Consider the following 65,212-nt stretch of genomic DNA (forward strand, 5'->3'; position numbering starts at 1 on the left):
CTGGGCGAGAAAGCAATGACAGGGGTAAAAATATCTAAAAAAGTAAGTATGGGAGGGAGAGACACTATTTTGTCCAATTTTGTAAACCTTAACTTGTTTTTGTCTATTTTTGTTAACTCAAACATAGGGTGGACAATTTTGTAAATGAAAACCCAAAAGTAACTAATCATGTAATTTTCCCAAGCCTTTTCTTATATCTCAATATCTCTAATTTTTGTTTTGAGAAAATTACACTCCCCTCCCCTGTATATTGACTAATGACACTCCCCTCCCCTAAGTTTTAAAGATTCTATCAACAGTACACATTTTGGCTAACAGTGTTAATGCAAATGAAAAAGACAATAATACCCTCTCCTCTCTATACCTTTAAGGCTTCAAGGGATAAACCCTAACCAAGTCATCATATCATCTCCAACGGAAGAGACGACCTGAAACTTCCGGCGAACGAAATCAAAGAGGAGAGACAGTCATGCTCGTACTCAAGACCTGCTACTCATATTCTCTCACTCTCATCTCTCTCTTATTTGAAACCCGCCAGGGTTTCAGACTGAACTTCAATCACTGTCAACGGCTTTTCTAGGCCTCTACCGGCTACCATAATACTCGACAAACGACGAAACAATGCTGGCGATCCAAATGACGTCCATCATCGCCGGTAACATGCGCCGAAAAAGATGTTTTCAAACTCGTTTCTAAAAATCCCAAAACACCATGAATGTTGACGAAAATGGCTACTGCCGGCTATAAAGAAGACCAACGAGTCTTGAGGTAAATCCGATCACGACCTTCCTAGAAGGGTCCAATAGACTAAAAATCACCAAAAAACTCCTTACCATTTAACCGATGACCCTTGTAATCCCAATTTGAAACAATAGGGTCACTGCTGGCCATAAAAATCGATCGGTGAGTCTTCGTTCTTGTTTGGTGACCTTGTAAATAAGGTTCAATAGGCCAAAACAAGCCTTGAGATCCCTTCATCGTTCAAACGAAATAAGGAACATTGAAAAACAAAACCGGTTTCAGATATTCAAAACACCCAGTAATGGTGTTCAAAACCCAGCCCTCCATTGTTCCGTTTATGGCCACTATAGGCATGAAATCTCCAGTAAATCTGAAGACCAGAAGTCTCCTGCACCTGACAGGTCAATTGGGATTTGGGAACCATGATCTCTACTTTCTTTCAAGGGAAATGTATTTGCCACCTGTGAGATCCAAGGTTAGATTTTTAAAGACGAGATTTTGGAGATGCCCAACAACTTTGTTTTCATTTTTTAGCTTTACAATATTGGTTTTCAGTTATTATAGTTTAGGATGGGTTGTTCTATCTGTTTTCCCTTCAATGTTTCCAAGGTCTGATTACCATCGGAGAGGAGAACTTCTTCTTCGTTTCACTTAGTCTCGTATCATTAGTGGACTACAATGTTTTTTCACGGAATGGGTACAATTGATAGAATTTTTAAAATTTTGGAGAAGGGAGTGTCAATAGTCAATATGTAGGGGAGGGGAATGTAATTCTCTTTTTTGATGGTGCAAGGCCCACATTGGAGCCAGAGAAGGACCTGTGGGACCATCCGTAAGATCAAAAGGATTGAATCCCTTACAAGAGGTGCAAGAACACAATCACAATAGCCCAAGAAGTAATCAAACATACGTCTTAATAGTTTGATGAAGACTCCGAATCTTGTAGCCTTTCATTCCCTTCAATCAACGATCTCCACTTGAAGATCTTCCACAGCCTTGCCTTCTCAAGATTAGTCTTCCAATTCTTGTGAGCCAAATGAGAGTATGCATGAGAATAGGTGGTTGTGGGGACCAACAACTTATTATTTATAATATCCAGACCTAACCCATACCACAATGGATGGTCTGGATTATCCCGTTTAAGTGGGCTCAACACTGGGCCCAATAGATCAGATTATAAGAATTAGACCCAAAATCCAACAATCTCCCACTTGGGCCAAATTATTATAATCATCTTTCTATTGGCATTGGCCATAAAACTAGCATTATCCTCCCACTCAAAAATGACTTTGATTTGATTAATGATCCTCTCACACCGAACACAGTAGAAAGTACACCTCAATATACGGCATATGACTATCATGTATTCCGAGTGCAATCAGCTCATCAACACAAACTGCTCCGGGATAAAAGCAAGGTACAAAACACAATTTGTGATCACATGCAGTGTTCTTCCCCTGCTGGTCCATATCTGATCTGAAATGAGACTATCTTGAATATCCTCATAGATAGTAAAACTTTGATATTAACCATTACTTTGACAAACCGCCCATGACTTTGGTCAATACCGGACTTTGGCATACTGCCCTTTGGCTTACCGCCACAACTTTGGCTAAATAGTGTCATAACCAAGACATGTCAAAAAGAATCCCCTCAAAGCCATCAATCATATATTAATAGACTAAAAAATAATACAGAGTGAATATGAGACAAAGTGCTCAACCAAACAAAACTCATATAAATAGATAAGCAACCATAGGAAAAGGCTTAACAACATAGAGCTCAATAATATAACCAAAAGCTCCCACTAAACAATCATATCAAAAAACTCCACTATGCCCATGGAGAAAACATGATCGCGGAAAACTCCCACTGGGAGAGCCTTGGTAAGAGGATCAGCAATCATCCTCTCCATCGATAAATGCTCAACATTAATTAAACCATCTGCTACTTTCTGTCTGACCAGGAGATACTTAATCTCAATGTGCCTTGAGTTGCTTGACCTTTTATTGTTCTTGGTATAGAAAACTACAGATTTATTGTCACACCACAATCTCAAAGGTCTAGAGATGGAGTCAACGACCTTCAGCTCAGAAATAAAACTACTAAGCCATACTGCCTGCTTGGTTGCCTCATAAAGTGCCATGTACTTAGCCTACATAGTAGAAGTGCACAAAACCAACTGCTTGACACTCTTCCAACAAATTGCTCCTCTACCCAACAGAAAAATGTAACCAAATGTGGATTTCAAATCATCAGTACACCTAGCCAGGTCGGAATCTGAATATCCAACCACTTTGAGCTTATCACTCCTACAAAAAGTAAACTTGAAGTCTTTGGTCTTCTGCAAGTACTGCATGACCTTCTTGGCAGCTATCCAGTGAGCCACACCAGCATCCGGCTAGAACCTTCCCAGCACAATGACTGTAAAAGCGATATCAGGACGGGTGCAAACCTGTGCATACATCAAACTTCCCACAGCCGACGCATAGGGTTTGTCCTGCATGGAGTACCTCTCAAGATCATTCTTCAGACACTACTGTCGATTTAAATTGCCCCCTTTACTGATGGGTGCATCACTGCCCTTACACAGGGGCATGTCAAATTGCTTCAAGACTCTATCGATGTATGCCCTTCGAGACAAGCCAAGGAGCTCTCGTCGTCTATCACGACTGATCTCAATACCAAGTACAAATGTACTTTCTCCCATGTTTTTCATCTCAAAGCTGTCTGAAAAAAGACGTTTGGTTTCCAAGAGCAATGCCATATCGCTGCTAGCTAGAAGAATATCATCAACGTACAGCACAAAAAAGATGAATTTGCTCCCACTCACCTTCAGATAAATGCAATTGTCAATCACATTATCTACGAAACCAAAAGATAACACCACCTCATGAAACTTCTTGTACCACTGTTTCGAAGCTTGCTTTAGACCATAGATGGATTTTCTCAATCTGCACACCAAGTGTTCCTTCCCCTTTACTTCAAAACCCTTTGGCTGACGCATGTATACTTCCTCATTGAGATCTCCGTTCAGAAAAGATGTTTTCACATCCATTTGATGCAGCTCTAGGTCAAAATGTGCTACAATAGCCATGATGATCCTGAATGAATCTTTTGAAGAAACTAGAGAGAAAGTTTTCTTATAGTCAATGCCTTCCCTCTAGGAAAAACCTTTTGCTACTAACTTTGCCTTGTAGCGTTCTATCCTTCCCAAAGAATCAGTCTTGCTCTTAAAGACCCATTTACAAGGTACGACCTTAAAGCCCTGTGGCATTTCTACTAACTCCCAGACACCATTGTCTTCCATGGACATCAACTCCTCCTTTATGGCTACCAACCATTTATCAGAATGCTTATGGTTAGTGGCCTGAAGAAATGTAACATGGTCTTCTTCATGTCTGATGTCAAACTCACACTCATTCACGTACGTGACATAATCTTCATGCAAAGGAGATTTGCAAACTCTAGTGGATCTCCTTAGTGATTCTGGATCAATTGGATTGACAACAGTATCAGTTTGACTAGGTGTCTCAGCACCTGCAACTACTACAACAGTGTCAACAGGCACAACAGGATCTTCTATAGTAGGTTCTTCTACAACCTTACCAGATGGCTCTCCAACTGGTATGGAGGGCCCAACATCTCTAATATGAGAGGGCCCCGATCGATCAGAAGTTCTCATGGAAGGTCCAGCACACTCATCAAAACAAAGATTCTGGGGTACAAAAGCATCGCCTTCACACTCAATGAACTTCACATGAGTGGTCTCGACAATCCTATTACTAGTACCTGGATTGTAGAAACGGTAACCTTTCGACCTTTCTGGATACCCAGCAAAATAGCAACTTACAGTTCTAGGATCTTGTGGATTGAAAAGTTTGGCTTCAGCAGGGCATCCCCAGACTCGAAGATGTCGGAGACTAGGTGTTTGTCAAGAAATAATACCGCAAGCGTACGGGTCAATCATAGCTATGGGTCAAACACAAGGAGATAAGCCACTCTAGGTCAATCATAGCTATGGGTCAAACGCAAGGAGATAAGCCACTCTATCTTACTCATTTAAAGTAATACGAAAGTGAACCAGATTAAGATGATTAAACTAAATTAATGGCCCTACACATGCATCTACCGAATTGACGTCCTAACCATTCATCATCTAACCTATCAAAAACTAATGCGGATTACGAGATTGACGGATTAAAAATTACCAAACCCGCACAAAGAGCATAAAGCAAGAAATAAAACTTGAAAATTGCTTGAACCGGACTGAACTTGATAAGGCTTCCTCTACGAAATTGAATTCGCATCTACCAAATCTGAAAATAAAAAAAAAATTATTAAGATAAGAATTTAACATAAGACATGAGGATGAGAGTAGATAAAAATAAAATCCAAACAGAATGGAAGAAATAGAGAGGATGAGGATGAGAATGAGAATGAAATAAAGAGAATGAAAGAAATAGAGAGAACAAAAATAAAAGAAAGAAAGAAAAATTAGGATCGATACTCCCTTCTACCAAACAAGCAATCGAATGTGTTGAATGAGCATCGGATGAAAGTTGTTGATGAAGCCTACTTTGCTTGAATTAACTTGCATACCTTCCTCTTCCAAATCTCTAAGTCCTCTCACAAGAATTAGAAACCTAGAATTAAAAGACTTAAAACAAAAACTATAAACTAGAGACTGAAGAAATTACAATCACAATTTAAGAACAATCCTTGACTTAAACTTACATAAAAAGGAATTACAACCAGTGAAATAAAAATTTAGAAAAATAAGCTAGAAAACTAGAAGCCACAAATTAGAAGAAGACTAGAATTTTCAATAGCAATGAACACTTCTTTACAGCCCAAACCCCCTATGTATTTATAGGGAAAGGAGAAGGAAGAAAGGGGAGGAGAGGATAGCCTCCACGTTTTTGAATGGGCCTCTCCTCCAAAAATCGTTGGAGGTGTTGCTCACTCAATCTAAGATTTTTTTTTTTTATCTCTTCTTCCCTTTTACATCAAAGCTTGAATCCCAAGAAAAAGGAAAAAAAATGGAAAGTAAGATATACATGTTCCTAGCTTAATACACCTACTATTTTTTTATTTGAGAGCTTTGCAAGTTTTGACTCTTGTGTTTCCTTTTTCTTGCAGGTATCTTTTCCAAGTAATGTGAACAAGGCTATCTCAATCTTTGACTTTTCAACTTTCCAAGGATGAGAGAATATTCCCCACATAAATATCCATCAATAGTTAAATTCCCATAATGCCCTTGGAAATTTGGTGGAGAGAGAGAGTGTGTGTGATGACTGGGATTCCTTTCTTCAAGAATTAATTAAATTCCCATTCTGCCCTTCAAAAAACATAGAGCATGGGGTGCTCTAAAAAACACGTGGAAGGTGGGGGCCCCATGTGTAATTGGCAGCCATTCTCTCTCTTCAAGCAATATAAAAAGCAGAAGGGGTCTTGGGCTTGATGAAATCTCAACCCTTGATCAAAATCACCTTCTGTGATGTCAAAAATACCCTTGAAAAAATAAATGCAGACTGGTTTGGGCTTGCATTCCAACTCATTTCTGGTCCATTATTCTTTCCTAGCCCAAAAAGAATAATTGCTTGCACGATGGCCTAAATGAATGTGTACTTTTAATGCATAATGTTCATCTTGCTCAAAATTCAGTCATCCTTATAGCCATGGAAAGAAATATGGTGACTTTACGGGTAGATTAGGAGATACAGCTCCCGATAGCCCAGAATAGCATAAAATGACCTAAAACCTGAAAAATACAGAAAAGTACCCGAGTAACTTTGTTCAATGTGGTAAAATGCATGCTTTATGCCCTAAGATTTCACACATAAATGTGCTCATCACTAGGTTTTCTACCAGCCCAGAGTTCAAAAGAAGTTTCGCTTACAGATTTGCTTGGTACTCAATTAAGAATGTATGCAACGCATTTCAGTGCCTTGCCTCATAAGGACTCTGGGAGACAGGTGTTACTGACCATGGTCCTTACCATGTCCTTAAGAGTGTGGTTCCTCCTCTCCGCAACTCCATTTTGCTGCGGTGTACCAAGCATGGAGTACTGACGGGCTATCCCATTCTCCTACAGGAATATGGAAAAAGTCCAAGATGTTGACCAACATCACCAGCCCTACCATAATATTCTCCGCCTCTGTCAGATCTCACTGACTTGATCTTTCTAGAATGAAGGTTCTCCACCTCGGCCTTGTAAATTTTGCAGGCATCCAGGGTGCTACACTTGTCACTAAGAAGATAAATGAAACCATTATGTGACTAGTCATCAGTGAAGTGATGAAATATCGCTAACCACCAAGAGTAGGGGAAGTGAAAGGTCCACACATATCTGTGGATAAGATCTAAGACTTCTGAACTACGAGCAACCTTTTTCTTCCTAGATATAGTCATCTTCCCCTTGATGTAGTCAACACAGATTCCCATATCTTGAAAGTCAATCTTATCGAGAACACCCTCCTTCACTAATGTGTCCATTCTCTTTCTAGAGATATGGCCCAGATGCCTGTGCCAAAGCACAAAAGACTTCTCATTCACCAGCTGGCGTTTAGTACCAATATTCATAACCCAAGAAGAAGTAGAGAGATTGAGTCTATAAAGACCCTCAGATAAACAACCAGAACCAACAACAGTAGAATCATTAAAAACAGTGAAGCCATCCTTATTGAATCTTACTGAAAAACCATCCAAAGTAAGCTTAGAAACAGAAATTAAGTTCCTCCTCAACTAGGGAATAAAAACTACATCCTTTAAATCAATTACAATGCGCTTGGTTGCCTAAATCTATAGGTGTTACATTTGTGGACGCATGAATCTCAACTTTTTTAACCGTTTGGTTGGAAAAATGGATTTACATCCTGAGATTCACCAAATCTTAAGATTCATCATTTTACACTAAAAATCTGAATCGTGAGATTTCACCTCATGAGGTGAAATCCTGAGATTCAAGGAATTAAACCCTATGGTATAAAAGCCTTAACATCTTGAGATTCAGATAAAATCGCGATAGAGGCATACCAATTGAAGACTTGAAGATAGGAGAAGCTAAAGGAGAACGAAGCTTGTCCCACTCTGGTGAGTTCGATCCTTCCATTGGCACAGATTTCTCTCTCTCTCTCTCTCTCTCTCTCTCTCTCTCTCTCTCTCTCTCTCTCTCTCTCTGTTTCTAGGGTTTCGATTATGGGAAGTTCTGCTGACCTTGGTTATTCCCTCTCCTATTTTATCTCAGAAACTGGATCATAATCACCCTGCAAGAAGAGTGTCTGGTGTTGGGTCGGAGAAAACTTATCAGCAAATTGTTAGGGCTTTTGAAATAGATAACTTCTGGTTCTGAAATCTACTTGTATCTTCTATGAATCTATGTGTGGGATGACTACTAGCCATGTGTGTGTGATATGTTTCTTCTCTGAAATTTCTTTTTTTTTTTTTTTTTTGGGTAACGTTCTCTGAAATTTCTGAAATGGGTATTCTCTGTCGTTTGTTTGTTTGGCTTCTTGAATGGTGATTCTGAAGTAGTATATAGATTATTAGTATAAATGGATAAGAGAGTGAATTCGCACTCTACTCCATTTGAGAAGAAGCTGAAGAGAGCTTTATACATTCTCCCTGTTAAATTTCTGTTCTCTATGGTCATGAAATTGAGTTTTGTACATAGTTTTAACGTTTTACCGAACTTGGCAAGAATGCAGCTCGTTATCTGAATGCTTTGTTTCTGGTTTACAGTTCTATAGTCGACCTACAAAACTTGAGTTCCAAATATACAATCCCCGACATTACTTAGTTGGTATAGGAAAATTATCATAGAGAAATTGCAGCACCGAAGCAAGTGAATAATTAGAGTGGTTGAACTGGCCCATGTTTCTATGTGCCAGATTGGAGTTGTAATCACCTACTTCTCATTGATGATCTCAGATCTAGTTGAATGTGCCCAACCTTATAAATCTCATTGATTGATTCCTTGCGGTGTGAAGCCTGAGTATTTTTCTTTTACTATCTTCCCCCTTCCTTAACCTTCTTCTCTATTAACAAGTATTGCTTCTGACATTTCATGCACCTCCTACTCTAAATAGGAATTCATATACAAATTTCCTTTTTGCATGAATTTGAGTTAGAAAAATCCAGCCATTAGAACACTTTCAGATTTTGGGAATCTGTTCTTCACTATTTTAGAGAGAATTGATTAGAATTTCCATCAGATCTGACCTGCGGATCTGGAGATATACTGAGATTTATAGTATATAATCAGAATTTCCACCCCCTCGTTGCACAACTAGGATTGGTCCCAAATTTCAGATATGTCCATTAGATTGATCTGGGATATTCAACAACAGTATACAACTGATTTGCTAGATTCAATTGGAGTTTGGAGTTATTCTGACCATCTGATTTGCTGTTACCTGAAATCTCCTAATCTGAACTTATTCTGAGAAAATATCTTTTTATTAGTACTATTTTGAGTCTTCAAATTCAGTACTACATTAAGTTTTCTATAAAAAAAAAAAGGGGAAGGTATGAATCGAATGGGGAAAGAAATTTTCTTGGGAAATAGAAGATGTCTTCATAGGGGGTAAAGGAGACAAAGAACAAGGGATCTATCTCTGGTTTGACCCAACCAAGGCCTACCATTCCTACTTGGATATTTTCAGGATCTATGGAACTTGTACCAGGTAGTGTATGTTTCTTTATTTCTTTGTACATTTACTTTTGCAACTTGGATATTTTCCGGTGACTACCCAATAAAAACCGGTTCTCAATAGGTTTAGATCAGTTCTCTTAGAAGAAGAAACTCAGATGTACAACCAAACAAAGAGCTAGGAGGCTGCATTGGAAAAACAAGGGTTTAGGGGGTTTTCCATTAGTTCCATTCTCCATATATTTTTACATAAATACCCATATAGATGCCTTTCTCTGCCATGTGGTTTGATATGAAGGACCAACCAAGCTCATAAACCATGTTCCTTCCCAATTGAAAGAGAAGACTAATAACTGCCTACAAAATTGTGAAGCATGGCACAATAAGGTTACAAGAACCCCCAACTCAAGTTGGACATTGCCTCTTATTTTCATTATTTCCCTTCCAAGCATTTCTTCATAGGGATCTATCTACGGTCGACCAACATTTCCTCCACATTCATACTTATATTTATTTGCCACATACATCTTCAATGTGTGGCACTTTTCTTCTAATTGAGCTTTCCCATTGCTCTTGAGATTTTTGTAGGTCTTACCTTATCTTTCAATGTAGATGGATAATGTGGCAAGTTGTGAGGACTGTGGTCGTGAATGTATAATATTGACGTCGAATACGGCAACTAACTCGGGAAGAAAATTCTACAAATGCAGTGTGCCCAAAGAGTTTTTTATGAGGGTGGACTTCTTACAAATTTGCCCATGTGGACAAGGGCAATGCAAGGTTCATAGGTGCAAACAAGGACTTGGAAAATGATGAGATTTTTGGTGTTGCCCCCAATCCACCCCAGTATGACTACACTTACCATAATGTATAATTTGTTTATATCCCATTGTACTAATTACAAAGTATTGATTTATTTGTTTGTAGGAAAAAAAGCAAGGTTGTAGATATTTCAAATTTATAGATGAAGTCAGACCACCAGCAAACAAGGAATACCGCCGAGGATCTTATCACTGTCACATCAACACCAAGTCCTGACACAAACTATCTGCAAGGCATTGTCGAAGGAAAAATATCAGCTTCCGAAAAGCATACAAAGGATTTTGAGGATATCTTTGGACATTGTCAAAAAACTAAACATTAACAAATAGGAAGGGATCTGGGAGGAAGGAAGAGAATGTGACAAAAATTACGTGGCATTGTCAGACCCTATTTGTTTGTTTTATGTACTTGAATCAAGTGACACAAAAATGTGAACCAACATGTTTGACTGAATTCTATTGAACTCTTCTATTTTCGGAAAAAATATTCAACCAAGGCAATATATAATTAAAATCATTCAACTAAGGCATCATATAATTAAAATTTCATCTAATTAATTAAAGGGCAATGGTTGCATGGAAGGCAATGTGCACACATAATTAAATTATTAATTAAAAATACTTAATTTGTTAAATACTTATATTCTAATTATGAGTATTTATTATTATTAAATAATAAATAATTAGTATAATTAATTTTATTTCATATTGCATTTTACCACATTTTGGGTAGATTCAGGTTTCAGAATCAGGGTAACCAAATAGTTATTCTGGTATATTCAAGTTTCAAAATCAGGGAAACCAAACAGTTATTCTGGTAGATTCAGGTTTCAGAATCAAGATAACCAAATAATTATTCTGTCAGATTCGTTCATCCAACGATACTCTGATCTATAGATGTTACATTTGAATCAATGCAGACATCCAGAAATTTACGCAACTAAACGCAATGTAAATGCATCTGAACTCAAAAACAATCTAACTGTCCCAATGGCCTCCACATCAACCCTGCGCCCTGTTGCCAACGAACACGCTCACTTCACCCTTGCTTGGGACTCTCCGGTTTAGAAACCCCTGCAAGGAATGAGTGACGTGAACAGTTGAAACAGAATCCAATCACCAAGAGTCAAGAGGTACATCAATCAGAGAAGATTCAAAGCAAACAGAAACTGAGTGCATACCAGTATCCTTCTTCTTCTCAAGATAACTCTTCCTTTTGAAGCAGTCTTTTATCATATGACCCTTCATCTTGCACTAGAAGCATTCAACTCCACTAAGGTCTTTCTGACCACTGCTGCCCTTCTGATTCTGCTGACCCTTGCCTGCCTGATGCTTTCGCTTTTGGTATGGAGTGAACTTTCCTTTCCTGGAGAATTTCTTGAATTTCTTTTGAGGTAGAAGTACCTTGGCCATGAGTGAAATTTACACTTTGACGCTTAGCCCTATTCAATTCCCCCTCCTCTCGAGTCACCTGAGAGAGTAACTCATCCACATTCCACTTATCCTTCAAGGCATTGTAGGTGGTCCTAAGGTGCTTATAGCTCATTGGGAGGGAGTTGAAAATAAGTGTAACCATCAACTCATTGTTTGAGTTAAAATAATACCGCAAGCGTACGGGTCAATCGTAGCTACGGGTCGAACACGAGGAGATATACGCCACTCTATTTAATTAACTTAAAAGTAATGCAAAGTGGACCAAATTAAAATGTTAAATTAAACTAATTAAACTAATGAAAATTAATGCATCCTAACTCATAAGCATCTAACAAAATTAAGGGATTAAATTGGCGTCCTAACGCATGAGCATCTAACCTATCAAACTAAAGCGAATTGAAAGGAATAATAAAAACGCAGCCACACTTCGTAATCACATAAAAAGAAATAAGGGAATAAAAGTGCATCCACATACCACAACCATATAAAAAAAATAAAAGAAATAGAGGGAGAAGAAGAAGAAGATAGAGAGAGATAGAGGAAAGGGAGAATGAGATTAAGGGTTTAGAGAATGAGATACCTTGATGTGCTTGAATACTTGAATAAACTCACCATGGCTTCCTCTTCTAAATCTCCATGTCTTGTCATCAACATAGGAACTTAGACTAGGAAGCTTTAAACTACAACTATTACAACCATTAAACTAGACTTATGAAATCAAAACTAAGAACTTGAAATCAAAACTAAGAACTTAAGCCAAAAATAGGAAAAGAAGAGAAAATTTCATTAAGTGAATGAAATAAAAATTACACTAAAAAACTGAATTAAAATTGAACTAGAAACTAACTAAAAACTGAACTAAAAAACTACTAACTTCTTACAACCCAAAGGGCAAGGGGTATTTATAGGGGGAAGAGAAGAGAAGAGAGAAGAGGGAAGTGTAGGAGAAATATTCCCTAAGAAAAGAGAATATTCTCTTCTCCTTCCTCTTTTACAATGCCTTGAATCCTAAGAAAAAAGAAAAAAATAGAAAGAAGAAGAAGAGAAGATTATTTACATAGACCTTCTATTTCTAGAAAAGTAAACTTCCAATTCTAACAAGTGCTTCCTTTTCTTTGTAGATATCTTCTCCAAGCAATAAAATCAAAACATCTTTGATTTTTCAACTTTCCATAGGTGAGAGAATATCTTTCAAAATAAATCTATCCCAAGTAGAATTTCAGAAGTGCCCTTGAGAAGTTGGAGGAGAGAGAGAGTAAGGGTGATGACTAGGATTCCTTTAAGAATAAATAAAATACTCATTCTGTCCTTCAGGAAACGTGGAGCATGGGGTGCTTATATAGGCCTCACCATTGTGTTCCTTGCGAAGAATCACCCAAAATAGACCCAAATTTCGTCCAATTTGGAGTTCAGGAGCCCAAGATATCTCAAGTTGAAGTTGGACTGTCCAGAGCCCTCCAAATGGAATCTTTCGGGTACAAGAAATATAACTTCTAATAATTGCGTTAAGGCCCCTGCAATCTGAACTTTCGTTTCACTTTATCCCCAGCCGACTGTCAATAATTACAAATAAACCCCTATAGACCATTTTCGTGCTTCGTTACGGAAACATCCGTAACTTCTTCGTTTCAACTCGGAATCATGTGCCGTTTGAACCGTTACGAAGCTGACTCGATGGGCTACACATCCAAGCCATTAACACCTTTAAACAGCTTAAAAACATTTCCTTAACATCATCTCCTCCATTTTCACAAGAAATCACCTACAACCTGAAAAGAACAAGAAAGCACCGAGTAACTCTGTCCAATGTGATAAAATGTATGCTTTATGCCCTAAGATTTCACACATAAATGTGCTCATCAGATTCCCCCACACTTGAACGTTACTTGTCCTCAAGTAAAGCAAAAGAAAACTAACCTAGAATGCAGAAAATCCTAACTCACTTTCGTAGGAATCACGGTTGCACTTAGCATGTGCTACAAGCCTTTGAACCCCTAGGTTACCCCTAGTGGATGAGTTTTGTCTCATGGGTGTTTGCAGTGAATATACACCCAAAATTCAATTGTAAATGAATGCTGCAAATTTTAATCATGGCATAAGTAGGACAGTGCACATAATCCCAAAAAGTGTTCAACTAAAGATCAAAGAGCCAAAGGTTCCCCCACACTTGAATTTTATCACCCCACATCAATTCAAGTAACAAACATGCATCAAGTTCAAGGGATCTCCTCATATTTTCTGAACACTACTCACCTTCAAGTAAACCCCCCATAGCATCGATGAAACCAAAGACTTAGGCATTGAGTATTGTTGACCATACTTTTTTTTTTTTCCAGGCATTAAGGCAAAAGTTTTTTTCTTTCTCAACCACAAACTCTATTTCTACTCCACTACTATTCTCTGAATGACATGGTGGAGCATACACCAGACACCCAAATACTTGGTAGTTTCGCTTTTTGCATATATCCATAAGACATTGAGACATTGAGACATTGATGCAAGAGTTTTTTTTTTTTTGAGTTTCCTTCCAAGGAATTTCGATCAAGTCACCCTGCTTCATGAGGCACAGTGCCCTGTCTAGTCCCAAGGAATTCCACTTTCTTTTCTATTCCTTGTTTTTTTTCTTTTTCTTTTTTTCATTCACTTCCACTTTCATGCCTTGCCTTGCCACAAACAAATTGGTCTCAACTACTAGCCAAAAGATCAAAGGGTCCATAAAACACATAGAGGAATCTAGCCATCAAATGAAATAACGCTCATATTTTTCAATTCAATCCCTCTCACCGGATACAAACCAATTACCGTCCTTGAAAATGGATTTTTTATTATTTCGCATGCTAGGATACCTAATTCTCTCTTTCTCTCGCTTTGCAATCAAAGAGACATATGCACAAAATCAAACTATTGTCACAATCAAAATTCACCAATTAAGCCCAACATCCCCCCCACACTTAATTCATGTAGTGTCCTCAATGCATGCATAAAAGAAAGAATAAGGACAAGGGAGGAGATGAAGGGGCTTACCGGATATAATCAACAAAGAGAATCATGAAGAGTCATGAGCTTTACAAAAAGTGCTAGGAGCAGAAAGAAATCTCAATCCATGGCGAGTAAATGGAGAAATAGCTTGGACCAGAAAACACTCGACCATGAATTTTAGTAAAGCGAGAAATAATATGGAAGTTAAGAACAAGCGAGAAATATTCAATAGAAAAATCTATCCTCATGGGACAGTGGAAAATGAAGGCATTAAAACTCAGGCCATAAATTCGTCCCTCCTCTCCCGTTTGCAATGTAGAACACCTATCATTCTTTGAAAAATCAATCAAAAACGGATCACAATAAGCATAAAAAGGATTATGAATAACCTCATCTAAATAATCATCAAAAATTGGAGGTTTACTCAAATCAATCCTGGCAATACAACTATCCGCTCTTTGCATAACTTGGTTTGCCAAATAAGGATCATGGAAATATGCTTGAAAGGCATTATGACTAACATTGTCCTCCTCAATAAAATCGTCAAACCTAGGAGGTTTGGACAAATCAACATGTGAGACAATGAAATCCTCAAAATGACAATTATCTAAGTTTTCCAAAGAGAGAGGGGGAGATCGAATTTCCTGGGTTTCTATGTTATCATGAAAATCTGATTCTAAATCAATAAAAACACTAGGCTCACTAAAATCAGAAATTTTAGGAAAAAGTTGGACTTCCCCAGGAAGCTCATCAAATCTCGCTTCACTAATTTCCGAGGAGACTCAATCTCAACAAATAAATCATCATGAAAAGCACTTGTTGGGAATGACTCTCATTAACCTCAAACGGGTGGTGGACTTTCAATATCATTAAAGCGGGGATGGGGCGGTTTAGGCCGACTAGGTAATGTACCCGTTTCCTCTTCTTGTACCATGGTTATCAGTTGAGAGAGTTGCTTCTCCATGGTATTTTGGCTTGTTGTGAGAAGGTCTATGTATTTCTCAAGCTCATTCAGTCTGGCCTCCTCACCCATGTTCTGAAACTCAAGGGGTTGGTGATATGGTTCAAGGAGAGGTGGCCCATTGAGATTTAATGGAGGGTTGGGCATCGGAGGACCAAACTGACCATGATATAGGAAATTGGGTGGTCCAGCTTGGTTATTCCATTGATCCCACAAAAAATAGGGATGATCACTCCACCCCTGATTGTAAGTGCCAAAAGAATTGTATTGAAATTGAGGACTCACATTCTCATCACCATAGCTACCCCCATAAAGATTAGGGCATCCTTCCATAACATGGATTGTCTGGGGAAGTGACCAATCAAAATTTTCCGAAAGCCCATAGTTGGGTTGGGGAGCAAAATTGTACTGGGGTGGTGCAAAATTGTTCTCTCTCTCACTACTTTTGGCTTCCCTAACCTGTTTAAACATTTCCTCCAAAATCATAGTTGCCTTAGCATAGGTCCATCTTTCCCCCAAAGTCTTATTTGGAAGTGTATCTCCCATTATTCTAAATTAACCACCTATCCCAAATTGAGGTCTCCCATAAAAAAAAATTTAAAGAAAAATAAAAGACTAGAAAAAAAAAATACTAAAAATAAGAGGGAGCCCAAGGTAGATAGTGCATCTATCCCTCAGAAATCGAAACAATGGTTCCAAAGCTGTAAGGTTGCCATATAGGTTGACAGCAAGGGAACCCGTATAGTCTTCACGAGCCACCTACGGGCGATTCCAAATGGATTCTGATGTAGGGTGGAGGACTACTATACGTTTATGTTTCCAACGCTCTCACTATGTCGCTTTCCTGTTATCAAGAGTGGTCACCTCCAAAGATAAGTCACATGCCAATCCAAACCACCCAACGAATCAAGGGGCACCAAGATTGGTTGGGTTTGGGCATATGAAGGACTTTAGATTGGGCGCACACTATTGAAACAAAAAAGAAACAAGAGGAGGTTTTCAAAATTTTTTTTTTTTAAAAAAAAAAAGAAAGAGGAGAAAGAGAATAAACTAAAGCACTTCGAATTACTTAAAAATAAAAAAAAATAAAGTGGTCAATAATCTCCCCGGCAACGGCGCCAAAAACTTGTTTGAGTTAAAATAATACCGCAAGCGTACGGGTCAATCGTAGCTACGGGTCGAACACGAGGAGATATACGCCACTCTATTTAATTAACTTAAAAGTAATGCAAAGTGGACCAAATTAAAATGTTAAATTAAACTAATTAAACTAATGAAAATTAATGCATCCTAACTCATAAGCATCTAACAAAATTAAGGGATTAAATTGGCGTCCTAACGCATGAGCATCTAACCTATCAAACTAAAGCGAATTGAAAGGAATAATAAAAACGCAGCCACACTTCGTAATCACATAAAAAGAAATAAGGGAATAAAAGTGCATCCACATACCACAACCATATAAAAAAAATAAAAGAAATAGAGGGAGAAGAAGAAGAAGATAGAGAGAGATAGAGGAAAGGGAGAATGAGATTAAGGGTTTAGAGAATGAGATACCTTGATGTGCTTGAATACTTGAATAAACTCACCATGGCTTCCTCTTCTAAATCTCCATGTCTTGTCATCAACATAGGAACTTAGACTAGGAAGCTTTAAACTACAACTATTACAACCATTAAACTAGACTTATGAAATCAAAACTAAGAACTTGAAATCAAAACTAAGAACTTAAGCCAAAAATAGGAAAAGAAGAGAAAATTTCATTAAGTGAATGAAATAAAAATTACACTAAAAAACTGAATTAAAATTGAACTAGAAACTAACTAAAAACTGAACTAAAAACTACTAACTTCTTACAACCCAAAGGGCAAGGGGTATTTATAGGGAAGAAGAGAAGAGAAGAGAGAGAGAGGAAGTGTAGGAGAAATATTCCCTAAGAAAAGAGAATATTCTCTTCTCCTTCCTCTTTACAATGCCTTGAATCCTAAGAAAAAAAAAAATAGAAAGAAGAAGAAGAAGAAGATTATTTACATGACCTTCTATTTCAGAAAAGTAAACTTCCAATTCTAACAAGTCTTCCTTTTCTTTGTAGATATCTTCTCCAAGCAATAAAATCAAAACATCTTTGATTTTTCAACTTTCCATAGGTGAGAGAATATCTTTCAAAATAAATCTATCCCAAGTAGAATTTCAGAAATGCCCTTGAGAAGTTGGAGGAGAGAGAGAGTAAGGGTGATGACTAGGATTCCTTCAAGAATAAATAAAATACCCATTCTGCCCTTCAGAAAACGTGGAGCATGGGGTGCTTATATAGGCCTCACCATTGTGTTCCTTGCGAAGAATCACCCAAAATAGACCCAAATTTCGTCCAATTTGGAGTTCAGGAGCCCAAGATATCTCAAGTTGAAGTTGGACTGTCCAGAGCCCTCCAAATGGAATCTTTCGGGTACAAGAAATATAACTTCTAATAATTGCATTAAGGCCCCTGCAATCTGAACTTTCGTTTCACTTTATCCCTAGCCGACTGTCAATAATTACAAATAAACCCCTATAGACCATTTTCGTGCTTCGTTACGGAAACATCCGTAACTTCTTCGTTTCAACTCGGAATCATGTGCCGTTTGAACCGTTACGAAGCTGACTCGATGGGCCACACATCCAAGCCATTAACACCTTTAAACAGCTTAAAAATATTTCCTTAACATCATCTCCTCCATTTTCACAAGAAATCACCTACAACCTGAAAAGAACAAGAAAGCACCGAGTAACTCTGTCCAATGTGATAAAATGTATGCTTTATGCCCTAAGATTTCACACATAAATGTGCTCATCACTCATCATCAACCGTAACCTTAAGTCCCTTGATCTTGTTTCCCAAGGAAACCATTCCAAGAATATGATCTCTGATACTTCCATTACCATCCCATTTGGAGTTGGTCAGATCAGTCAACATGTCGGAAGCATGTGCCTTCTCAGAATGCTCAAACTTGGCCTTGATGACCACCAGGTATTCCACAGTAGTAGGAGGAATCTCAATCCTGCCATTTACAATCTCAAATAAAAAGCACTCTCAATCATAGCCAAACACTTCCTATTTGATGTGGTCCAAGTTTCGTGCTCCTTTTTCAGTGCAGCAGAACTGGATTCAGTCAAGCCTGCAGGTGCAAAAGGAAACCTGATACACTAGTCATAATTCCTAAGACATAAGTAAAGCTTCATATCGTTATCCCACTTCTCATAATTATCCCCATTGAGCTTGGGAATGTCCAAGATTCTAGAAGACATCCTGTGGGGATGTATATACATGTAATTAAATAAATATCATGCATTCCATCAAACACACAAAGCAAGATAAATTCGGGACATACAATGTCAATGTACCATTCTAGCAAAATGAACATGCATACACTAGCAATACAAACAAGAGTATCAACCACCTGCATTCCTAACCTTTGGATCAGAGAATGCACTGGTCCTCTCAAAATTTTGCAATCACTGCGAAACCCCCAACTTTCAAAAGAGCTATCACCAAATTTTGGGCAAATTGTGTATGTTAAACTTTAACTGTGATGGTGTCACTTTTGGGTGAACAACACCTACTGTTCTACTTTCAAAAATAGACCTTGAGTCATGTATATTAAGATTAAATCAAGTTTTACCACTTCGGTGGATTCAATTTTATTCCATCACAATACAACATAATCCCAATGTATGTAGCAAAATGGGATCAAACTAATCAAACAATTGTTATGCTACCCTTTACCTCAAGCCTTGAATCATATGCATTACCATTAAACCAAGTCTTACCACTTTTGTGGATTCGACTTAATTTAACCATAATACAACATGATTCTTATAGAGGTATCAAAGAAGCAAACAACGCTAGACAATTGTTTAACATACATACAGATATTAAAAGCTCCACATTAAACTAGAAGCATACGTTGATTATAGTCCCAAGACAGTAAGAATTCAGAATTGGTTTGAATCGGCATATTAAGAATGCAAGAATAGACATAATTCATTAAAACATAGGCCTATTATGAACCAAAGTATGGCATATTGCATATCAAAATGAAGAGCAGGAAAAACTGTGCATTCTGGAAAAAACAGCGTCCAAAAATTCGTCCGTATGAGCCTGTACTGACCATTTGTAGTTTGGACTCAGAAACTGGTTAAACCACACTAGTTTGGTTCAAACAGAATTGAACCCAGATTAAACCAAGTTGATTTTAACCAAAATAAATCAAATTGGGTTAATTTCATGGACACCCCCTGTAAGTATGCAATATATCACAGACATACCAAACTTTGGCAAAATATCAACCTTCCTCCTGACGTTAAGCACAGTTAGCAACGAAAGTTAAAATGTCCATTTTATCCCTTAATAAAATTAAGAAATTAAATGACTATTTTGCCCTTCCCCTTAAAACAATTGAAACTTGTCCTCCTTCCTCAGTCGAACGAAGGCCTTCCCATTTCTGCAACTGTTCAGAAAAGGAATCGAAGAAGCTTGCGTGGAATATCCAAGACAAGCTCTAGTAAAGCGAAGTAGATTTAGGTATGTCCGCCAAACTGGAAGCTCTGAAGAATTTGAAACCAGGAACGGAGAGATAAAAGCTAATCGATTGTTTGAAGAAACTGCAGATTACATCGTCTTCCTCAAAGCCCAAGTGGAGATTCTTTAGAGATTGAACGATTTTTATGGGTCGGATGAGAAGAAAGTGCTTTTATAGTTAATTCCATTACTAGAAAAGAGGAGATAAGAATCGCTCATTTTTAATTCTGTGCTTGTAGAATTTAGGTTTTCTACAACTTTGTTTCTGTGATTTCGTTTAGGAGAAATGACTTGCTATATAATTTATTTTTTTTGGGTAGAGATGATGATATGAAACTCATTAGTTGGAGAGTTGCAGATCATGGATTTGAAATTTTCTTTTCCTTTTTTTTTTTTTCTTACTTTTTGCGCCTTTCCTCCTCTGCTAAGGAGATGGAACGATTGAAAGATGGGGTTCTGTTCGTTTTTATTCATTCTTTCATTAATTTGTTTTTATTTTCAGATTTGAGATTTGAGTTGAGGAGATTACGAGTTTCAATGCATGGCAAAGAAAGTTGTTTTGGTTTCTGTAAAACAATGGTAACACTGAAGTCCATGGAAGGTGAGGGAAGTCGTGTGGGGGTAATAGATGGATTTGGGTTCAGGTAGTGATAGACGGTAGGTAGAGGAAATCCGGCAGTGGATTTAGGGAATAATAGATTCTGGTCGTGAGAGCCGAGAAGGTGAGGGAAGTTGGAGGAGTGAAGGGTTTGGGGGTATACTTACCTGTGGGAGACCTCACCGACCGCCACTGCCTGAGGAGATTGGGATGGGAATCGACCGTTGGCGAGCTTGAGAGCGTTCAAACTTGAAAATGACGAACAGAAACCAGAACTGGAAATTGGTTTGGAAAAAGAAAGAGTCAAAGAGGAGGAGAGGGACGCAAAACCCTAGAAAATCTCGACAGAACATGTCGCCGGAGCATAATTCCCGTTAGATTTTGGGTTCATAAAATTTGGGATTTTACCTTTAAGGGTATTATGGTAAGCTCACCATGTGGTGTGGTAAGGGTAATTTTGTCATTATAAAAGAATTAACAGCAACTTAACTACACAGTGGACTAAGTTAAAATAAAAACATAAAGTAAGGGTAGTCTGTGATATTTTTCTAAAGTTTGATATGTCCGTAATATATTGTATACTTACAGGGGGTGTCCGTGAAATTAACCCAATCAAATTTATTAAATCCAAATTCAAATGCAAACCAAAAGTGAACCAACCCTAAATAAATCTGAATTGGTTTAACAAAACCAATCCAAAACAAACGAAAACAACCAAATCGGTTCTGGTCGAAATCGAACCATCCCAACCAAACGGGTTCAAATCGGGTTTAAAGACAATGATCCGGTAAACCAGTTTGGGTTGTCGGGTCATTCGGGTTGGGTATCGAGTCAGTGAATCGAGTCACCAGGTCGGACTATCGGGTCGGAATACCATCGGGTCGGCCTATCGAGTCGGGGCATCGGGTCAGGGTAACAAGACTCGTTCAACCTAATCCGAGTTTGGGCCAGACCCGAACAGGGCCAACACAATGAGCCAGCTAGGTCAACTCATTAGGGTTTCTGAGTTACCCGAGTTGACCTGGCGATGACTCAGTCCAAAACGCAGTCGCCACCTAGTAAGTGAGTGAGATCACTCGCCAAACTCCGCCAACGTGTGGCGGCGCATCTGACAGTTTCTGACGATGATCCACTTGTTGTTTTGACCATCTCACCGAGGGCTATAAGACTGTGCCCTCGAATTCCCATTTTGGTTTCATGACCCCTCGATTGAATGTGTTTTTGCACAAATCCCAATGATAAAAAATTTTGAAATCAATCTTTTGCATAGAGTTTGAGGTAACAAAAACGAATACAATAATGCCTCCATTAATTAATTCAAGCCTCTTGAAAGGGTTGCTCTGATACCACTTTGTGGGACCCTCCATACGATCACAAGAATCAAATCCCTTACAAGAGGTGCAAGAACACAATCACAATGGTCCAAGAGGTAATCAAACATACCTCTTAATAGTTTGATGAAGAGTCTGAATCTTGTAGTCTTTCGTTCCCTTGAATCAATGATCTCCACTTGAAGATCTTCCACAGCCTTACCTTCTCAAGATTAATCTCCCAATTCTTATGATCCAAATGAGAGTATGAGAATAGACGAGTGTGGGACCAATAAGTTATTATTTATAATATTAAGATCTAATTCATCTCATAATAGACGATCTAGATTATCTCCTTTAAGTGGGCTTAACATTGAATCCAATAGATCGGATTATAAGAATTGGACCCAAAACCTAAAAGGACCCACAAGTGCCCGACAATGAACCGACTTATTGATAAAAGGAGGGGGTAGGTGTCAATCACTCAAAGCCCCTTGGACTTGCACCATTCTCATTTGGTGGAGGCCTGCCACTAAACTATTAAGTCATCCCAAAATACCTCAAATATAATCTTTACCCACAGTGGGCAAAGTCTCGTCCAAACGATAATTCACCAAAAGAGTACAAGTTTAATAATAATAAGGGAAAATATCTACCCCTCTCCTCTAAGTTTGCCTAATATCAATCTAGTACCCAAGTTTTGAAAAATATCTACCCCTCCCCTACTTCATAAAGATTTTGTCAACCGCATCCTAACCATTAGAAAATGCCATTAAGTGATGACATGGCATGTATAAAATTTGTAAAACCCCAAAATGCCCTTAACCCAACCCAATCCTAACCTAACCTTCTCTCTCCTCTCTCACCCCTCCCCATCCCTCGTTTCTCTTTCTTTCATTCTCCGGCGAACACCACCACCATCACACCTGCAACTCTTCTTCTCTGACAAAACTAGAGAAAGAATCACAGAAATTATAAGTCTCTCTGTTGATCAATCCTGCCATGATAACTATCCTGTTTTTTTTGTTTCATCTTAGAATTCACGTTCTCGATTAGATCAACCTCATTAGTTTGCAATTTAAAGAGCATCGAATGTACCCTAGATCAAAAACCTTGAGGTTTGCATGCCCAACAACCTCATCACAAAATCTGAAACCAATGGTTTCCCATTTTGCATCGAAACAGAGGAGGGTGTGAGAATATCAACCAAGAACAAGAAAATGATAAATCTCTATAACCCAATTCAGATCAATGCAAGTGAAAGCAACAAACCCCAGTTTTCAAAGATTTCAAAAAATGCTATAGTATTTCTCACATTAAGAAGAATCTTACTCATGTAAATTCCTGCATGAGTATTGAATTCCTTCAGGTCTTCCCGTGGAAACTGAGAAGATGGAGAGCAGGGGAATTTCATCTTCAACAACTGAGGGTCCAACGAGCGAAGGAATTCGGCCCTTGGAAGAGAGTCGATAAGGCCTGAGAGCTTGAGAAGGAATTCGGCCCTTTTGGGGATGCAAGGGATGAGCAAAAAGGATTCGGAAGCGATGGTGAGGGAAGGAGATCTGGACAGCGATGGAGCTCTCAACGAGACGGAGTTCTGCATCTTGATGGTCAGGCTCAGCCCCAGGATGATGGAAGACGCGGAGGCGTGGCTTGAGAAGGCCCTCCATTGGGAGCTGCAACGATCTGCTTAGTTTCAATCTCAATTTTAATTTTTTTTTCTCTTTTTCCCAACTTTTAATCATCATCATTCTCGAACCTCTTCCTCAGGAAATTAGAAGTAAACTACGTACCTGAGATTAGTTGGTCAATCATTGTGGATAATCTTCTATTGTCCTCTGTTTTGGTGCTCTGTCTTTGCAGTTTAAGCTCTCTTGTCTACCTTCGTGTCGATCTTCATTGATCAGTGTTTTAGGGACGAACGAAATCAAAGAATTCTTTTCTCCTTCTGTTTTTTTTTTTTACATTTGAAAGCAAAATAAACCGCTTCTCTTTAACAGTACTGCTTCTGACACCCTTCTTCGATTCCTTACCCTTTGGGAATTGGGTAAGTAATCGAAGAGGTGTTAATACAAACAGAGTTGAAAAACCAACCTCAAAAGCGAAAAAAAGAAAAGATCTGAGAGTTGCTGTAAGTGAGGACTCTGAGTTGTTCTTCGGTTTCGGGCAAGGGTTTGGGTTTGAAGATTTGAACAGAAGCAAGCCTGGGAGCCACCTTCAATAGCGAGAACTTGAAGGCGTCTTTGTCCAAGGGACGGTGTTGGTGTTCGCCGGAGAAGAAACAAAGAAAGAGAAACGGCGGATGGGGAGGAGTGAGAGAGGAGAGAGAATATTAAGTTAAGTTCGGTTAGGTTTGGGTTGGGTTGGGTTGGGTTAAGGGTATTTTGGGGTTTTATAAATTTTATACATGCCATGTCATCACTGGTTGATAAAATCTTTATAAAGTTGGGGAGGGGTAGATATTTTTCAAACTTGGGTACTGGATTGATATTAGGCAAACTTAGAGGGGAGGGGTTAGATATTTTCCCTAATAATAATTAGGGGGTTCATAAGTTGGGGGGAAAATATCTACCCCTCCCCTCTAAGTTTGCCTAATATCAATCCAGTACCCAAGTTTTGAAAAATATCTATCCTCTCCCCAACTTTATAAAGATTTTATCAATCGTACCCTAACCGTTAGAAAATGCCATTAAGTGATGACATGGTGGGGAGTGCCAATGAGGCATCTAATGGCGGGACTGCTCGCAGTGCGCTGGGATGTGTGTCTAGCCTCATCCCGGCATGTCCAACGAGCATCCAACCGTTAAATTGTGTTGCACACATCTCTAGGCATGTGCCGAAATGTGTGCGGCATAGCCCAACCCTTGGATGCCCCCTAGGCACACCCTGGGCACTAGCCTCCCAAGAGAGGAGCTAGATCCCTGCAAGCAGTCCTGTCGTTGGATGCCTCATTGGGCATTCCCCGGACAGGGTGCTTGCAAGAGAGGAGCCCGATCCAACAAAATCTCATATTCACATCTAGTAAGTAAAATAAATATAGGACTGATGTTCTCTTGGAGGGGGGGGGGGGGGAAGGCCTCTATGCACACGCGAGGGCCAATGAGAACACACATATTGGTATCATGGGGGTGGGGTGATCATTTCGCCTCCCTCTGTGTCTGGGCGTGGACGGTACACTCTCCCTAACCTCCACAAAGAACTTTTCTTCAATAACATATCTAGACGCTAGTGTATACTATGCAGCCAATGAGAAACTAGAACCTGGTCAAATATATGATAAATTCCTATGTTATTGTTTAGGCTTTAGGGTTCTTGGGACCAATTCCAAGAATCCAGATCCTCTACTGCCGAGCTGCCCGGTAGGACGGTACTACCGAGACACAGCAAGACGAGGAATGACCGCCTTACCCCTGCCCGAACGCCTTGCCCAAGTAGGGGTAAGGCAGTCATTCACCGCCTCGTTGTGTCTCAGCAACACGGTCCTGCCGAGCAGCTTGGCAGTAAAGGATCCAAATTGCCGATTCCAGCCGATTTCAAACTGTAGGAGAAAGGTGACCCAGCTCAATGACTTATAACCTATACACAAATACTTTTTTTTTTTTTCTGTTAGGGGGTGGGGGGCGGGGGAGGTTAGAACCTATACATAAATACAGAAGAGCACAAATGGTGAAAGTTAGGGGTTTTAATTTGGAGGCCAAATTAAAAAGCCCACCGAATCCAACTTAAATATATTCTTTATAGATCTAATTTCGTTTTGATTTTAGAAGAAATCTTAAATATCTATCAGTTTCAATCTAGTCTGATTGGATTGATAAAGACCAACACAATTTAACTAAATGGACTGAAATAGAAAGAAAAACACCTATACAATTCAGTAGTTTTGTTATTTATTTATGTACTTAATTATTGAGTTATATAGTTGATTATGAATACTAAAAATCAGTCAATCCATCATATAGACCTATACGATTTAATTTAAGATGTTAACTGAAGTTTATATATATTAATAACCAATAAGGGACTGATAACCAAAACGATAAGAGACCAGAAAGCGATCTGAACGTTGGCTCCGCGTCCAGTGTTAGTCGGTAACCTTCGTCACCATCAACATTTGGTACTCTCTCGATCATGATTTGAGGTATCGGGTCGGATCGGCCGATTTTGGCCAGATCGGATCGGTATCGGTTGAGGTCGATTCCAAGATTTGACCGATACAACATGGTTTGATTCGATCCAATCCGATCCGATCTTTGATCTATTCAATTGAATATTTTTTTTTATTTTTTCAAAGTTTTTAAGTTTTTTTTTAAAGTTTTTTTATATTATCTTGACCGATACCGACTGATACTGACCGATATCAATCGATTTTGACCGATCCGATCCAGATAATATCGATCGATTCAATCCCGAGATCACAACACCCACCAACTCTGGCCGATACATGACCCGATCCATTAAAAAACGATTTTGGGGGGTTTTTTTGGGCCTGTAAACGGATCTGATGTAATCGGATTTGGATAGTGCCTAGTCGAATACGGATACCTCTAAACGGATTCGGATGGATTCGGATGCGGATCGAATTCGGATTTTTGACCATTCGTTTACACCTCTGCCTTGTGTAACATGAACCTTCCTCCCCCTAGTGGATACAATTCACTCTCAGTCCATAGTTTTAGATGATGATTTTCTTCTCCTCATATTTTTGAACTTGTTGAATCTTCAAAAACCCTCAAGATCGCTATTTACTTAATTTTTTAAAATTAAGTATTCGGATTCGGATTATTTTTCGGATATCTCTAATCGAAAACGGATGCTCCTAAACGGATACGGATGCGGATCAAATTTGAATTTTCAGTTATCCATTTACAGCCCTAGGTTTTTTGATCGATTTGGACTGATCCGATCTCGATCCGAAAAGGTTTCGGCCATGACCAATTCCGAGTTCGATACCTGGATTTTGAACCTTGCGCTCGATAGCTTCAATAGTTCACTGAAAGCCTTTGGTGTAATGAACTGCAAGCCCTTCAAAAAGAAAGGGTTGGTTGCAGGCATCGACGGTGAAGAAGGTTACTGGGCTGATGGGGGTTAGGGTGAGTCTTTCTCCACAACTGGACGCCCGACTCTAGACAAAGTTGTGGGGGTTACCACTATATCCTCTTTTGATACGAATGACGACCGATGGATCTGTCAAAACGAAAACAAAGCATTTTAGGACAGCATCGAATCCTGCAGCTGACTTCTTGTTGTGCTCGTCTGACTACGAGCCTAATCTATGCTATTACTTGGTTTGGTTTTGAATTTTAAAGGCCAATTAATTTGTTGGTCAGTTTTGATCTAGACCAAAATGAGCTAAGAGCCTCGATCAACCTTACCAACAACTGACGGAGATGAACCAATTAATGTCCCATTTCCTCATGATAAGCAACCAAAATGGCAAATTTGTATTAATTTTTAGGCTATGTTTGGAAACTAAGAAAAAAAAAAAAAACATAATAAAACAAAAATTTTAATAACACAATCATTGATTTATGTGTCTATCTTTCTTTTCAAATTCAAGTTTTTTTGTTTTTTGTTTTCTTAGCATCTAAACATAGCCTAATAGTTGATTTTGATATTGGAATTTACTCGCATGAACTCACTGTGACACATACAATTTTCCATAAAATCCTTCATATACAAGAAAAAATAAATATAGAAAGCTATCTTGGAGCACAGATCATAAATTATAAGAAAACCTTTCTACCAAAAAAAAAGAAAACCTTTTTTTTTCGGTAGAGTAAGAAAACCTATTTTGTTCTAGGGTAAAGACTACACACCACCACCCAATGTTGCTATCGCTCCTACCCAACCAATGGGTATACAACAATAATACCTCACAATTCCTTAACAATTCGTATACAGCGGGGTCCGCATGACTAAGAAGGTAAGAGAATGTCAAAGACGAGAGAGAGCATGTATTACTAGGGGTGTCAATGAATAGCCAAAATCCGTTTCAGTATCCGTGTCCATATTTGTTTAGCACTATCCGAATCCGACCTAAAACTAAATGGATGTGGATACGGATAGGCTATAGTTATCCGAAAAGCTATATTTACATATAAACGGATAAAATATCCGATCCGTATCCGTTTAGCACTATCCGAATCCATCCGATAGCTAATCGGATGCGGATGCGGATATAGCACTATCTGAGCCGAATCCGATCCGTTTACAACCCTATGTATTACTGATAGTGTGTATGCCATTTTCTCTTTATTTTATTTTTTTGGTAAATTACATTTTTTTTTTTTTTTTGGTAAATTACATTTGAGTTACCTAATGTTTAAAGAAATTATACTTGAGATATCTTACGTTTGATTTATTACATTTGAGGTGCCTTAAATTTCATAAATATTTGCTACATTTGGTATGCATTCTTGGAATGCAATTCTAGGTTGATATCACATTTTCGAGCAACAAAAACAACTATTTTTTATCATCCGAAAATGCAAAATTAACTTGAAATTCATACCAAACACAGCCATTGTGTTTTAGTTTCTTGCATATATATCACAACCTACCTCCCTTTCTCTCTAATGAAGAGGAATGAAACACACCACCAACTCTCTGTCACCATATTCTTTGTCATCATCAAATGATATATGGTCAGTATGCAATAAAATTTTGAGGTTGTATTTTGAAGTCTAATGACATGTGTGCTTTGAGAATTGGGATCTCTTACAATTTCAAAAATGTGAATTCATGGGCAAACCATTGATTCTTGAAGCTTTTATGTTTTTTTTTGGTTTAATTGCTTGCAGGTTTTAACTTTGAAGCACTGCCATGTCTTTTCTTGAATTTGGTAATGAGGTAGTTTAAACTTTTGAATTTGATTGATCTTTTTATTACTGTTTTTTGTTATTTTGTTAGAGAAAGAGAGACAGAGAGAAAGAGAGAGGGTGATGTAGAGGGTGGCAATTGGCTCTATTGGGTGAGGCGGTAGGGGGTGGAGAGCTGTTGACATTGTGGAGCACACCAATGAAATACAACAAAATAATATCTTATATTGAAAGACAAGTAGGTCATTTCAGCTCCCATGTGAGGGATTATAGGGGAATTGGAGGGTGTCAGAATTGTAGGAGATAAAAATTCCATTTCATGTGAGGAGAAAACAAAAGATAAACATAGAAGCCAAAAACCTTTTTCTTATGAAAGAATTCTTCAAATATAAGTATATGAAACGTGAGGTACTCGAGACGTAATTTTTATAAAGATTAGGTAATCAAGATTTATTTACTTTTATTTTATTAATTAATTATCATTATTTTTTTTTTGTTTTACGTGGTTATTTGAAAGTTCTTAGGAATTCTATACGTGAGACGACACGAAAAAGTATTGACATATCATTTTCATTTTACTTAAAAGAGTATTTCCTAACCACTAAGCCAACTTTTAACCAATAGAAGTCCTAAGTCTTAACCACTAAAGTTGTCCTATAGGATGCATGGGTTGAGGTATCGGTGTTGGATCTATCGGATCAGCGAGATCGTATTGGTATCGGTTGAGACCGATATTGATACTTGATCGATCCTGTATCGAATATCTCGGTATTTATTTTTAATGAAAAATAAAGATAAAATTCATCAATCTAAACCGATACTAGTCATTCTGGATTGGTACCAGCAAAAATCGATACCGATACCGATACCTCAAACCCTGATAAGGATGCGTATGTTAGCATAAAGGGTTAAAGAGGACGCAACCACGTCTACCTTCGTGGTTGCCTTGGGGAAAGGCAAAGAAGACTCAGAAGTCTCTCTCGAATCACTCATTCACTCTTTCTATTTTCTATTTCTTTTTTTTTTTCCTTTTTTGGTTAAAGAAAAAAAAGAAGCCTAAAGAACCAAGTAGAAGGCCACAAATGCCGGCCTTCTTCTCAACTGGAATTTCAAACTCTCTCTTATCATCCAAATATAACAAACAAAGACAACAAGAAGAACAAAGGAAGGAAGAAAGAGAGAGAGATTGAATCGAAAAAAATTTGAAGTGATAGCGAAACTGAGGTAGAGATAAGAGGAGAAGATTTTGGATAGCTGTAATGTCGTGTTCTTCATCATCAGGGGAAGAAGAAGATGAGGGAATCGATGCTTACAGGAAAGGTGGATATCATGCTGTGAGAGTTGGAGATCCGTTCTCTGGTGGTCGATACATCGCTCAAAGGAAGCTTGGTTGGGGCAATTTCTCCACTGTTTGGCTCGCTTACGATACCCAATGCTCTGTAGGTTCTTCTTTTTTTTTTTTCAAAAAATCTCTGCTTTTAATGAGATTTTCTATATTTTGATTTTTTCCTTTAGTAACTATAATTTTATTGGATGTTGCTGTTAGATTAATGGAAAAATCGTACACTACCATTTATTAATTTTCTTTGTTAATCTCATACTTTCATCCATTTTCATGTCTACGATCACATTTTTTCTTATCTTCGTTTTTCATGTCATCTCGATCTTCTATTGCTTCTTATGTTTTCAATTCTGAGTCTGCTGAATTTGTTTTTTCAGTTACTAGATTTTCCTTAATGGACTGTTTCAGGTGGATTCTCTGTATCTATTTGGATTTCAGAACTCTTTGTTCTTTGTTCGTTGTTCATTTCATTATGTTTTTCTAGATGATTGCTTTTTTGATATTCTCTTTTATTTTGGGGTTGTTCTGTGAGTTTTGCTGCTTCCGCCTCTGGTTAGAATTTGTTCTTCATTTGACGTTTTCATTCCTGCTTTTTATTTATCAAATCTTACTTGCATTGCTTGGATGACTGCCGGCTGGGACAACTTTTCGATCTAGGCCTGACTGAACATTTATGAGAATTCCTATAAATTGTGGTACCAGATCGCTTCGAAAGCCGCTTGGTTTGGTTAATCCATTGGGATTTGTTTCATTTTCTTTTAATCTTTGTATGGAATAACATGTCTCGAATGGGGTTTCTGCCCTCTGTTTTTGATCTGCTTATTATTTGTTTGGGTTTTCTGTTCCTAAACTACTACTCTCCCTGAATCTTTTCAATGGAAAATGTTGTATTTTTTTTGTACTTTTAACTTCAATTTTAAACTTGTTTTATCACCTGAGATTTTTTTCCTAATTTTTGTTTTATTCAAACATCTATAGATGGCATCTCTCTGGTAATTTTGCCATTTCCTTTTTTTTTTGGGAGTCTTGTTTTGCCTGTTTCAATTTTTCACAACTTATGTCAATTTTGTGGGAATTTCTTCCTCCGTTTCCCATTTCCTATGGAATCTGATAGTTGCTTCATTTGTTTTGCAGAGATTTGTAGCTCTTAAGATCCAGAAAAGTGCTGCTCAATTTGCTCAAGCTGCTCTCCATGAGATCGAAGTCCTCTCCACAATAGCTAGCGGTGACCCCTCTAATTCCAAAGGCATTGTTCGACTAATTGACCACTTCAAGCATGTGGGCCCAAATGGGCAGCACCTATGTATGGTTCTTGAGTTTCTTGGTGACAGTTTGCTTCGGTTGACAAGATATAACCATTATAATGGTCTTGAATTGAACAAGGTTAGGGAGGTCTGCAGATGGATTTTGCATGGTCTGGATTACTTGCATAGGGAACTCAATATAATCCACACAGACCTAAAACTTGAAAATGTTCTTCTTGTCTCCACCATTGATCCTGCCAAAGACCCTGTTCGGTCTGGGTTAACTCCAATCCTCGAGAGGCCCGAGTGTAATCCTAATGGCGGGGCCATGATGAATTTTGATGAGAAAAAACTGAAGAGGAAGGCAAAGAGGGCAGTGGCAAAAATTTCAGGAAGGAGAGATTCAGTGGGTGGTGCTATAAAGGATGAGAGGGGCTTGAATGGGATTGATTTTAAGTGCAAGATTGTGGATTTTGGAAATGCATGTTGGGTTGATAAACAATTCACAGAAGATATTCAAACAAGGCAGTATCGGGCGCCTGAGGTCATTCTTGGATCTGGATATTCCTTCCCTGTTGATATATGGTCTTTTGCTTGCATTGCCTTTGAGCTTGCTACTGGCGACATGCTGTTTGCTCCTAAGAGTGGCCAAGGGTATAGTGAGGATGAGGTGAGATTTTCTTGTCTTTGATCTCGCAGGGGTATTGTTTTTTGCACTCATGGCTATAGGAATTGTATGCAAAGACAAAAAGTATTAGTGATGTTAGAGCACATATTGGGCACTTGCCATTCCCAAAAAATGAGATGCATTTGGAGAAAGATAAATAAGTTCTTTCTTTAAAATAAAGTCAATAAAAAGATTTAACAGAGTATGAATCTTAGCTTGGACTGTGAGTTATATAATTTAAATGCGGCATCTATGTTTTAATCAAAGGCAAATTTGTATTAAGGCATATTAGGATGTTTCTTCCTAGGATTCCTTTAATTTTTAACATCATCTGTTAGCCCTGTTGAATTACAAAGGTAGTGCCACATGAGTATGTCGTGAGCAGGTTGTGTGTAGGTTACATGTCCTTTTTTTTTTTCCATTTGATCGGTCTGTAGGTTACATGTCCTTTAAACTTTTTTCTTAAGGCTAGGATTCCTCCTGAAGGACTAATTAACACCGTTAAAAGATGTTGCACATGATTTACAGAAAATAATATTTAAATGAGTGAGGAATTCATTTACCTTTTCTCGTCCCCAGTTGGCAAATCTGTTGTGTAACTGTGGACACACATTAGGAGACTAGTTGGTTATGTGTTCCATATTTCCTTTGATGATTTGATGGGGTTGGTCGGAAATGCCAAAGATAATACGAATGTAAAGGCATTGGAAGAAAATGGAACCAGACAAAAGTAGTCATTTACTTAGCCTATTGCTCATATTATACTGAACATGGAAATTGTTTTTAAGTTTTGATTGGTTTACTAATTGTTTTAGTAAGTGGGTTTGCCCTCACAATTGAGTGTAGAGGGAAGTTGACGTTGTCCATAGAGATTTTGGTGGATCAGGGGCAACGTTGTGCTCCTGTTTGTTCTGAAGAAGGGAGAAGGTGAAATGCCCTCTATTTTTCTTATGATGATGGGGGATTTCTTCAAGCTTATGCATCTCCTTTGCTATCATCTTTTGAACATTGGTTGATGAGTTATGAGTTTGTAAGGTCATTTATTAAAGTTACATGGAATTTGAAGTTGGTTATGGAGGATGATATAGTTCTGGATGGTGGTAGAGAAACTTCATAGGAGCAAAACAGAAGAGAAACAAAGAGGAAAGTGAGAAGGATGGCTAGGCTAGGTTTTCTTGAAATCACATAAGTAGATCCTACTGTCTAGAGATTGGATTGGAACATCAGGCCAGTATGGTAGTCATCATTGTTGCAGAAATTCCATATTTACTTAGTGTAGCAAATAGAGATATTCCATATTTACTTGGTATCATGCATGACTTCGAATAGAGCTGATTGGAGGGCAAGGATCCATGTAGCCAACCCCATTTAGTTGGGATAAGGCTATGTTGTTGTTGTTATTGTTGTGCTGGTTAAGGATTGTTGAAGTACTGTTCATGTGACACTGTTTACATGAACAGTGATTTGGTTGATATGTGTATCTTCTATTTTCCTAGTCCTAATTGGAGTCCTAGTTTCTAATTATGTCAAGTCCTAATTCTACTGTGAGTTGTTAGTCTTAGTTTCAGTTTGAGTTGTTAGTTCTAGTTCTTTGCCTATTGTAACTTGGAATCCTATCATGGATTAGGAATTCCTAATTTGATGAGGAGTTCCCTTTCTATTATAATTTGAGATTATAAATACAAGCATTATGAGGGAGACTGATTTTTAGCAGTTCTCTCCTCTTCCTCATCTTCTTCTCTTTCTCTCTTCTTCCTCAATTCTCGGTTCTGGTTTTCTTCATCTATACTCTCTAACATGGTATCAAAGCTAGGCAACCAGTGATTGATTCTCTCCAAGATTGCTGTTTTGAGAGTCGATTTTAAATTCTGGTTTGAAGAAGGAAACCCTAGTTCATAGAGGAAGAAGAGGAATTAGGGTTTCACATCTGGTTTCGATGACAATGAAATAGTGTCTGAAGATCATACGAAGTTGGGTGTGCATCGATTCATCGAATCGGCTGCTATTAATTTCTCTGAAGAACTAATGTTGTGCTCCATTGATATGTATTTGCTGCTCTATTCATTGCTATTCGCTATTGCAAGTTACGATTTATTTCCTTCTATGGATTTTGCTATTTCGATCTCTTGTCATTACTCGATTTCTTCTTGAATCAGCAATTTTATGCTGCTCTGTTTGTGGCAGTAATAGTCGATCAATAGAATCGAGTTGATCCTGTTAGTTGCATCTTCTTTCTTCCCACGGCTTGGGGTACCATTACCTCTCTTGGAGGCGACCCAGTATACTGAGTTTTAGGTCGAAACTCAAAGGGAGTTGTGAGATATGTCCTTGAAATCAGACCTGAAACCATAACTACCGCTTTATCTGGTTTCAGGAATTTTTTGTAACCTTACCTTTGTTATTCAACTTTTTGTTGCTTGCATTCAAGATGGCATTGTGTTGCGATTCTCCACCAAAAATTTCAGGGTGATTGGCGGTCGAATGAAGAAGTTCTCTCGATATACGCTGGTTCCAGTTCTCTGCCTTCTCCTTTCTATCAAGAGGTAGGAGATGACTCCCCCTTACATGTCTTTATCTAATTTCTGTGATTCCATATATGCCCCTCCTTTTACCCTTAATTCAAACATATCCTTTAGTTATTGTCCCTTCCTAGTTTGTCCCCTTACAATAATTTTAATTCCCATCATGTCCCATTGCCTCTTTAACTACCAAATTGACCCCTTGCAAATTCTGGTTTGTTACCAGATTGTCACTTCTCAATTTGGCCTTTATGCATATATATATATATATATATATATATATATATATATATATATATATATATATATATATATATATATATATATATATGGATGGATTTCATTTAAATTACAATTCTGCCATTCCCCTATTTGACTACCCAATTGACCCTTGAAAATTCTGGTTTATTACCAGTTTGCCCTTTGGCTTGGTTTGTATTTAAAAGTGGATTTCCACCAACTTACAACCATGCCATCCTTTTTTTTCAACACCGTTCTCTTTCAATAATTCTAATTCCCTTCATATCCCATACCTTTGGTATTTACCCATAACACTTTTGGAAACTTCTAGTAAATTACAATTTTGCCATTCCTTCATTTTTTCATTCCCATAGCACATTTGGAGAATTCTGGAAGTTTATACTTTTGCACTATCTCTGACATAATCTCCGTTATTTGTCCACGTGTACTACTACACGTGAGAGGGGGGGATTATGTACAATACACCTGCAGACATTGCAGAACGCAAAACTTGCAGGAACATTGGTGTAAAACATAGAAGATCAGTTTTCTCCACCATTGCCATTGGGTATCCTTCGTTATTGGGTTGAGTTTGCCGTAAGGAGGAGATTGAAGTATTGAAGATATTTGGTTGTTGCCTATTTGAGGACTTTCAGTTGGGTTGATACAATGTTTTTCCGCTGCCTAATTCAGCTCGTTTCCGCTACTTGCTGCTCTAGTTATTTAACTTCAAAATTTTATGTCATTATGACAATCTGAGATTCATCACTGGTTAGCTATTGAAGATCGTTAAAAGCTGCCTTTTTTTGGAAGAAATTCTAGTCCCGGTTTGCTGATCATGTCTGTCCAGGTTTTGAAGATCAATTATTTCAAGTTCTTGAAGGTTTATTTGGGAGCTACATTCATCTGTCAAGCTAGATTCTGTTGCAACTTAGTTTCTTCTCATTTTGTTCAAGTTGGGCATTAATACCTTGTATGCGCCAATTTGAGGGGGAGTGTTTGCATTATTATGGAGTTCTTTTTTTTCCCTTTTAGTTCAAGCTGGATCTTCTTTCTTTACTTATTTGTATAATCCAGCTTGAGGAGGAGTGTTGAAGTACTGTTCATGTGACACTGTTCACGTGAACAGTGATTTGGTTGATATGTGTATCTTCTATTTTCTTAGTCGTAGTTGGAATCCTAGTTTCTAATTATGTCAAGTCCTAATTCTACTGTGAGTTGTTAGTCTTAGTTTCAGTTTGAGTTGTTAGTTCTAGTTCTTTTCCTGTTGTAACTTGGAATCCTTCATGATTAGGAATTTCTAATCTGATTAGGAGTTCCCCTTTCTATTGTAATTTGAGATTATAAATACAAGCATTATGAGGGAGACTGATTTTTAACCGTTCTCTCCTCTTCCTCATCTTCTTCTCTTTCTCTCTTCTTCCTCCATTCTCGGTTCTGATTTTCTTCATCTGTACTCTCTAACAAGGATTTATTAGATTACTTGGTTAAATTGGATTAGCATGATATGAAGATTCACAATATCTTGCGTCATTAAAATTATATTGGTTCTTCCTTTATGATGTTGGTGTAAGCCATTTTGTTATGCATTCAAATTCACCAAATCTGTATGCTCTAGTTCATATTCATTAAGAGAACATGAAAGAGTAAAGCCATATAATTAGCATAGTTGTCAAGGCGTCCTGGTGCCATGGCCGACTTGGGTGCCTTGGTCGCCTAAGCGGGCGCCTCGGACACCTTGATCGCCTTATTGGTGTCGCTTTGATTTTGGCCGCTCTCCAATGCCTAGGGCCGCCTAGACGCCGTGACAACTATGATAATTAGTGATATGTTACAAGGATATTATTACAGTGGACGAGCCTTGGCGCAACGGTTAAGTTGTACTATTGCAACCTGTTTGTTGTAGGTTCAAAACTTGGAAACAGCCTCTCCTGCGAAGCAGGGGGTAAGGCTGCGTACATTTTCCCCTCCCAGACCCTGTAGTAGCGGGAGCCTCATGCACAAGGATATGGTTACATGTTGTCTAGCTCAAAACATTATGAACTGTAAAGTTTTGTCACTTCTGCCCAAATTTCTTGGACTGGGGTTTCATTGGTTTTTGTCTTCCAGTTTATCCCATAAAATGACTTCAAATGTATTTTTTGGACCCTATGTGTGCACATGCATGTCATGTCATTGGCTCTTCTTTCGACTATGATAATCTTTGTAACTACTCCTAAAAATATTTTTCGATGAAACAAGTTTCTAGCAGAACATGATTACTTATAACAAGATTCTTATAGAATTTTACCTGGTCTTAATATATTAATGGTCCCAGTGCAATAGTCTTTAACTTCTAATTATATATAATAAATACTCGATGTGTAGCCAAAATGAGTTAGTTGTGTTAGTTTTCCTTAGTTTTCCTAAATGAGTGTTTTAATTTTCGCAATACTTATCCTCCTTACATTAAGCCTATTGTTGGTGGGCTTTCAGGATCACCTGGCTCTGATGATGGAACTTCTTGGAAAGATGCCTCGGAAGGTGAGCAAATGATTTATTTTTGCAATTCCTGCACAATACCATCTAATAATTCCATTTGTTCCATGCTTGTAAGAGCAGATAGCTATTGCTGGATCTCGTTCAAAGGACTACTTTGACAGACATGGAGATCTGAAGAGGATCCGGAGACTGAAATACTGGCCACTAGATCGACTTCTGACCGAGAAGTACAAATTTCCCCATTCTGAGGCCCAGGAATTTGCCGAGTTTCTTTGCCCTCTTTTCAATTTGGCACCAGAGAATCGACCAACTGCAGAACAGTGCTTACAGCACCCATGGCTTAATATAAAAAATTCAACAGATCGTGTCGAAGGAAAAGAATCTAGTATGGAAAAGTTGGCAGTTGGGGTGAACAAGCTTCAGATTTAGCGGTTAAAGGCTTTGGCATGTTCCTCCTTTCGAAATTCCTCCTCCACTGCATGGGTATTGTTTATGATCTAATTTTTGTCTTGTAAAGTTTCAATAAGATTCAATTTTTTGATTGATTAAAGGTGTAAAATAGTTAATATTGTGAGGGCAACTTGGATTCAATGAAACACAGGAAGCTGACCCACTAATGGACATTTATGGCCATTATATCTGCAGATGTTAGCCTTTGTATATGGATGGTGTGTAGATTTGAGAAAATAGGAGGTAAGAGTTTGACAGAGAGGTGACTCCACTGCCAATATTTGTGCCTATTTGGACTTTGGATTGTCAAGAAACCCAAATTGCTTTCAAAAACCAGATTTGCAAATTGGAAATAATTGGAGTTTGAATCCAAACTTCTGTCAAAACCTGATTTACATTGTTTCAGGTGGTGCAGGTTTGCAATGGACCTGGCTCCTGTCCAGCTGTGGCGGGAACTGGACGGTCCGCGCTAGGAAACCACCCCAAAAATAGGGGTGATGGTCATTTCACATGTGGGGCCCAATTGGGACCCACCTATGAAATGATCATCCCAACCCTGTTTATTTTTTTTGGAGACAGGAGGGGTATCCGACTTTAGGCCAACTAAATCCCCCCTGGGCTCGTACATGACCCCCGCATCACGCACGAACCGGGAGCTTCTGGGCCTTAGTGAGCCTCAGGCGGGTGGCCCCAAGAAATTATGCAGCGGCGAAGGTTTGATCACAAGACCTCGCTTCATGAGGCGGAGTCTCATGTCCCCTCCAAGCCAGCTGCGCTAACCCCTTGGGGTTTCCCACCCCTGTTTTTGCTATCGTTTAGCAGGACTGGACGCTCCAGCTCTCGTCATGGCTCGATAGAATCCTTTTCCGTTAGAAATAGTGTGAGTTGGTTTTTGACCTACCCTAACCCTCTCTTCTTGGGTTGGGTGAGGCATCTGGGACTTTAGATGTGGATTTAAAAACAACAATTTCTAATATATGATTGGGTGGGCTTTTAGAGAAATATCTGGTTTCACACCTTCGCTCCGCAAAACAATGTAAGAGTGATGTGGGTGATCTGTGAAGACAGGAAGTGGCGTGTCATTTCGGAGACAACGTTTCACTTTCTATTACACTTACTTTGTCTTGGAATTCTAACTAGTGTGGCCTACGTCAGCATTCCCATGTGTCTATGATGCAGGCATAGAGGCAACAGTGGAGGGCGTGGAAGCCCAGCTCCACTACTCAAAGATCTTTGAAGATCTGAGAGAAAAAGAGCCCAATGTGGCTAATTGGATGTTAATTTGGTGTTGATTGCAATCAAGGATTGATTGACTGATGTACTGTTAATGGCAATCAAGGATCCTTGCTTGGCTGATTTGGTCTGATTGCAATCAATGATCGATTGACTGATTTATAGTTGATTGCAATCAAGGATCCTTGATTGGCTGATTTGATATGATTGCAATCAAGGATTGGTTGGCTGATTTACAGCTGATTCCCTTCTAATCCTATCTTTAATTAGTTCTTTTACCTAGTGTGCTATGTTTTTATTTAGTATGTTCTTATTTTAGAAAATCTCAATCTTAGGTTTGAGGATTGAAATTGGGCTTTGAGAATCCTATAAAATGATCTATTGTAATAAGGAAAGGTAGAATTATTGAGTAATTAATACTTTTGGTCCCCATTGGAGTGTTTCCAAGGAACTTGCGAGTTCCATTTTTCAGTGTGTTCAAGTGTTAATCTCCTCCCTTCCCTTGTTCGATCCTACCCTTGGCACAAGGCTGCTAGGGATGTAAATGAATAGCCGAAATCTGTTTCCGTATCCGTGTTCATATCCGTTTAGCATTATCCGAATCCGTCCGAAAGCTAAACGGATACGGATACTAATAGACTATAGCTATCTGAAAAGCTATATTTACATGTAAATGGATAAAATATCAAATCCGTATCCGTGTCCGTATCCGTTTAGCACTATCCGAATCCATCCGAAAGCTAATCGGATGCGGATGCGGATGCGGATATAGCACTATCCGAGCCGAATCCGATCCGTTTACATCCCTAAAGGCTGCTCCAGTCTATGTCTTTTCTCCTTTAAATAGGGGTGCAAAACTATCTTTTCACAAAAAGACCTTTTCACAAAAAGAGGAGAGAGATAGACTCATGGGAGTGCTGGAGTAGGCTACACTCCCGAACAGAGTTCTGTGTTTTTTTATCTCGTTGAGGGCTCATTCATCTTTTCGATCTAAAGTGTTCCAGGAATTTTTTTGTCTCCTTAAACAAAAACCAGACCAGTTTTATAGCTTTAGACCGAAATGGCAAATCAAACCAAAACCAATCCTTCCTGGCTCCGGCCGGACAACAGTAAAACCGGCAAATAAAGTTGAAACAGAGAAAGGCAACCAAGGCATGATCGATCACATAATAGCCGAGTGGAATTCATGATTCCAGAGTGAGTGCATTCCACTTTCTCCCTTGGGCCCTTCATTTTCAGGTTTTCATATTTCATTTTTCTTTTATTTTTTTCAAGTAATAATATTAACTTTTCTCTGTTAAAGTCGCAACTTTGATGGCTTTATGACTCTTAGGTTTTTCTTTTATGATGGATTGTCTTCTTCTACTCCTTTTTCATGCTTCGTCGGTTGGGGTTTGATAAAGACCAAGATTTTTATCCTCTCTTACTCAAAACTTTACATGGGAAGTTTTTTGGGTTTTGATTTAGGTGAGTGCGCGCACCTGCTTCACATGCAATCTCTCTTTTTTATTCGGAAAATAAAAGATTTTTGGATTCATTTACGAGCTTCTATTTCTTCCTTAGAGTGTTGTAATTAAAGTTGGATAAGTTATAACTTTATGTCAAGGATAAAGTTTTTTTCCACCCATAAAAGATGTTTCACCCACCATTATAGGGTTCATAAACCCCTCCTAGGATTTTTGCACCCAAAAGCATAAAAAAAAACCCCTCCTAAGGTTTAGTATTTTAATTGTCTTTGTTTTATTTTTGGGAAATTTACACTTATTGGAAAATTCTGCAAACTTCCCCTGAAGTTCACAAACATTAACACATGCCCCCATTCCGTTAGTTTATGACTAACAATGTTAAAATTAAGAGAAAAATTGACCAAATTGCCCTCATCTTCCCCAAATCGTTTCCCTTATTGTTATTCTTGAAGAATCCTAACCTGCAACTGAAACCCTCTTCACCCATTCACTGCCTCTTCTCCTTCTTCTTCTAAAACCTAATCGAATTTCAGGGCAGACAACTTGGGCATCGTAACTCTCTGATATATTGGCCATTAGGATCAAACCAGGACCTTCTTCCCTTGTTTGCTTCAGCAGCAGCGCACATTCCTGAACAATGACATTGGAGTTACTTTTTAAAGATAAACATATATATGCCATCGTAAATAGGGAAACAATTAAGGTGATATGAAAGTAAATTTACAACAGTGTTGCATCGAGAAATCGCTCAGCGGTCCTTCGAGTGCTGTAACCTGCAAAAGACCCTGGGTGACAAAGGAGGACCGGTGTGGTTCCGGCCTAGGGCTCTCCGATGCCTAAGTTAGATCTCTCTGAGCAAACAGATGAGTGAATAGTAGAATTCAAGATGGATGATGAGATAGAATACCTTCCCTTTTATAGCAGGGGGTGGCGATGTGGAGAGTCCCAGTTGATGTGAGATGTCTTTGATAGCTGATAGAGTCCCTCAATAGCAGGGTTTGCTCTTAGTAGGTCATCTTCCGGTTAGACGTCGTATCTTGATGGACTTGGTGTCTTGGATGGATAGACTGTGGATAGGTTCTGGGTGTTTGAGTCCGTTGTGGGTACGTTGATTGATAAGCGGTGGCCTAGAGTCCTGGAGGTAGTGCACGTCTTGCAGTTGGAGGCGGCGGTGCTCTGATCTTGTCCGCGGTGCTTTAGCGCACGTCTGTCCACGTGCACAGGGGTCCACGCCAAAGGGGGAGCTAGCCCAAGGGAGAGTTCGCCCAAGGGGGAGCTTGGCGAACTCTCCCAAATGGGGGAGCTCGCCCAAGGGGGAGTTCGCCCAAGGGGGAGCTCTCCCAAATGGGGGAACTCGCCCAAGGGGGTGTTCACCCTGCCATGTCTAGTCTCACCACATGGCGGTCTTCGATTGGTCAGCTTTATTTGGGGTTCATCATTTGCCCCCCACTCTCTTGGAACAGAGTGTTCAAGAGAGTAGCTTTTTTCATTCGGTGGTCAACGGACCTTGGTGGCATTGCGCCTTGGCGATCGACGGACCTTGGTGGCATTACGCCTTGGTGGTCTATAGACTTTGGTGGCATTGCACCTCGGTGGTCTACGGACCTTGGTGGCCAATGGGCCTTGGTGGCATTACGCCTTGGTGGTCTACGGACCTTGGTGGCATTCCGCCTTGGTGGTCTACAGACCTTGGTGGCATTGCGCCTTAGTACTCGATCCTTGGTATTCGAACCATCTCGAACTTCTCTGACTCTGCCTCAAAACCTCGAAGTCGCATCAGATATGACATCTCGTACTTCCCCCCCCTTTTTTTTTGTATTGACTCGAATTGGTCTTTGGTCACAGACACATCTTTGCTCGACCTCGGACCTCAATCCTCGAACCTCGAATCTCAAACCTTTACGAACTCTGACCTCGGACCTCTGACCTCGGACCTCATCCATGCCCAGCTTGTGGGGCTGCTGGCTTCGAACCTTGAACCTCGAGCCTTATCTATGTCCATAGCCTGTCCTCTATGGCCCTTGGCTGTGGCTTTTTTTTTTTTTTTGTCGAATTGGTCCTCGGCCATAGACACGTCCTTACCTTGACCTCGGCCCCTCGCGAGCTTCGACCTCGGGCCTCGAACCTCGAACCCTTGTGAACTTTGACCTCGGACCTCGAACCTCATCCTTGGAACTCGTCCATGTCCATGGCCTGTCGCCTCCTTGTGCTGCGCTTGTGTCTTGATCTTTGGTTGCTTTGATTTTGTGTCCAAGACTGTGGCCCGGGCTACACCCTGGGTTCACGCCTATTTTGATCCATGTCTATTCGATACGCTCCTACTCGGTCCATTCCTATTCTGGCTCGATCCTCTCCTCCTTGGGCATCCTTCGATCCGCTTCGATCCGCTCCCGCTTGGGAGTCCTTCGATCCGCTTTGATTCGCTCCCGCTTGGGAGTCCTTCGATCCGCTCTCGTCGTCGATCCGCACCTACTTGGGAGTCCTTCGATCTGCTCCTATTCGTACTTGGTATGTATATTCCCCCTTTTTTTTTGTTTTTTTATTTTTTATTTTTTCACTCTTTCTTCTCTCTCTTCTATCTCCTACCTTTGCTCTCACTCAAGAGTCCGCGCCTATGGCCTTTTGGGCGTGGACCCTTGGCTACTTCCTTTTTTTTTTTTTTCTTCTTCCTTTGATCTCCTTGCCTAAGGGGTTGACACCCATAGGCCATGGTCTCTTTGTCGTGGCCTCTTGGCCTTTTTGTTTTTTTTTCCCTCTTTCTCTCTTAAGAGTCGACGCCCATTGATGGCGCCCTCGTTCGATCTGCGCCCATTGATGCCCCTTCGATAGACACCTGGTGACGCCCATTTGATCTTGATCCGAGCCCTTTGATGCCCATTGGATCTGATCCGCGTCCAGTGACATTGGTTCTATTCGATCCACGCCTGTGACCCTCATTTGATTTGATCTGCGCTTGGTACGCTCGTTCGATTCGATCCGTACCCATCTCCTTTGGTCCATGCCTGTCTTCTCTAGTATATTAAATATTTGCTCTCCCTTGGTCTTTGGCCATAGACACATCTTTACTTGAACCTTGACCTCGACTTCTCGGGGACCTTGGACCTCAAACCTCGTCCTTGGACCTCGACCTCGAACCTCGAACCTCGCCCATGTCCATGGCCTGTTGCCTATGGCCCTTGGCCATGGCTTTTTTTTCTTTTTTTTTTTGTACCTTTCCTCATGAGCTTGCTTGTTGGTCGTTGCAGCTTGCTTTCCACTCTCCTGGGTCGGTGGCTTGACGTTAGGGAAGTACCGCCCAAGTAAGTAGTCTTCCTTTCCGATGTTGTTCCTAATCCCTCGTATGTGGCCGATAGGCCTTGGTAGTCGTTCAACCTTGATGGCCTTGCGCCTTGATAGTTCTCGGTCTTTGTTAGTCTGCGGACCTTGGTGGCATTGCGCCTTGGTGGTCTGCGGACCTTGGTGGCATTGCGCCTCGGTGGTCTATGGACCTTGGTGGCATTGTGCCTCAGTGGTCTACGGACCTTGGTGGCATTGAGCCTTGGTGGTCTATGGACCCTAGTGGAATTGAGCCTTGGTAGTCTACGGACCTTGGTGTAGTGGAAGCGATCCGATTGATGGGTAGGAGTAGACGAATTTATCTCAATATAAAGTTTCAAATTATCCTTGAAAACTGTAATTGTAATGTGACTCACTGTGTACTGTGGCTGACAGCCGACTATGCTACTGCTACTTCTGCTCCTCTTACTGGTAGTACTTCTTCAGGTGCTCTGAGTTTCAGGTACGGTCCACCTTCTTGCCCCCTGAAGTTTTTAAGCAGTATGTCCCCGAACGTATCTGCTTGGAAACTATGTACTTCCCTTCCTTCCGTGGCTGCGATTCACTTGCCTTCCTTAGGACTAGGTCTCCCTGGTGGAATAGTCTTTCTCTAACTCTGGCATTGTAGTACTTGACAGTGCATTGCTGGTATGCTACGTTCTTTAGGAGTGCTTTCTCACGAACCTCATCCAGGAAGTCTAGGTTTGCTCGGAGTCCATCGTCGTAGGTACGCTCGTTGAATTATAGTACCTTTTGGGACATGGCGAGGACCTCTACTGGTGTCAGTGCCTCTGTACCGTACGCTAGGCGAAATGGGCTTTCTCCTGTGGGTATCCTTACTGTGGTTCGGTATGCCCACAAGACACTCGGTAATTCCTCGACCTACTTCCCTTTGGCTCCTTCTAGCCTTTTCTTGATTCCATCTAGCAACATTCTGTTCGTCACCTCCACCTGACCATTGACCTATGGGTAGGCTACCGATACAGGTCAATAGTCAATGTTGTAGCTCTGGCAGAATGCTCTAAATTTGGGGTTGTTGAACTGTTTCCCATTGTTTGAGACTAGTATCCTCGGTGCCCCGAACTTGTAGATGACATTGTCTCTAACAAACTTCTCCATTTCATTCTTTGTTATTTTGGCCAATGGCTTCACCTCGACCCATTTGGTGAAGTAGTCTATGGCGACCACCAAGTACTTGCGGTTCGCAGATGCTGCGGTGAAGTCGCCTAGGATGTCCACCCCCCACATGGCAAAGGGAATGGGGTTGAGGATTGATGTTAGTTTGGTGGTGGGTAGATGGGGTACTAGGGCAAACAACTGACATTGCTCGCACTTCTTGGCGTACTGTATTGCTTCCTCTTACATTCGTGGCCAGTAGAGCCCCTGGTGGAGGACTTTGTAGGCTAGGGCTCGTCCCCCCATTTGGCTTCCGCAAATCCCTTCATAGACCTCTGCCAGGGCGTACTCGGCTCCCTTGGGTCCCAGGCACCGGAGTAGTGGTGCTGTGACCCCCCTCTTGTATAGTACTCCATCCAGGATGGTGTACTTTGTAGCTCTCATCCTTATCTTCCTTGCCTCGACCTTATTTTTTGGTAAGGCGTCGTTCTGTAGGTAGTTGAGTATAGGGTCCATTCAGCTAGGCCCTTCCTCAATCTGATTGACCTGTTTCTCTTGATACGTTGCCTCATGTAAGATCTCAACGTAGACTACACTGGCCAAGTTCCGGAGTTCATCGTTGGCTAGCTTTGATAGGGTATCGGCAGTGGCATTCTCGATCCTGGGGACTCGAACCATCTTGAACTTCACGAACCCCTCGACCAACGCTCGGGCGCGTGCTAGGTATGACGCCATTTGCTCGTCCTTTACCTCATACTCTCCATTCACTTGGTTCACTATAAGCTGGGAGTCACTCCGGATGGATAGCTGTGTTACTTGGATGGCCTTAGCTATCCGAAGTCCAGCTAGTAGTGCTTTGTACTTTGCTTCATTGTTGGATGCTTGAAAGGTGAATCGAAGAGCATACTAGATCTGAAATCCCTCGGGGCTAGTCAGTATGAAGCCAGCCCCACTTCTTGTTGCATTGCTCAAGCCATCCACGAGCATCCCCCACGATCCTGCTCCTCTGATTCTTTTGCTTCTGGTTCGACCTAAAATAGGGTGCATTCGGTGACGAAGTCCGCCAAAGCTTGGCCTTTGATGGCCGCTCGTGGTTGGAATCTGATGTCATGCCCACTCAACTCTACCGCCCAGGCTATCAGTCGTCCGAAGATGTCTGGCTTATGGAGTATCTTCTTTAGTGGTAGGTCAGTGAGTACTGTGATAGTGTGGGCCTGAAAATATGGTTTTAGCTTCCTAGCCGCGATCACCAATGCATAGGCGACCTTCTCAATCCTTATGTACCTGGTCTCTGCATCAATCAGAACATGACTAATGTAATAAATAGGTCTCTGTATCTTACCCTCCTCTCTCAACAGTACCACGCTCACCACGACAAGGGTCGTCGCCAAGTAGATCTACAATTCTTCGTTGGGCTCTGGGCTCCCGAGCAGCGGTGGACTCTCGAGGTACACCTTTAGCTCTTTAAACGCCTTCTGACACTCCTTTGTCCATGCAAAGTCTTTAGGACTTTGGAGGTTCTTTAATGTTTTGAAGAATGGTAGACACCTATCTCCCGAGCGTGACACGAACCTCGAAAGAGCGACGATCCTTCCATTTAGCCTTTATATTTCCCTGACCGTCCGAGGTGGTGCCATCTCTTGGATGGCCTTGATCTTGGATGGGTTAGCTTCTATTCCCCGTACTGAGACCATGAACCCCAGGAATTTCCCTGATGTTTCTCCGAATGCACACTTCGTCGGATTTAGTTTTATCTGGTTCCTTCTCAGCACAGTGAATGCTTCTTCCAGGTCGGTCAGGTGTTGGTGGACTCAGAAGCTTTTCACGAGCATGTCATCCACGTACACTTCCATGTTGCCCCCGATCTGTTCCTCGAACTTCCTGTTGACCATCCTCTGGTAGGTGGCCCCTGCATTCTTTAGCCCGAACGGCATGACGCTGTAGCAGTAGTTCTCCTTGTCCATTCGGAAGGCAGTGTAAGACTCATCATCCTCGTGTATGAGGATTTGGTTGTAGCCTAAGTAGGCATCCATGAAACTCAGCATCTCATATCCTGCGGTGGCATCGATCAATAAGTCGATCCTGGGTAGTGGGTACTCGTCCTTTGGGCACGCCTTGTTCAAGTCAGTGTAGTCAACACACATTCGCCACTTCCCATTCGGCTTGGGTACCATGACCACGTTTGCGAGCTAGGTAGGGAACTTCTCTTCTCCGATGAATCCTGCTCGACTCAACTTCTCGACCTCTTCCTTGATAGCCGCCTGTCGGTCGAGGGAAAAATTCTGTCTCTTCTGCTGGACGGGCTTCCTGGTAGTGTCTATGTACAGTCTGTGCTCTGCTATGGACCTGGGTATGCCTGGCATGTCTGCAATCGACCATGCGAAGACATCCATGTTGCTCTGGAGGGGTCATCCCTGCTGAGTGGCCATGGGAGAAGGTCCTCTACTGGCCTCCCTCTCTTCTCTGTGAGTTCATCCCTCTGGTCACTGACCAGGTTCTGTATGCTCAATGTCATCCCCCGTGTGTTGCCATTATTCTTCTTCATGAAGGTGGCATAGCATTCTCTAGCCTTCTTCTGGTCACCTTGGACTTCACCCACTCAATTGTCAGTGGGGAACTTCATCTTCAGGTGGAGTAGAGATACGACACCTCTAAGGGCTATCAGAGATGGTCGCCCTAAGAGGCCGTTGAATGACACCACAGACCTGACGACCATGAAGTTTACCATGATGGTCACCTATTGAGGGTGCTCTCCAAAGGTGACGGGTAGCTCTATGATGCCTCTGATGGAGGCAGTGGCACCCTAGATCCATGGAGGTAGGTTGGCTTTGGCTTGAGTTGATCGTCTCCAAACTTGAACTGTCAATAGGTTTTTAGGGAGAGTACGTCTACTGATGCTCCTGTATCTACCAACACCCTGTGTATAGGTCGGTTGGCTACCTCCACCTGTACCACCAGGGCATCCTCATGTGGGAAGTTTAGTCCTTCCAAGTCTGCATCCGAGAAGGAAATCACCGTCTCCGTCTTTGCCATCTTGCTTGGCTTCTCTGCTACCCCCACAAACCTGGCATGGGCTTTGGCCTTCCTAGTGGGCTCTTGCTCCAGTCCTCCAAGTATGGTGAGGATGGGGGCTCCCTTGGTGCCACTAGGCTCGGCGGCATCCCTCCGCTCCTCTGGGCGATCTCTCTCTTGGTCCGTCCTTCTTTCTTCCCTTCTGGGTTCTTCTCTTTCTCGGTCACGACCTCTATCTCCTTGGCCCGAACGGCCGTCACGCCTTCCTTTTATGTATTTGTTCAAGCTTCCTGCTCTCACAAGGTTTTCTATCTCTCTCTTCAGTTGGTAGCAATCCTCTGTGTCATGCCCATTGTTCTTATGGAAGAGATAATATTTGTTAGGGTTCCGCTTCTCAGGTCATGCTAGCATAGGTCGTGGCCATCGGATTAGGTCACAGTCTTGGATCTGCATAAGGATTTGGGACCTGGTAGTGTTCAGGGGTGTGAATTCTGGACTGCTTGCTCGTTCACTCCTCTCTGGGTGACGATCTCCCCTTCCTGTGGTGTGGTTGCCCTTGTCTTACCGACGCTCAGTCCTCGACTTCTTACTTTCTTTGCAATCATCCGTCACCGACCTCTTGTTGTCCTGGGGCTTGGCTTCAATCGCCTTCTTTTGTGCTTGTACTATCTTTGCCATGTTGGCAAATTGGTTGCATCGCTCTAGGAGTTCCTTCATGGTCTTGGTTTCATATCGTGCTAGGTCCTTGATCAGTTCCATGTCTCGGATACCTCCAGCTGAGGCAGCATGTTGGGTCTGGTCGTCTAGGTCTCTGACTTTTAAGGACTCCTTGGTGAACCTGCTGACATATTCTCTGAGGGACTCCTTAGGGTTTTGGATCACATTCAGTAGATTGACCGTGGTCTTCTTTTGCTTGACGCTGATCTAAAAGCGGGTAACAAATTGCTCGCACAGCTCTGCAAATGAACCTATCGACCTCGGCCGTAGTCTGAAGAACCATGAAGTCGCTGCACCTTTAAGGGATGCAGGGAATGCTCGACAGGATACCACGTCCGATCCACCATATAGGGTCATCATCCAGTTGAAGTAGTTGATATGGTCATTGGGGTCCGTGGTTCCACTGTAGAGTTCAAAGGTGGGTAACCTGAACCTAGATGGGAGCATGGCTGACATGATCTCCTTTATGAATGGATGTTGTCCAGGGATCGAGTGTGTCTCGCCCTTGGTTTACTTTTTCAGCCCTTCCAGCTTCTCATCCAACTCCCGGAGTCTCTTATCCAGCTCCTCGTCTCGCGATGGTCTCTCACGCCTGGGTGGTCGCTCACTGTGACCTCGTTCTCTTCCTCTCCTTGAAGTCTCCTCCTGCCTTGAGTGTTGGCAGGATGGTGAAGGGTCACGCCGTGATGAGCCTTGACATGAACGTGAGGGGCTATCATCCCCATCGGAGTGGCTCTGCCTTGGTGCGTAACTCCCCCCTAGCCAACCTTGGAATACTGATCTCCTGATCGAGCCCTCTGAACTTGGTGCCATAGTTCGGTGTGAAGGTGTTCTCCCACGATCTGACTGCACTGGGAGGTCTGCTGTCCTCCTTGGAAGTTGGGATGGCTCTCCCTGCTATCTAGTGTGCCTCTCGGACTTGTCACCCCTGGGAGGTGACCTCCTAGGGTTCTCCTCCTGTCTACGACGATGGTTCACCGCTCTCTGCCTTAGGTACTCGCAGAAGAGTCTTTGGTCGTCGAGGATCTGACACTGCAGGTCATTGATCTAACCCACAGTTGCTGGTGCATTGGCGTCAGGTACTACCTCCACCACCACTTCGTTGTTGGGTTCGACTGCTACAACTTGATTGTCGGTTGGGACCTCCCTCTCTAGAGAGACATGATCTGTGGCCCTACGACGTGAACTCTCTGGAGGAGGAGATCCATTCCCCTCCCTCGCAGCATTGTTGGTGGAGGGAGCAGCCTTCTTGCCTCGCGATGCCATGGTTGAACAGATATGGAAACTTGCTAGTAGAGGTAGTGGCTAGCATCGTTCCCACAGACGGCGCCAGTCTGTTGCGTCAAAAAATTGCTCAGCGGTCCTTTGAGTGCCATAACCTGCAAAAGACCTTGGGTGACGAAGGAGAACTGATGTGGTTTCGGCCAAGGGCTCTCCGATGCCTATGTCAGATCTCTCTAAGCAAATAGATAAGTGAATAATAGAATTCAAGATGGATGATGAGATAGAATACCTTCCCTTTTATAGCAAGGGATGGCGATGTGGAGAGTCCCAGTTGATGTGAGATGTCTTTGATAGCTGATAGAGTCCCTGAATAGCAGGGTTTGCTCTTGGCAGGTCATCTTCCGGTTAGACGTCGTATCTTGATAGACTTGGTGTCTTGGATGGATAGACTGTGGATAGGTTCTGGGTGTTTGAGTCCGTTGTGGGTACATTGACTAATAGGCGGTGGCCTAGAGTCCTGGAGGTAGTGCACGTCTTGCAGTTGGAGGCGGCAGTGCTCTGATCTTGTCCGCGGTGCTTCAGCGCACGTCTGTCCACGTGCACAAGGGTCCACGCCAAAGGGAGAGTTCACCCAAGGGGGAGCTCTCCCAAATGGAGGAGCTCGCCCAAGGGAGAGCTTGCCCAAGGGGGAGCTCGCCCAAGGGGCTGTTCACCCTGCCATGTCTGGTCTCGCTACGTGGCGGTCTCCGATTGGTCAGCTTTATTTGGGGTTCATCAAACAGCCATAAATGCAAAGATAACATAGACTTAGGGGTTATGCCATCATAAATAGGGAAACAATTAAGGTGAAGAAGGTTTCAGTTGCAGGTTAAGGTTCTTCAAGAATAAACTAAGGGAAACGATTTGGGGAAGATGAGGGCAATTTGATCAATTTCCCTCTTAACTTTAACGTTGTTCGTCATAAACTAACGGAATGGGGGCATGTTTTAACGTTTGTGAACCTCAGGGGTGGCAGAATTTTCAAAAACTTGGGGGGTATGATTATACTTTTGTGATACCTTAGGGGTGGTATGTGTAAATTTCCCAAAATATAAAGTTTTTTTTTTTTTTTTTGTTAAAGTTAAATGGTAAAAAAATGTTTTTCAAATAATGTAAAAATGACTTATCATTATGCCATTTCTTATACATTTTTTAAGTACAAATGTGAAATGATAAGATTTTTTACCGTCGTTAAAAGAAGATAACGTTATATTAAAAGAGCATACAAGTAGTTACAACTTCATTTTCAGTAACTTTGATTACAAGATTACAACAAGATTTTCCATTTTTCCTTTCTTTAAATGGGAACTAATGTTCAACAATTATCTATTCTAGTTTGACATAGGGAAGTGTTATACATGTTCCCTTGCCGATGAAGGGAATTTTTGCCTCTAGCGGTTTGTTTTGAAAAATTTGGTACTAATCCTGATTACATGATTATATCATGAATTGGACTTTTCTCCTATAATTTTCAATTATTTAAAATATTATTTAATTAATTTTCAAACCTTATGTTGATGTGTGGTAAAACTTGATCGCATTAAAGTTTGACTAGTGTGACCATTTTGGCAAAATGAACAACAAGTATTAAGTCAACCAAAATATCATATGATGGTTATGAGCATCAATGTAAGAATACTTTCATTTGCTATCATAGCCCATTTAAATCTCTCTTTAATTTTAAAGTGTGTTTATTTATTGGGCAAGAGATCTCCGCTTGGTCGCATGGCCTCTACACCAATGTCTGGACCAATGGGAGAGTACGCTTTAGTATCCATCCAGGGGGCAAGGTCATCATTTCATGGTGTCCTTTGAGAGGGCGTAGCAACCGCCACCAAGCAGGGATCTTTTTCCCTTATTTTTTAAATACTTAAGTGAATCCTCCCATATACCCCTTTAGTTAACAACCATATGTGAATCCTTTTGGCTTTGTTTGGTTGTCTGGGGAATGCAAATATTTTTCATGTAAAGTGAAATTTATTTTACAAGGGATTTTTTTAAGTGTTTGGTTTCCAGTGAAATCTATTTTACATGGAGAAGAAATTTCTCTTGTAAATTGATATTGCATTTTTTATTTCCAGACAAAAATTGAAAGTAAAATCAAAACCCGAGCTCTACCTCGCGGCGTGTTCTCTCAATTGAAATATTTAAAAATTTTTAAACCTCACAACTCTAATTCTTTCTTTGAGAAGCTCAGAAGCTCTGAGTAAATCATCCTCTCTCTATCTCTCTCTCTCAGAAGCTTGAAAATTCTCTAAGCAAGGTCAACCTCTATGAAGCCGTTGGTTTTCTCTCTTTGTGAAGCTCGGAAGCTACTTTGAGCAAGATCGAAAGGTCAGCAACTTTTCTCTAATCCGGTATAGATCATTTGCATTTTCATGATTTGAATCTAAATAGAATGAAACGATTTCAATGAGTGAAAAAACCCTAGGTTCCCCCTCCATTGTCGTCTCTTTTCTTTATTAATTTTTTTTTTTACGTTCCATACTTAGGGTTTCCTGTTTCTCTACTCAATAGAGAGGAAGTGAGAGACGCATATCAAAATCTCTCTCTCTCTCAGGAGATTAATCTCTACATTACAAATGTCCCACTCATTTTCACCAAAACACCAATACTTAATTGAAGAACAAAAAAAATCCAACATTTTCTACATTAAGCCACTATTGTCCAACATGATCTGGTAGTACAAAAAAAAAAAAAAATGTAACCCAAAACGTTGTAGAACCAAACACTACAAGAAAAGGGTCAATTATCATGGTCGTTTTACCACGGGAAACATATATCGTAGATCTAGAGTTACGACAATTTTTTTTTCTCTCATATAAAATTTAGATTATACTATATAATATTTTCCTTGACATATGATTTATTTTTTAAGCGACGGTAAATGTCTGTCGTATAAATTATATCTATAATGATGATATAATATATTTGGCATTAAAAATCAGAACCTATAGTGAGGATTTTACCGTCATAACCAAATACTATGTCACTCTAACAGGATCGCAGTGGTCAGGGAAGGTGAGCAGTACCTCCTTTAGCATTTGGTAAAAATGTCTTATAAATCATTTTTAGGGATGTGAGGGTGATATGGCTTTGATGCAGGGGTAAGAGTCTTTTTCGAGAGATATACCGATATCTGTCCGTGTCTTATTGTCATCATTGCCTGTGGGTGACAAAATTCAGTTTTCACACTCACCACTATAAATAGTTAGCACTAACCCATTACATTAACAACCTGAGAAAATTAAAGTGTTATTTAACAGGGTAGACCAAAGCAATGCAGTTCGTGTGCAACGAAGATCGTAAAGAAAGGATTCTGCTTCCACAATCATGGATTCAGGTACGCCAATCACAGCTCCGTAATTATGTTTGTATGCTCATTAATCTCCATTAATATTTTCACATTAATATTTTTATCAATGGTATCAGAGACAAACAAGGAGATGATGGACTGCATTTTTTTTATGTGCTTCGCTAAATCAATTAACTAAAAAAGAAAATATTTTCCCGCGATCAGCCATGGCCGTACAAACATTGTCTGTTGATTTCAAATTAATCAATACCTGATTTTTCCTCTCTAAGTATTGTACCAGTTTCACCGGGGTTTTTGAAGAATGCGGTGGACTGTTTTGGCCACTGCAAAGTAAAAAATGGTTTGCAGTCATGGCTGCAACAGTGATAGTGATGTTGTATATAGTATCTTAGATATATTCAAACTCTTTCTTTGATTTTTTTAAATTCAAATACACAATATAAATTCCAAATATAATATATATACAGCACCCAATATCACAATGATGTAAGCTTTCCATAAGGTAGGCTAGCATAGTTCCAATTTTATTTCAATAAAACTAGCTTAGTAGTGTTGCTAGGGGTTACCTTAATGGTATGAGTCAAGTTTTCATGTATGTGTTGGATTTATGTGTCCATCAAACCTGGTTCGGTCCGGTTTACTGTGTATTGAACCTTTATAAATTATGGTTTAATATTATCACATGCAATATAAACTTTTTGAGCATTATGTGTCCATAAATATTACTTAAAATGGTAGTCATGACTAGGGTTTGGGCTGGGCACCCTTATCATATGGTCGTCGCATTGGGTATGCCTAGACATGTGATGTCAAGGTACGAATGCGAGTACTCACATGTTTGATGTGTATATTGGCGAAGAATCTACTTTGTCGATTCCCTCATGTGTTCTTGCCAGATGTAGGATGGGATAGATATGAGTCACCAAGACCCTGTCAGTGCAAAATGTGACCGTGTTCTTTGGTTCATCAATGACTGAGACTCAAGTGAGTCAAAGTCGGTGTTCTGGGAATGCGCAAACATTTTGTGAGTGAAGGAGTTACTTAACATGGTCACCACTGCCTAATTGGGAAACACCAAGCTTGAGGTTGTCTGTGAATGGTCGGATCAGAATCTAGATCCAATGCCATTTTGAAAATGGTTTTTGCAAAACCTATTTTACATAAAATGATAGATTATATGTAGTTATTTAATTAAAATGTTTTATCGAGTTTTGGGCCCGATCATAGACACCCACTCTTATATGGACATATACTATAGAATGGGGTTCAGTAGTACTAGTGTACATGCCCTAGATTCCATAACGATGGTGTTGATTAGTGGTGGGTTGGTACGTAATAATTAATTATTATGTGAGGGTATAAATGGAATTTGTTATATTATTAATTATTTAATTTATTGGATATGGTGCTTTTTTATTTATACACTAGATATTAAATAAATAATTAATTAACTATTCCCTATTAGATTCTGCTTCTTCACCAATTAGAAGCCCATCAGGTTTAAACAGGTTCAAGCTAATGAGGAGAGAGAGTGTCAGACTCTCACAGGGACTTTCCAATCAGGGTTTTAGAAACCCTGTCTTTATAAACACCTAAAAACGTAGAGGGGGGGAGTGCTCCACATTTTTGGCAGTGCCCCCTCCCATGCTTTTGGCTCTCCCTCTCTCTCTTGTGATCTCTTCTCTCTCCTTATTCTTGCTCTCTAGTCTTTGAGAGTTAGGGTTTTAGAAACCTAGATTTGTGTTTGAAGAATTAAAGAGACTCTTGGATTGGCTTGGAGAATCTTGGCTGCACCATTGGAGGTTCAGATCTAATTACCTGACGTGTTTGTTGGAGGAAGAACCACTGTCTATTGGAGGAGCAACACTTGAGGCTCATCAGGTTAGCAAGTTCTTGTTAATTCCTCTTATTTTTTATTATTGATTATTCATGGGATGCGAAAGAAACCCGAATTGATCTCTTTTCATTGCGCATTCAGGTATGGGATGGATCCCTCTTTCCATGGGATGAAAAAAAGATGGAATTTCTCTGTCTTTGGGATTCCATAATTTTATGGGACAAGAAAGAGAAGGACTGGGCATTGGTTTTTCATGCCAAACCCTAATAGGGTAACAATAGGGCACCCATGGGCCACAATGGGAAACCCTAAAATTTAAATAGGGTGCCCTAGGGTAAGTTTGGGGCGCCTTAGGGCAACCCAAACTTTGCAATATTTGTGAGCTCAGCTTGATACATGAGTACAATGATCCCATAGACCATAGCTTAACCTACAGTGTGGTATCAGAGCCACCTTTCTTACCCATTGATATCATATAATTAAGTTTTTGATGTAATTATCATGTTTGGGATGCAAGTTGTTTAGATTCTTTATTGAATTGTTGAAGATGCATATGGGTAGTTATTTGGTCATTGTAACAACCTTCCCATGTGCACATGGGTAGTTACAAGGTTGTTAGATTTTAGCAACTTACCCATGTGAGTTGGTTATGATTGACCATTGATTTGAAAATTCTAGTTTTTCCAATTAATGAAAAATTGTATCCATGAAAGAGAAGAAATTTTTTTTTTAAATTATTATTAATGGATGTGGGGGTGGAGCACACGCTGCCAACCATCCCCGCACTCCCCTGCCCTGCCCATAACCCATGCCCGCTGCCAACTTGGGGTGCAAACAGCAGCCAGCACACAAGCTGTGTGCCCGACCTGTGTGCAGGCTACTACCTGCGGCCTGTGCGCCTAGCACGTGTGACAACTGGCTACAGCAAGCCACAAATAGCACCACGTGAACACGCAGTCTTCCTAGTTCGGGCTGTGGGTGTTGCCCGCGGGTTGTGCCCGAGTGCAGTTTGCAGAATTTTTTTTTGCAGTGTTTTTCCCACTAGTTTTAAAAAAAAAAAAAAAAACAAATTTTTTACATAACAGAATTTTATTTGTTTTGTTTTTGGAGGAAGAAGATGGGTGAAGAGATTCTTCTCTCCACCCACTTGGTGATTTTAATTGGTTATGGGCTTGGATACATGTTATCACATGTGATGTGGTGGTTCAATAGTTGAAATCTAGTCTCTTGTTTACTTGATTTTATGCTGCCCATACATGATGTTACATAATTATGTGATTATGGGATAGGCTTTCTGATAAAATGGATGGCGAATTTATGTATGTGATGCATTGGGATTATGGATGGATGTGATGATTCTCTCTCTCTCTCTCTCTCTCTCTCTCTCTCTCTCTCTCCCCCTTTATTTTTGATAAACAAATGTACTCCATCCCATGGGCAGCCCAAAATGGTGGGTTGGTTTCTCCATGGGGGTTCCTTTATATTTGAAAGAAAAGTGTTTAGACTTTTTCCTAGGCTTCAAATATAATTTTTTAGAGGAGTTAAGACTCCCAGGACATGTTGATGATGATCCACATGTGGTGCTCAAAGCTTATGGAGATGCAAATCATCAAATTTTAAGATATGATCGGGGTGTGACATTTAGCACATCCATGGCATGATTGATGCACCCATAATTCATAGAATGTTATTAGTTTTATTTTTATTAGGAGGATTTTTTAAATAGCTTCTAATAAAAATGCCGTTATCCCATAATCACTTATAATTAATGTTGATTAATTATGTTATTTGATTCCATCCATGATATGTATTTGAGAATTGATTGTTATCTCCCTTTGATGACAATACATGTATGATATGGATTAGTCTAAGTTAGTAGACATGTCCATGGCCTCCTATTGAAGGTAAATGTAGAGGTTGTGTGATATGACCCCGCATACGTCGATAGGACATTGCTAGGCTCATTATCACATGGTCATTTATATTTATCTCTATCTAGATATGCTAGGATATGGATAGTGAGAGGGCACTGCAACAGTGGGCCATCTTTCATGAGTCCATGATTCTAACGAATGCAATAGGTGTATGCATGACTTGGGTGTATGTCAGTCGACGGGATCTGGACATGACACCCAGGTGACCGAAAATATTAGAAGCCCATGAGGCGGACAAATTAGTCCACACTACCATAGTGTGTATAATGACTCTCGACAGGGTATGTTATGCATGCAAAGGTTGTAGGTATCCAATTCATTTTTGGGTCATGAGGGAGACCTAAATTATGAGAGACCATTGATGTGTATGCTCAAATTTTTACCAATGGTTATTAATATGCGTGTGTTTTTACTTATACATGTATAAATTCTAATTCAATGGCTGCCGTTAATTTCAACCTATTAGCACTTATTAGCGAATACAAATTAAATGGTACAAACTATGTTGATTGGTACCGGAGCATTAAATTGCTCTTGACTGCAAAAGGTCTTTACATGGTTCTTGATGAATAAGTTCCTCCTCAACCCGATCCAAATGATTTTAAGGCATATGAGGAGATGCAGGATTTCCTTAAGAGGGACTCCAAGGCATCAATTTACATCCTAAGATCATTGGAAAAGTCAGTATTGGACTCAGTCAAGGATATACGTATCTCAGGGGGTAAAATGGATAAGTTTGCTGAATTGTTCAACAGGCAACTGACACACGCACACTCTGATGTAGTGAGTCAGATCCATAACTACAAGATATCCCAAGGGACTCCAGTGATAGACCATGTCATAAAAATGATTAATCTATTTAAAAAATTGGAATCCATGGGCACCAGGTTTGATCTGTGGTATAAGACTGTTGTGATCTTGACATCACTCACTTATGCCTATGCATCCTTTAAGATGTCTTACAAGATGTCAGATAAGGAACTGGAGCTCACCGAGCTTGCTAATGCACTGGTAGAAGCAGAAACCCCTTTGAAAAAGGATAAGACTGAAGTTCATGCTACTGATGTGCAACCTTCTTCAAATGGGAAGAAGAAGAAAAAGGGAAATAAGGGTAAAACACTAAAACCCAAGGGTGGGAAGTTTGGCAATAAGAAAGCTAAAGGCACATGCTTCAATTGCAAGAAGGAGGGTCACTGGAAAAAAAAAACTGTCGTGCATTCCTGGTCACTGTGAAAGACAAGAAGTCAGATGACACAGAGGCTGCTAAAGAAGGTACATGTGATGTTTACGTTCTTTATGAGTCTAATCTGTCCTTTGAACCGACCAATTATTCTTGGTAGGTGGATAGTGGTTCCATTGTTCACATTTATAATGTATTGCAGGGGTTCAAGGAGACAAGGAAACTGAAAAGAAATAAGGTGCGTCTTCGGATGGGCATTGGAGCTAAAGCCATGGCGATGGCTGTTGGAACTTTTACTTTAATTTTTAGTTCTATTAATTTGGTTTTAAAGGTTTGTTACTATCTACCCTCTTTTAAGAGGAAGATTATTTCAGTTTCAAAACTTATTTTGGACGGATATAGTTTTTCCTTTAATTCTAAATTAGTTATTTGTTTTAATAATTCCTTTGTGGCATCTGGATATTTGTAAAGTGGATTGTATTTTCTAGTTTGCCTATTAAAATGAATGTTGTTTCGAATGTTGATTTGAAACGTAAAGCAGTTCCAGTAAACTCAAAGTATCTGTGGCATCTGAGTTTAGGTCACATTAACTTAGACCGAATCAGTAGATTGGTAAGGAATGGGCCTTTAGAGAGTCTGAGGGTGGAACCATTCCCTACCTGTGAGGCATGCCTTCAGGGTAAGATGACTAAGAAACCCTTTACCGATAAAGGTACTAGAGCCACAGATCTGTTAGAGTTGATACATACTGATGTGTGTGGACCCATAAATATACAAGCAAGGTATGGATTTGAGTATTTCATAACATTCACTGATGACTACTTTAGATATGGTTATATCTACTTAATGCATAGAAAATCGGAGGCCTTTGATAAATTCAAAGAATTCCAAGCCGAGGTCAAAAGACTGCTCGAAAATGCATCAAGTTCTTACGATCAGATCGTGGAGGGGAGTATCTGTTGGATGAATTTAAGGAATCTCACTTTACAAGAGATAGTTAATCAATTAACTAATCCAGGAACACCACAATAAAATGGTGTATCCGAATGACGCAGTCGGACTTTATTGAATAGGGTCTGGACGATGATTGCTTATAGTGAACTAGCTCTTTCTTTCTCGGGGTTCACCTTAGAAATGGCTATCCATATCTTAAATAGGGTTCCAACTAAGTCAGTAGCTAAGACACCCTTTGAGTTGTGGAAAGGGCATAACCCCAACATACAACATCTTAGGGTATGGGGTTGCATAACACATGTATGAAAGCAACAGACAGACAAGTTAGAATCCAGGACTTCGAGAAGTTTTTTCTTAGGCTATCCTAAAGGAACGATATGTTACTATTTCTATTACCTGGTTGACCAAAAGATCATTGTTAGCAAACATGTGACATTTTTTGAGGAAGAAATGTTGACCGAGAAGTCTAAACCTGTAGTCATTGAGGAGTTATTGGATAACTCAAAAACTTCACTTCTAGAAGTGAGACCAATCGACATACCCACTGAAAATCAAATACCTCAAGAACATCAACTTAGTGGGAGGACTATTAGACCACCCACCAGGTTTACTCTTCTCACCGAAGAAGAGAAAAGAGTGGAAGAGTTCTACATGGTGTTGGTTGAATCGGATGATGATCCGATAACATACTCTGAGGCTCTTCAGGATGTTGATGCCATTAGGTAGCTTGAGGCAATACGCTCTGAAATCGATTCGATGCACTCCAACAAGGTTTGGACTCTAGTTAATCCACCACTTGGCATTAAGCCGATTGGATGTAAATGGATCTTCATGAGGAAAAAGGGCATGGATGGAAAGGTCAAAAGATTCAAAGCGAGATTGGTGGCAAAGGGCTATACCCAGAAAGAGGGTATAAATTATGAGGACCTTTTCACCAGTGGTGATATGAAGTCCATCAGGATTTTATTTGCAACCGCCACATACTTTGATTATGAGATCTGGCAGATGGATGTGCAAACTGCATTTCTAAATGGATTTCTTCAAGAAGAAATTTACATGCAACAACCAGAGGGGTTCTCTTCCTTAGAGGAAGAAAGAAAAGTGTGCAAATTGCAGAGATCCATCTATGGACTGAAGCAGGCTTCCAGGAGCTGGAACATCAAGTTTGATTAATTAACCAAGTCTTTTGATTTTGATCAAAACATGGATGAACCATGTGTTTACAAGAAGATCAGTGGGAGTGCAGTATGTTTTCTTGTTTTATACGTAGATGATATATTGCTGATGGGTAACGATGTAGGGTTTCTTTTATCGGTTAAACAATGATTATCCATAACTTTCTCGATGAAAGACCTTGGTGAAGCTAGTTATATCCTTGGGATCAAACTCATAAGAGATTGCCAGAAACTGATCCTAGGCTTGTCACAGGCTACCTATATAGATAAAGTCCTGGTCAGATTTAGCATGGAGAACTCTAAACGGGGAAATGTCCTTTTTCGACATGGAGTCAGTCTTTCCAGATCTCAATGCCCTCAGTCTCAGACGGATATTAAAGAGATGAAGAAGATTTCCTATGCCTCTGTAATAGGGAGTCTTATGTACGATATGTTGTGTACAAGGTCGGACATTTTCTATGCAGTAGGTATTGTGAGTCGTTACCAGTCTAACCCTGGATGAGAGTATTGGACTACTATCAAGAATATCCTCAAGTACCTGAGAAGGACTAAGGATTATTTCTTGGTTTTTGGATTTGATCAGTTGTCAGTTCTGGGTTACACAGACTCAGATTTCCAAACTGACAAAAATGACAGAAAATCCACATCTAGGATGGTTTATCTAATGGGTGCAGGTGCCATTGTGTGACGGAGTGCAAAACAAAAATCTACAATCGATTCCGCTATCGAAGCAGAATACCTTGCAGCTTGCGATGCAGCAAAAGAAGGTGTTTGGCTGAGGAAGTTCCTATCAGATTTGGAGGTCATCCCTGACCTTGTCAAGGGCCCCATTCCCCTGTTATGTGACAACAGAGGGGCCATTACACAAGCTAAGGAGCCTAGGGCTAATCAGAGGAACAAGCATGTGCAGCGGAAGTATCACCTCATCAGAGAGATTATCCAGCAGGGTGACGTGAGTATCTCTAAAGTGGACACTACTAAAAACGTGTCTGTATGACAAAAGATTTGTCTCCTAGAGTGTTTAAAAAACACATAGAGGGCATGGGTTTAAAATGTATGGGAAATTGGCTTTGACGTACAAGTGGGAGATTGTTGGATTTATGTGTCCATCAAACCCGGTTCGGTCTGTTTACTTTGTATTGAACCTGTATACATTATGGTTTAATATTATCACATGTGATATAAACTTTTTGAGCATTATGTGTCCGTAATTATTACTTAAAATGGTAGTCACGACTAGGGTTTGGGCTGGACACCCTTATCATATGGTCATCGCATTGGGTATGCCTAGACATGTGATGTCAGGGTACGAATATGAGTACTCACATGTTTGATGTGTGTATTGGCGAAGAATCTACTTTGTCGATTCCCTCATCTGTTACTGCCAGATGTAGGATGGGATAGACAAGAGACACCGAGACCCTACACCTGAGGGGACTCTGTCACTGCAAAATGTGACCGCATTCTTTGGTTCATCAATGACTAAGACTCAAGTGAGTCAAAGCCGATGGTCTGAGAATGCGCAAATATTTTATGAGTGAAGGAATTACTCAACATGGTCACCACTACCCGATTGGGGAACACCAAGATTGAGGTTGTCTGTGAATGGTTGGATCAGAATCTGGATCCAGTTCCGTTTTGGAAATGGTTTTTGCAAAACTTATTTTACATAAAATGATAGATTCTATGTAGTTATTTAATTAAAATATTTTATCGAGTTTTGCGGGACCCGATCATATACACAGACACTCTTCTATCGATATATACTATGGAATGGGGTTTGGCAGTACTACTGTACTTGCCCTAGATTCCATAACGATGGTGTTGTATAGTGGTGGGTTGGTACATAATTATTAATTATTATGTGAGGGTATAAATGAAATTTGTTATATTATTAATTGTTTATTTAATTTATTGGATATGGTGCTTTTTAATTTATCCATTAGATATTAAATAAATAATTAATTAACTATTCTCTATTAGATTTTACTTCTTCACCAATTAGAAGCCCATCATGTTTAAATAGGTTCAAGCCAATGAGGAGAGAGAGTGTCAGACTCTCACAGGGACTTTTTGATCAGGGTTTTAGAAACCATGTCTTTATAAACACCTAAAAACGCAGAGGGGGGGGGCCAGTGCTCCACGTTTTTTGCTCTCCCTCTCTCTCTTGTGATATCTACTCTCTCATTCTTCTTGCTCTCTAGTCTTTGAGAGTTAGGGTTTTGGAAACCCAGATTTATGTTTGAAGAATTGAAGAGACTCTTGGATTGGCTTGGAGAACCTTGGCTGCACCATTAGAGGTTCAGATCTGTTTACCTGACGTGCTCATTGGAGGAAGAACCACTGTCTATTGGAGAAGCAGCACTTGAGGCTCATTAGGTTAGCAAGTTCTTGTTAATTCCTCTTGTTATTGATTATTGATTATTCATGGGATGTGAAAGAAACTCGAATCGATCTTTTTCCGTTGCGCATTTGGGTATGGGCTGGATCCCTCTTTCCATGGGATGGAAAAAAGATGGAATTTCTCTATCTTTGGGATCCCATAATTTTATGGGACAAGAAAGAGAAGGACTGGGCATTGGTTTTTCATACCAAGCCCTAATAGGGTCACAGTAGGGCACCCATGGGCGACTATGGGAAACCCTAACATTTAAATAGGGTGCCCTAGGGTAAGTTTGGGGCGCCCTAGGACAACCCAAACTTTCCAATATTTATGAATTCAGCTTAATACATGAGGACAATGATCCCATGGACCGTAGCTTGACCTACAGTATGGACCTAAAACATTGTTTATTTAATAGAAAGAAACCCTAATTTCATTGTAGGGTTGGTCCCTACCCTCACCACTATAAATAGTTGTCACTGACCCATTGAGTGAACAACCTAAGAAAAACTAAAATGTTATGGAAAAGGGGATAGACTAGACCAACATAGTTCGTGTGCAACTGAGATCATCAAGAAATGATTTTGCTTCCACAACCATGGATTCAGGTACGTCAATCATACCTCTGTAATTATGTCTGTATGCTCATTGATCTCTATGAATGTTTTTGCTTTATTATTTTTCAATGATATCAAAGACAATCATAAAGATGATAGACTACATTTTTATGTTCTTTTTCGAATCGATTAAATAATAAAACATATTTTTCCGTAAGCCAACAATGGCCGCACAAACATTGCCCTACAAAGTGGTTAATTTTTTTATCAATCAAGACCTATTTTTTCCTCCCTAAGTATTGCTCTAGTTTCGTCGGGGTTTTGGAAGAAGGTGGCAGACCGTTCTAGCCTCTGCGAAGTAAAAAAGGGTGCGGTCATGGCTGTAACAATAATAGTGATGTTGTATAGAGTATCTTAGATATACTCAAATTCTTTCTTTTGTTTTTTTTTTTTAAATTCAAATTCTCAATGTAAACTTCAAATACAATATATATATACAACACCTGATATCACAATGATGTAAGTTTTTCATAAGATGGGCTAGCATAGTCCCAAATTTATTTTAATAAAACTGGTTTAGTAGTGTTGATGGGGGCTACCTTAATAGTATAAGTCAAGTTTTTATGTATGAACCTAAAATATTGTTTCCTTTAATGGAAAGAAACCCTAATTTCATTGCAGGGTTGGTCCCTACCCTACCCTTACCACTATAAATAGTTGTCACTGGCCCATTAAGTGAACAACTTGAAAAAAACTAAAATGTTATAGAAGAGGGTAGACCAGACTAATGCAGTTTGTGTGCAACTGAGATTGTCAAGAAAGGATTCTACTTTCACAACCATGAATTCAGGTACGCTAATCACACCTCCTTGATTATGTCTGTATGCTCATTGATCTCTATGAATGTTTTCGCATTAATTTTTATATCACTGGTATCAGAGACAGTCATGGAGATGATGGACTGCATTTTTATATATGCTTTTTCAAATCGATTAAACCAAAAAAAAAAAAAAAAATTCCTGCAGATAGCAATGGCCGCACAACATTGCCCTACAAAGTGGTTAATTTTTAGATCAACCAAGGCCTATTTTTTCCTCCCTGAGTATTGCTCCAGTTTCGACAAAGTTTTGGAAGAAGGCGGCAGATTGTTCTGGCCTCTGCAAAGTAAAAAGGGTTCGCAGTCAAGGCTGCAACATTGATAGTGATGTTGTATAGAGGGGGGTGGTATCGAAAGTAAGTTTTCAGGTCGGGGAAAATGGTTTGTAGTCGTCCTTTGCTCAAACCTTCGAATTAGAACTAGAAACGACATTACTAAGGTTTCGTCTTTCCCTTTTCCCACCCAATCCACAGTTTCCTGTAGGACATTACTAGGGTTTTGTCTTTTTTTTGGTATCAGAAGTTTTCAGGTAGGGAAAAACGGTTTGTAGTCGTCCTCTACGTAAGCCTTCGAAATACAACTAGAAACGACATTACTGGGGTTTAGTCTTTCCCTTCTCTCGCCCAATCCACAGTTCCCTATAGGACATTACCAGGGTTTCGTCTTTTTTTATTTTAAAAATTTAGTGATGTTGTATAGTGTGTCTTAGATATACTCAAACTCCTTTTATTTTTTTATTTTTAAATTCAAATACTTAATGTAAACTCCAAATACAATATATATATACAACACTTGATATCACAATGATGCAAACTTGAGGTGGGCTAGCACAGTCCCAATTTTATTTTAATAAAACCAACTTAATAGTTTTGATGGGGATACCGTAATGGTATGAGTCAAGTTTCCATGTGTGGACCTAAATTATTGTTTCTTTCACGAGAAGAAAACCGTAATTTCTTTACAGGGTTGGTCCCTACCCTCACCACTATAAATAATTGTAATTGAAAACCGTAATTTCTTTGCAGGGTTGGTCTCTACTCTCACCACTATAAATAGTTGTA

General features: G+C 40.0%; 1 protein-coding gene across 1 annotated transcript; it reads left to right on the forward strand.

The window, feature by feature from the left end:
- Positions 1-30,050: 30,050 nt before the first annotated feature.
- Positions 30,051-37,983, forward strand: LOC122660805 (SRSF protein kinase 1-like). The gene is made up of 4 exons (XM_043856040.1): positions 30,051-30,312; positions 31,350-32,129; positions 37,361-37,408; positions 37,487-37,983. The coding sequence occupies exons 1-4, from the start codon at positions 30,133-30,135 to the stop codon at positions 37,793-37,795; spliced, it is 1,317 nt and encodes a 438-aa protein (XP_043711975.1). The 5' UTR covers positions 30,051-30,132; the 3' UTR covers positions 37,796-37,983.
- The last annotated feature ends 27,229 nt before the right edge of the window (positions 37,984-65,212 follow it).

Source organism: Telopea speciosissima, chromosome 5, assembly GCF_018873765.1.
Source record: "Telopea speciosissima isolate NSW1024214 ecotype Mountain lineage chromosome 5, Tspe_v1, whole genome shotgun sequence".
Lineage (NCBI taxonomy): Eukaryota > Viridiplantae > Streptophyta > Magnoliopsida > Proteales > Proteaceae > Telopea > Telopea speciosissima.

What these genes read in the sequence shown, in the direction of transcription:
- LOC122660805 (XM_043856040.1), top strand. Translation starts at nt 30,133, where the DNA reads ATGTCGTGTTCTTCATCATCAGGGGAAGAAGAAGATGAGGGAATCGAT. An exon ending in CTTACGATACCCAATGCTCT is followed by an intron (nt 30,313 to 31,349) that starts GTAGGTTCTTCT and finishes TTTGTTTTGCAG; the next exon opens with AGATTTGTAGCTCTTAAGAT. An exon ending in TTGGAAAGATGCCTCGGAAG is followed by an intron (nt 37,409 to 37,486) that starts GTGAGCAAATGA and finishes TTGTAAGAGCAG; the next exon opens with ATAGCTATTGCTGGATCTCG.